Below are 54,596 nucleotides of genomic sequence, written 5' to 3'. Positions count from 1 at the left end.
TCTTCTCCATTCTCAAGAGAGGCTCAAATTCTCTCTATCTCCAGCTCAATCACTCAAGATAAACTACGTCTGACTTGATCGTTCATCAGAAAACTGGATACGTAGGCAGCTCAGAACACTGACCTGAGTTCAGTCAAATATCTTATACAAATTCTATTATCTGAGATTGTAAGGTCGTAACTAAAATGTACCTCTACAAATATGGCATGGATTCTCCAAACATTTTGAGCGCTATTTGGCAGTTTTAATTAAAGTCTTCAATGTTTGAATTGGATTTAGTATAACATTGATTCTCTCTGTTTCAACTTGGGCATCATATATATGTATTAATAGCTGGATATAACAGAGGTAAGACTTGTACTGGAAGAAGAGAAGTACAAGGTTCCATACTACAGGACTGCGACTGGCTTAGATGCAACTTTGAGTCATAAATGTTTCACTTTCTGAGAATCGTTCAGTAATGTGGTTAGCAGCATAGTTATCAGACCCGGGCCGGGCCTCGACCCGACCAGGGGACCAGGTCACTGGGTTGGCGGTCCAACCAGTGGGTTGGACTGGGTTACTAGGTTGAATTGCAGGAAGTATTATATACAAATATATAAATTATTCTATTGTTCAGTAAGGATATTCTTGCTTCAGCGGACACTATGTCTTGTGTATTCCCTAGAACCTTGGGTTTGAACCCCACTACCAATTTTTGTTTTATAGAATTGTTATTTTCTACGTTCAAATATAACTTTATATTAAAAGTGGAAGTCACAACAGGTGTGATTGGGTAGGCTAACTGGCACGCATTTCTATTAGCTCCACAGGGAGCAAGGATCGACCTCGCAAGTCAGCGTATTAATTTTTCAATTTGTGCGATTTGCTAATTAGAATTAGCAGCTTTTTTAGATTTCCACCCCCAGTAACTTTGCTAATTAGACTTCCACCCCCAGTTCTTCCATTATTAGACTTCCACCCCAATTTGACAGCATGACCAAGTCAGCCCTCTTTGACTAGATGTCATCCAACTGGGGCATGTGCAATGTCCATTCTACCCTTAACCATATAAAATTATGAAAATACCCTTTGACCTTTGCAAGACCAAAACCAATCCAAATGCCACGTGTCCTTATCACATCCATTTAATCCAATGAACAGAAAATTTTCTCCTAAATGATGTCTACTACCCCTACCCACCTAAAATTACCAAACTAACCTCACTCAAGTTTCACTCAATTGACACGTGTCAGCATCCTAACTAAAAGCATCAACAGTGGAGATTTACTCATGCAAAAATAGCCATTTGGGTTGGACATTGGGCTCTAACCTTTATAAGTTCGCAAGAATTTAGAGCTCTAAGCAAAAGAATTGAACAGAGATTATTGAAAAAAAAACCAGAAGCAAGAAGAACTGAAGAAGAAGAACAATGAAGAAGAATAACAGTGAAAATGGGAGGTGGTGGTAAAATTGTCTCGTCGAAAGTAACGTTGGAGAAGGTAGGTATTTCCAGTTTCAATTTGAGAGATGTGATTAGTTGTTTGTGATAGGTTAGTTTTAATTTTAGTTTTTTAAACTGTTTTAAAAGTAACTGTTAGCTTTGGTTAATTTTAGGATCTTGGTTGTTTCTCATGTGGAATGCTTGATCATTGGATTGATAGCTGTCTTTGGAATGACTCTCATTGCAAGAGATGCTCTACTGGTCGTGTTGTGAGAACTTCACAACAACCTCATTCATTTGGTAAAAAAAATTTGAGTTGCCCAAACTGCAGGAGCTTTCAATGGATGAAGGATGCTCTGAAGGAGTCAATCAAGCAGCAGCCTTGTAAGTTGTTATCTATAGATGGGGAGAGTTCATCTGTAGGGAGTTGTAAGGAGAAGTCGAAAGTTTCAATTCAAATAGAAGTGGATAATTTATGTGATGGGTTTGAGGTAAATGTGACTGTGAAAGGGAAAGGGAAAGGGAAAGGAAAGTCAAGGGTGTGCTTTAAGTTTACAGTTAAGTGTGTATTTGGTTTAGGATTTGGTTAGCAACTTTGTTTTATCAGTACTGATGTTGTTCTGGACTTTTGGATGTTGTAATTTGTAATCCCAGTTGTAATCTTGTTCTATCAGTAATGAAGTTTTAGTTTAATTTAATTTTTGAGTTTCATTAATTTGACAATGCTTGGTTCTACTCGAATTTGTTTGAATTAACAGACATTTGAATTGTTGAATCTGTTAACTTGGGCAACCACAAATGAACACTCTGACAAACTGATGAAACTAACATAGAACACTCTGACAAATGAAACTACAGTAACATAGCACTGCAACACTTGCACTTGGACTTGCAACACTGCAACACTTACACTTGCACTTGCACTTGCAACACTGAAAATAAACATAGCAACACAGGACACTTGAACTCTAAACATAGAACACACCATTCTAGTTTCAAACATAAACATCACTGCATAAACATAGAACACACCATGAGACTGCCATGAGACAAGACATAGATCTTCAAACATAGAACTTCTTCTTGTTGCTGGACTTCTTTTTGCTCATGCAAACTCCAACTCCAACTGCTTCTAGTGCCAAGACAATTTCTTTAGCTTGACGTGCAAGTGATTGTGATGGTCCTGGAAGTGGAATTGTAACTCTTCCTGATCTCCTGAGAGGAGAGGAGGTGCTGCTGTTGTTTGTGGTGGTGGTGGTGTTGTTTGTGGTAGTGGTGTTGGTTGAGGTGGTGGTGCTGGTTGTGCTAGTGTTGGTTTTGGAGCAAATGTCAAAGCAAAACCCTTGGCTGGTGGTGGAGGAGCAACTGGTTTTGGGGAAAGCCAGGTGGTGGATATGCTTCTAGTTCCTCTTCACATAGACCAAAATAATCATCCAACTCTAAAAGCACAAGTCGTTCATTGCGGTACTGGACCTTGAGACTCAAGTTGCCATCATTCTCCATCATCTCTAAAAACAACCTCCTATCTTTCTTATCTTTTAGGAAATATTTGATTTGCTCAAAAGATTGATCAATTTGTTTGCTATCTAACTGAAGTCTGCATAATAACCCTGCTTTCGCCATTGTTGGAGTTGTTTGTTTTCTTTGCATTTTGTATAAGTTTTTTTGTCAGTATTGTTTTTTTGTTTGAGAAGAGATAGTAAGAGATGAGAGGCAATACTGGATAAGAGATTTGATTGGTGATGTGAGGTGTGCTTGGGGGGAGTGGCTCTGCTTTTATAGAAAACAGATGGCTTATGACACATTGACTAGCCAGCCTAGTAAACACACAATATCAGTCTGATTCCATTCCATAAATGAAATTTACAAATTTGAAAAGGCAAGATACGCCATTAACAGAAGTGATAATCCATTACAGCAATTTGTTTCTAAAATAACCAAAATAACCAAAAAGCAAACATACTAACTTACAAAAGTACATTACAACAATTTGTTACAAGATCACTATTCCAAAAGTAATACAGATAATTCCAAATTATGGTCATGGATCAGCTACCCTGACCACCTTGAACCCTGGTCTAGGTTGTACGGGCTTGAGAGAAGGCTTCTCCACTGGCTTCACAGGTGGCTTATGACAGTTGCTTGTGCCTTGGAAATGCCTTGTGCCTTCACAACTTGTGTAGCAGCATGTAGCACACTTGCAATATTCCTTTTCCCCTCTCCTTGCTTTCTGATCAAGTCACCCATAGTATGTCTATGCTCTGGTGCTTTGAAAAAGGTAGGTCCACTGCTTTGGCTCTTCCTTGGGTGTTCATGTCTTGGTGGTGCCACTCTTACTAGTGAATTGCTTGGTGGTTCTGCTATGGGCACACTTGAAGTATCATTTGCAGGAGCATCATTTGCAGAACCATCACTTCCACTTCTTAATGTCTTGTATTTTGCCTTTTTAATACCACTCTTAGTCTTCCTAATAATTTTTCTAGCAAAGTTTACAACAAAACAAAACAAAATCCAATTTAAAACAAGTAAAATCACATGCAATCAAGTAACTAGCTAGTACAATGAAAACTTACGTTGCCCTGTCTATGACAGTGGACTCTTCTGTGACAGTTCTAGACCTTGTCCAAGGTTTAGGTTTCAATCTTGGTGCTACTTTTGGCTGACTGCTTCCATTGCTTGCCATTTCTGATGCAGCAAGACCCTTACAGACCTTGCATTATGCCCTTCTCCTTTACATTTGTTGCAAGTCATTTTCATATTTTTTTTGCACATGCCCATTTTAATTTTCATTTTCATCCTCAGCTCTCATTCTCTCCTTTCTAGGCCTTCCAATACCCCTCACCAAAGGACGTGGTTTCACATGTTTGGTTGGATCCTAACAAAATAGATCACTTTACAAATTTGTTTGAAGAACATAAATTTGTTTGAAGAACATTAAACAAGGCAAATATATAAATAATTACAGGTTTAGGCCAATCTTTCACATCTTTCATGAGTTTGACATTACTTGTGTAAGCTAGCTTGTACTCTGACCCCCAAAAGTAAGAGCTGCAGTACTCAACCCACTCAACTCTCCTTGGTAAGAGCACTCTCACAGTATGAACACACACAATCCCAATCATCTGCCATACCCTACATTCACAAGTGCGGTCCATAATATTGACAGCCCACCTATCACCATAGTAATTTTTCACCACGAAAAGATGTTCCAAACAACCTTCAAATGTGTAGTTTGGACATATTTCAATCATCTTGGCTATATGCTTATTCACTCTAGGGACCAATCCATTTTATCCCATTCTTTACAAGCTTGTTTCCTCTTGTACCTCAAACTCATCAACAAAATGTGATATTTGTCAAGTAAACTGGTAATTGGAAGGTCTCTCAGCTCCAAGATCCAATTATTGAAAGACTCTGAGAAATTGTTGCATACCTGTTCAGCTTTAAGTTCCTCAGCAAAGTGAGACCTAGCCCATGTTTCATATTCCTCTTTTTGCAGCCACTTCCATGCATCAATGTTTTCTTTCTTTATCACTTCCATCCACCTCGATCTCAAAGTCTTCTTTTTTATATGCCTTTGATGCAGCCCATGCAAGTTGTTCCATATAGTCACCCTTGAAAAGCTTTTTGAAGTTCTTATACATGTGTCTAAAACAGAACCTATGTTATGCTCTAAGGAATATGCATTTCACAGCTTGAATTGAATCAAACCCTTTTGCCTATCAGAATTAAAGGTAACAGGCCAAGGGTGTAATTCTAGTTTCTCAGCCATGATACTCAAAAAGTCATTCCATGATTGTTTACACTCAGATCTACAAATGTATATAGCCAACGGAAATAAACCATTATTTCCATCTAAAGCAACCATGCTAAGCACCTGCCCTCCATATTTCCCTTTCAGGAAACAACCATCCAACCCCACTAATGGCTTACACCCAACTAAAAAACCTTGAATACAAGCATTAAATGAAATACATACTCCTTCAAACTGAAGTGTGTCAACATCTTTTGAGTACTTTGCAATAGTAGATAAACCATTACTCTCATGAATCTACAAGCAAACAACAAATATGCAATCAAGTACAAAAATGGAACAGTTTAAATCAAAAAGTGTAAACATTGCATTTATAAAGTGTATACCATGTTACATAGCACTGGGACCATATTGTAGCTTTTCCCATAATCACCATAAATCTGTTGCAGAGACTTGAATCTTGCATTTCAAGCTGTCCAATAACTTATATTGACATGAAAAATCCTCATGACTTTTTCTTTTATGAAAACAGGAGTCATGGTTTTGAAATGAACCTTGGACAAAACAATAGAAGAGTTACTACATTAGTACAATGTAAAACAATCAAATAACAGATAATTTAGCTCCACACACTAATAATTAACTAACCTTCATTTGATCTTGAATTTTTATGACTACCCAATTTGCATTGGCCATTCTGTTCAACATATCACAATCAGTCTGACAAATATGTAATGTCTTCACTGTATTAAGACTCATTGTGAATCCATCATCATCTCTCCTGAAATAAGCTACCCATGGACATTTTACCTTTTTTCTGTCTTCCCCTAAACATACCACTCTAATTCTTAACTGGTCATTCTTGATTAAGTCACCAGCAAACCTATTTGCTATACAGAAATCTTTTATATCAACTCTCAAAATATCAATGTTAGGCCACTCCATTTCTACCTCCCAAACTGATGGTTTGTTAACAGATTGCTCACTTCCCTCACCTACATCAATAATATTGTCAGTTAGGCCAATGAAGTCAATGAAGTCCAATTTGTTTGCAATGACATGATCCTCCTCATCCTCAGAAGAATGTGTTCTCCTATACCCCTCATCATCCTCAATCTCATCTATGGGTCTTGGTGGTGGTGGTGGTGGAGGTGAAAAAGGTGTTTGTGCAGGTGAAATGGGTGTTGTGGTATCTTTAATATAGGATGGGCCTAACATGTGAGTAGATGCATTGCTTGTAGGTGGTGGTGGTGGAGGTGATATATTAACTTGTGGAGCTAAATTGGTAGATACTGCTGGAGGTGTTATTGGTGGTAAATCATCATTTCAGTCATCTTCTTCCTCATAATCATCTAAAATGGTATAAAAATCATCAGTATACTTATTGTTCGTAGTACTTCTTCTCCTTGTACTCTTTTTCTTTACATTCTTGCTAGGCTTCCTACACTTTAGAGTTGTAACTTGTGGAGTTAGCACAACCATAGTTTCCACCAACTTTGTAAGTTCACCTTCAAGTTCAACAAATACATGACTCCACCCCCTTATATCTTCCTCCATGTTAGACCACATTCGCATCAAATCATTGTCATTCTTAACATATACTTTCTCACCATTAAAAATGTACATTATTTCAAACTCTACACTAATATCAAACAAATAGTACGTTCTCCTTCAGATCATCTATTAAATCCATAAAATTTATCCTATCCCCGTCCACATTCCTCATCTTCTCCATAACACCACCTTGATAATTATCACGGGCATACAATGAACCATCAGGTGCTTCTTGAAATGCCACATGATAGTGAAGGATCAAGTTTTTTTTAGCCAAACAATCCCTTTCCATCTGTGTTTGATACATATGAATCAAAATTATAAATATTAGTTTTCTAACCCTCTGCAAATCTTAAATTTCGTATTTGTTTCGACCCCCACCTACGTGGCAAACGTCCATTAGTAGGGGTCTCTATTTTATTCATTTAATCAACAGGGCTAAAGCCCAATTCGCAATATCATGGATCAATGTACATGCCCATTAACTCATGTGTCTAAGGCTGAACCTTAGCCACATGGCTTGCCACTAATATACGTTGATTTATGTCCAGATTCATTTCTTATCAAAGAGATAGTTATCGGTTAGCTTATACTCTATCACAATTACTTAAGATACAAGATTACTTGAGCTACAAAGACTCTACTCTACCTCTATAAATATCAAACTATTTTTCATAAGGAACTACGTGGAAACTTGATCCCTAGATAATAGATCTTGGGTACGTAGGGTAGCCATTATTTGGTTCGGTTTCATCTCCCCAACATCAAAATCCCTCTGTTTTTTAGATGCGTTAGGTCACCATTGCTCTCGTTGTGTTGAAGCGGTTTATTGCCAAAACATAATTGGCCGCCGTGGGGAATTTAGAATTCATTATCACGTGAAACAATCAAGATGGTAAGCACAAGAAGCGTAGACCAAATAGTCGACATATTCCTCCCGCTAATAATACTCGCGAACCCCGAAATTCAAATCGCCAATGCAAGAACCATTGAACAATCAAGTTGCTCCTAGTAGTAGAATCAATTCTCAACATCCAACTATAGTAAGCCATCGCCTCCTCATAAAAGCGCAGTAAGCCGTAACGGCACCAACCCTAACAGCCTTGCAACAAGAAAACCGACAAGTCAGTAGTCCTCCATGCGGTCCGCCGTCTGTCCATATCGATCCTTCAGTTGACATGGATATGGACGTGGACATTACTCTCACGCCAACTAGTGGAAAAGGTGATAGTAACAGCCAATTCACCCCTAATACGGTTGAGCGGGAGTTACGACGAGTCAAAAATTTAAACAGGAACTTGAGAAGGAAGCTGGCAAAGAGGCAAAGGCCGGTGGACGATGTTGCAAATTCAACAACATCAAGGCGACCACGAAGGGATGCAGGCCATTCCAGTGTATGGGACCGTCTTGACGATCCACTTCGCCGTCGTCCGAAAGAACGCTATTTCTCAAGCATAATCAACCGATTTGCACGCTCTAGGAGTAATGACCCTATTACCCGTACTTATGGGGAGAATCGGATTGGCAGGGATAACTACTACCCTAGACATGTTTGATCTCAAAGGGAAGATTTACCTCTGAGAAGCAATTTCAGGGAAGACCGCCATCCGAAATATGTCCGACACGACCGGGAAGGCGGGCATCCCGAACATAAGAGCAACAAAACATGGAGAAGTGGTATAATTATTCCGACCACCCGGCAAGGGTGACTACCGCCTAGACAGCTGGGTTTCTGTGGGGATAGACAAAGACAATCACCGGTCGGAGCTGATCGTGCATACCGCCAAAGATCTCTAACTCCAATAAGAGATAATGGAAGGTATCCTTCTCCACATGGGCATGACCGGGGGCGTCCAGTTGTTCGAGCCAATACTTTAACTCTAACAGAACAACAGCTGAAAGAGTTGATTGCAAAAGAACTTAACGATAGAGAGTCAAGGGATGTAAGAATGAAAAACTTGACAGTCAATGATGGCGTACTTGATAAATTTTTGGTTGACATTCAAGAAGCTTACCACCATCCCGACTTCAAACAACCCGATTTTGAACTTTATGATGAGTCGGAAGGAGATCCTGGCTTGCATGTTCTATCGTTCAAAAATAAGTTGGTGTTATGGGGTGGAGATGATCTGCTCATATGTAAGCTCTTTCCATCGACTCTAAAGGGAGAAGCATTACGCTGGTTTAGTGAGTTGCCTTCAAGATCAATTCACCAATTCAATGAACTAGAAAATCAGTTTGTTAATCGTTTCCGCCACAATTTCAAGACGCCAAAGGATGTCGACTCGCTTCTAAACATCAAGCAACAACGTGACGAGAAGTTACGTACTTTTGTTACTAGGTTCCGAAAGGCAGCAGCAGATGTTCCAGAAGTTTCTGATGGGATGCTTCTTTTCACCTTTAAAGAAGCATTATATTATGAAAGAGACAGAAGTTCGAACTTCATTGTAAGGGATCTTTACCACTCTCTAATTAAAGATGTCCCTAAAACTTGATACGATCTGTATGTTAGGGCTGAACAACATATCCATATCGAGGAGAACCAATCGGCGAAAGCAGCAAGGGACAAAGATATTCGGAGTAAAGATTTTTCCGAAGCAAGAATTTTAAGCCCGGAAAGCAAGGACGATCGGATCAACAACATAACGATGGAAAGAATGACAATCGAGGAAGCAAGTCAATTTCAATCGTGATGGAAAAACTCTACCGAGCTAAAACCGACCCCCGCCAATGCCAAGTACTACATTATATATGAGAAGTTGAAAAGTGGGAATCTTCTTCCCCGCCTTATCCACTTCGTAAGATACCAAAGCGACAAGGGACAAAGCTTTGTGGTGTAAATTTCATAATGACTATGGCCATGAGGCAGAACTTTGTCGCTCTCTCCGGGGTCGGATTCAGAAATTAGTGGAGAAAGGACTTTTGAATGAATATCTTATTAAAAACTCTCAACAGGCAGTTGCTGCAACTTATGAGCATGTCATTAATGTTTCCCATTCTCATGTTGAGTCTCTTTCCAAAAGTCAGAGTAAGAATCAAAAGCGTTTGAAAGTTAGTTATGTTGGGGAATTTAACCGTGATCAACAAAGTCGATTTTGTCAAAGGAATCCGACGAGACTTCGAAGAAGAGCCCCTCCGATTCATCGATGATGATCTCCTTGGTGTATCTCACCCTCACTATGACGCAGTTATAATTTCGTGTCTATAGGTGCTTTCGTGTTCAACGGGTAATGATCGACACGGGGGCCACCTCCGGCGTCATTTCAGTGGATGCTATTCTCGGATGCAACTTCGCTGAGGGTATGATCATCGCCGAAGACAATCCTATCATCGGTTTTGATGGGACAACATCTTGGCCGGTTGGAAGAATTACCTTACCAATCAAATTAATGAACAAAGAAGTTGAGCTCGATTTCTTATTGATGGAATTTGTCGATCCCACTATAACGCAATTTTGGGCGTAGATGGATACATTCCATGGGGGTCTGTAGTCTCCACATTTCATCGGTGTGTCAAGTTCCCATTCTCTCGGGCATATTTGCAAGGTTCAGTAGTGACGGTATCTGCCCATTCTGTCATGACAAAGCAATGGATGACTATAAAAAATCTGAAGTTCGAGGTAATACGATCCTTGCAAGTGCCCTGCCCAAGTTACAGTTACCAAGCGGCGTGCCCTCCATCTATAATATTGAGGCTCATGTGCAAGGGCCGCCTACAGTGGATCGACTTTTGGAAGTACAAGTAGGAGATTTAGCAGAAGAAACCACTTTTATTTCCGTTGAACTTTCGAGCGTAGAACAACAAGAGTTGGTTTCCCTTTTACAGCGAAATAAGCGTATTTTCGCTTGGAAAATTGAGGAAATGCCGGGAATAGACCCTTCTGTTGCCTGTCATAAACTTGACATTGATCCAAGTTTCAGGCCAGTTCGCCAAAAACCAAGAAGAATGGCACCTGATTGGAAGCTCAAAGTTAAAGAGGAGATTGATAAGCTACTTGCGGTTAACTTTATCCGACGAGTTACTTACCCAAAATGGCTTGCTAATGTCGTCGCAGTGCCAAAAAAGAACGGACAAATCAGAATTTGTATTGACTTTACAAACCTTAACGCAGCTTGTCCGATTCATCCAGATCCATTGCCCACGAATTTCGAACTAGTGGATGCCACTTCGATTCCAACGCCTATCTTTCATGGATGCCTCTTCGTGGTACTACCGGATCTCTTTGAATGTTGATGACCAAGAGTTCACGCTTTCATTACCGACCAAGGCATTTTACGTTACAATTGTTATGCCTTTTTGGTCGAAAAATGCCGGTCAACCTACCAAAAGCTTGTCAATACAATTTTTCCGATCCTTTGGGGATAATAATGGAGGCTTATATTGATGATATAGTCGTTAAATCAAAGCTTACTAGTGATCATCTTTCCGATCTTCAACTTGTTTTTGATAGGCTTAACAAGTATAACATGAGATTCAATCCCGCCAAATGTTCTTTTGGCCTCTCTTCTGGAAAATTTCTGGGATACCTCATGACTCGTAGAGGTATCGAGGCTAATCCTGATCAGATACGTGCCGTTATTGATATGCCATCACCAAAAAATAAGAAGGAAATTCAACGGCTTACTGGTCGGCTTGCCGCTCTTCATAGATTTATTTCTAAATATTTCGATCGTTGTCATCCCTTCTTCCAGACTTTGAAGGGGGCGGCAATTTGGAACATTGATTGTGAGATGGCATTGCAACAGCTGAAGAAATACTTGGTCAGTCCTCCTATATTGACAAGTTCTTCAACGGGTCAACCGATTGGCATGTACCTAGCAGCTACAACTCAAGCCGTTAGTCTTTGTTCTTTTCGTCGATGATGGTAGACCCGTCTTTTTATCGAAGACGTTAACCGGAGTTGAAGTCGTTATTCAAAGATGGAAAAATGGCACTTGCATTGGTTCATGCCGCCGTCGGTTAAAACCATACTTCGGGGAGGTTGGTCGAGTTTATATCGAGTATCCCTTTACGCAAGATCTTTAAGTAATGAATGCAGGAATCAAGCAGATTAGCCGAATGGGAAAGTTATCTTAGTGCATATAGCATTGTCTTTGAAAGTCGATGCTGAAAAAAGGACATGCTCTAGATTCTTTGATAGCTGATTTTTCGATTGATGATTCTCCTATTGACGATTTCTTGCGCCAAGAAGAATCTATGGAAGACATGCGCCGCCACCAATAACTAGGGGCTTAATTTAAGACCAACTTGCAAACGCAATTCCTAATCCCATTGACCTATGGATTGTTTATTCAGATGGCTCCCATAATAAATCTGGGTCTGGAATTGGATGCGGTTTTGTTAAACCCGGCGGAGAGAAAATTGAGAAATCTGTGCGACTTGGCTTCGCCGCTTCAAATAACGAAGCCGAGTATGAGGCTGTCATTTGTGCCTTGAGAACGACTTTTTGGGGCTGAAAAGCTCCAGTTATACACGGATTCTCGCCTTGTGGCCAATCAGTTTGGCGGGTCTTTTGAAGCAAGAGATGACCGTATGGCGGCTTATCTTGGTTTGATACATAGCCTTGCTCGACAATTTGATAGCATCTCTATCACTCAAAGACCCCAAAATGACATACGTCATGCTGATTCATTGGCTTATCTCTCCGCCGCCGTTAGAAGCGAAGAGTCAAGATACATCACCGTGGAGTTCCAGGAAAGAGCCAAGCATTGACTTTAAAAAAAAGAATTGCATGACTTGTATGTACATGAAAGCAATTACTTGTTTTGTTTTACGCTAAACAAATAAATACGACTCCACGATAATCGCGCACCAATCATGACTCGGAAGCGGAAAAGGGAGATGGAAAATTCACAACATGACCATATTTTGGATCTTCCATTAGAATCTGTAGATCCATTTGTTCCTCCTGAATTAGCTCCCGAAACAGATAGTGGGTTGGTACATGAAGCAGATGATAGTCCTGAAGTTCCCGATATAATACTATCAGAGCCAGTGATGATCTCCGATGCACAAGATTGGCGCCTTCCTTATATCCACTACTTGCAAGTTTCTTCACTTCCGCCAGAACCAAAACTCGCTGAAAGAATCAAACGCGATGCATGGAAGTTTTTGGTGATATCTGTTACTGACGGAAGTTTGCACTTATATCACAAAGGCTCGGACTTAAACCCTATGTTGCGATGCCTCTCAAAACAGGAAGGACTTCAAGTTTTGGAAGAGATTCACTTCCGGCTTATCGCGGAAGCCACTCAAAGGGCTTAAGTTTAGCTCATAAGGCTATGACACAGGGCTATTGGTGGCCAGAGATGCAAAAGGATGCAAAACACCTATCTGAGAGGTGTGAGCCATGCCAAAAGCACGACAATATGAGTAAAATCCCTGTTACTAAGTTGCATCCCATGCTAAGCCCATGGCCATTTGCCAAGTGGGGTTTAGACATTATTGGCCCTTTACCTAAAGCTCCAGGTAGTATACGATTCCTTCTTATGGCAACCGATTACTTTACCAAATGGGTAGAAGCAAAGCCTTTGGTCCAAATCCATGCTTCCAATGTCAAAATGTTTTTGTGGAGAAATATTGTTTGTCGTTTTGGCATCCCTGCGGCACTTGTATCAGATAATGGTAAACAATTCGATCTTTGAAGAAATTGGCCGGGTTCGCGGCTAATTTGAAGATACGGCATAACTTCTCCGCGACCTTATCATCCATGAAGTTAATGGGCAGGCCGGCCACCAATAAGGTGATTTTGGCCAACCTAAAAGGCGTTTGATCGGGCGCCAAAGGAAATTGGGTCAAGGAGTTACCCGGTGTCTTGTGGGCTTATAGGACAACGCCAAAGTATTCAACTGCATTATCACCTTTTAACCTTGCATATGGTGTTGAAGCGGTTTACCTACGTAACTGATTTCGGTACATCTCGGTCGATTCGCGGTTGAAACAGTTCCAATGACACTACTTTGGCTCACCAAAAGCTCTTATTGATGAGGTTCGATTTCGAGGGACTACAACAGCTTATTAAGTATCAAGTCGACATGAAACGGAACTACGACAAGAAGATCCGTCCTAAGTCTTTTGCTCCTGAAGACTGGGTTCTTTGTAGAAACCCAAATCTTATAGAATCAGGAAAGTTTGGGGAAAATTGGCAAGGACCCTACATCATAGATTGTCCAGCATCTAAGGGGTCATATTTCCTCCGTACTATTTCTGGAAGAATAATAGAGAAGTCATGGAATGCTTACCACCTTCGCAAGTTTTACCGTTAGGAAATTTTTTGCAATTTTACATTACTCCATCAATAAAAAATCTATCCATCTATGTAGTTCGTTCTATTTTATCCATCAATAAAGGCATTCAACATCCATTTTCTTAGTTTGGTTGTCATTTTACATTTCTCTATTCGTCTGTACTTTTACTTTCAACAATGTCATTCATTAACGTTCATTCTAGGGAGGTCATTCATATTATGCCTTTTTCGGTCCAAGTAAGTCGCATTCAGCCTACTTGACGGAAATCCGAGTCAATAAGATGGTTATTCTTGCTCGGAACAATTATTGCAATACTCCCACAATACAATATCCGTGCTAATTCCACTACTAAGGCAATGTCGTTATGTTTTAGTTTGGTCCCAGGGCACGGGTGACGACTTTGAACCTGTGACAACGCCAACAGTTGTCAGGCCTTGCTTCACGTTCGGTACAAATATTTTAACACCTGAATAGCTAGGTTCATTGGGGACGATCATGTCCCCTTTGCCTTTCAATAACTTTCTCCAATGGTTCTATATTGGGAGGTTTTTTTCTCTACATGGGGGCGTCTCGTTCTTTTACATTCATAAATCAACAACACTAAGTTTTATACAGGTATGTTATCTGACATCACAATGATATTCAATAGCCAACACATACTTTATTTTTATTTTCATAAAAAGAATTTTTAGCTCTAACGATTTACATACTCGCAATCACATGATCATTGGTTTGGGAAAATCCAATGGTTTCTTCCCAACTTTTCGCGATATACAACTCGTACAAATCCTTGTAATTCATCTTCTCACGCGTTCTAGTTCATCGCCCGTTTCTATTAAAGTCTCGTCGGTTGTCTTACGGAGGATTCACAGTGTGCCATTTGCACGTGATCTTGGCCGAGCCGTTTTCGTTTAAATTTGTCATTCGCTTGTTATTTTTCTCTACCTTTTTTGCGACGTTTAAGTTCCTCGATCTTTGGTCGCCACGAGTGACTTCAATTCTATCACATCTGCTTTTTAAGTGTTTATGTTCCTTCCATTATCTCACGGGCTTTCCCAAATTCTTTCAGACGATCTCTCCTCGCTGCTTCTTCCGTCCATTTGGTTAAGTTTTTGTTTTCATTTTCTAACTCTCTGATGGTTCCGCTTAACGCTTTGTTTGCCTCTTCCAATTTTTGGTTGAGTATCTTCACTTTCTCTATCTCTTCTAAGGCATTGACTTCATTCGGAACGATATTTTTCTTCGCGACTTTATCATGAATTTCTTTGGCCCGTACTACCGCCGTTTTAACCTGCGGCAAAAAAGTATCTGATTTCATCATCTTTCAGACTTAAACACAAGTTTGCAATAACTGATAAAAATAATACTATCATACCTGGTTTATACTATCGAAAATCATTGACATTGCTCTGTCATATTCTCCGAGGTTCTCCGTATCTGGTCATATTTTTGATATTTTTCGAGCCCTTCCATTGGCGTAATCCCGGGCGATCCCTTCACTTCGTCTTCCAAACTTGAACATCTCTGCTTCATCTACCAATTTCATCGGATTAGTGTTGGACACAAATTTCTTTACCGTCCTAACGCAATACTAAAAATCAACGGTCAACTTACCATTAACAGATTCTGTGGTTTTCCTCTATGAGTAGTATTACCCCTGACGCCACTTGCCAGTGGTTGTTGGATTCTTTGCTCCTGCATTTTGCTTTGCCGTTTATTTTCTTTCACCGACTTTGTGTTCTCCGCTGCACTATCTTTTGTAAGTATCACTGTTTCATTCTTTTCCTGTATATACCAAACCAGAACGAGATATTACATTTCACCACACTTTTACATATCTATGTTTTCTACGGTACATACCTTTTCCTCTTGATGTTGCGTATGTATTATATTTCGTCTGGGATGTTTGGTGCATTGTAGTCTCGTCCCTCGAGGCATCATACATTGTAACGTTGGTTGTCTCTCTTGGTCTCCGTTCGCCCGTTTTCTTGTGGCACATCTTCTTTTGTACAATTCGCTTTTTTTGCTTGGCAAACTCAGCACTAGTTCTCGCTGTGTTAACTCCGTTCCATCTTCTTTTTCACTATCGCTATCGCTGCCAAATATTGCATTTTTGAGACTCTTACTCTTCTTCGCCATTTCACTATGTGTCTCCTTGGACTTATCGGGCCGTTGTTCGATACCCCCATAATGTCGGAAATCAACGATATCATCAAAGTAGCTCAGATCTACCAATCTTTCGTCAGAGCATTCATGAAAGAAGAAACGAAGGTTGTTCTCTACTTCTTTGTCCAATTCAATATCTAGTAGTGTACTCGCGTTTTCTGTTAGACACAAAAATAACTCGTGTTAGTCAACAGTTTACTCATAGTACTATTTTCAATAATTATGTTTTGGCTTACCTCGAAATTTGTTCGGCACTTTAAACTCTGTCGGATTCCACTTCCCTCACAAGCGGTACAGAAATTTATCCCATCCGGTGTATACTTTTGGGAACCCTTTAAAACTTCTGTTTGAATCCTTGAATTCAACTTCAAATTTTATGTACCCTTTCGTCAGTATGGCTTTCGGTCGTATCAACGCGAAGATTTCTTGAGCCCCGAACCTTCTGTTAAATTCATTTTGTAAACGGTGCGCTCTCGTAAAGATCAACCAGAACGATATTGGTAGTTGTCCCGGTGCTATTTGCCACCACTCCAATAATTGTGCAATTTCTTTGCTCAACGGAATTGCATTCCTGCAATTTAATTGTGTGTAAGCCATTACTATTTCATCTTCTTCGACTTTCGTTTCAAATTCATACACTTCATCAATCTCAAATTTCTCGAGTCCTAGTATTTTCTGTATTTCCTTAAAAGCGACCATCGACGCGATTCCGTGTAGTCGATGTACTGTCACCTTCTTTCCACCTCACCAAGTCGCAATCGTCATCGAAGTTTTCTTCTCGGTTATTTTTCGCTGTATAGTACGGTAGTTTCTATAAAAAAAAAAAAAAAAAAAAAAAAAAAACAAAAAAAAAAAAAAAAAAAAAAAAAACAAAAAAAAAAAAACAAAAAAAAACAAAACAAAAAAAAAAAAAAAAAAAAAAAAAAACAAAAACAAAAACAAAAACAAAAAAAAAACAAAAACAAAAAAACAAAAAACAAAAAACAAAAAAAAAAAACAAAAAACGGGTCAGAAAGCAGAAAAACCGGGTTCACTAAGCCATATTAAAGGAGGGCAGGTATGGTGCCCCTCCTTTCCTGGCGATGCACTAGATCGTGTTTAAAGTTTCACTTTTCAATTTTGAAACCGCCAGCACAGCGCTTCTTCTTCCACATTCGTTTGTTTTCACTTCCAGCGCTTCCACATAATTATAAATGGCACGATATCAACAACTCAAGGTTTACACTATTGCATCAAGCCATAAAAGCAACAGGTGGGAGAACCAACTTGGGCCAAGACTCTGGCGATCCACAATTGCTAGAACTTCGGGATGAAGTAACACGGTCAACGCGTTTTCCGACTCCAAATTTCACGGAAATTTTGTTTGTTTCTCCTTGTGGTTCCTCATAATCTCTAGCATCATAAAGAGAAGCCTCAAAGTCAGTTGACTAGATTGCAACGGGAAGAAGACTACCTAGATCATCTCTAGCTCCAAAGCCACCATTTCGCATAACATCGTCCGGATGTTATACACGCGGCTTCCATCGTCCGGACACACACATACCTCAGTGCAAGCAGTAATGCACACAAGAGCATATTGACCATAGATTTCCCCGTCAACAAGAAACAGAATCCCAGACACAATCTCCAGTGAATATGCGGATATAAAAAATAAAAAAAAAAAAAAAGAAGAAGATGAGGAGAGGGGTTACCTAGAAGTAGAGGAGACAGAAGAAGAGGTTGATTATCAGATATAAGACCGTATGTATAAGTAAACAACACAAAAGTACTAACCTTTTCTTCGTCTATCCGCAACTTTTCTTCATCCAAAACTAACGATCTTGTTATATAGTCTTTCTCTGTTTATATAGTCTTTCCTTTTTTAACGATCTTGAGCTGGTCCCGTATTTCAGTCCATGTGTAATTCTATTAGCCAAACCGACTTCATGTGCAAGACTTGATGATAAGCTTTATCCAATCCGGATTTAATTTTGGAGTCCTAGTTCTATGGTATTTTCACGTTCACATCCTCTCGTTATTTCGGACATATTTCGAATTCCAATTATTTCGTTCACAGTCATTCGCGAATTTTTCTCCACAGTTTTCAACGGTCTAATCCAAGTCTCGCTATTCCACTGGCACGCATTGTCGAATTCAAATTTAGATTATTATTACGAGGCAGCGTTGATACAGTTTTCGCCAATCGTTTTTTTTTTTTTTTTGCAATTTTATTTTATCCGTGCATTTTCGGCTATCTTTTTTATTTTAATCCACGCGTCATTCCCGTGATATCGTTACTTTGACATTTTTCGTTTCCGCTAATTCACAAATTTTTCCCGATTGTCAATTTTTCTTATCGTTTACGTTCACACGACACTTTGTTATACACTCTGCTTACTCTTTTATTATTTCATGTTTTCCGTGATTTATCTCTCTTCTTTGCCATGTGAACTTTGTTCGCCTCACAAAGAGGGGGCGGTGTTTCGACCCCCACCTACATGGCAAACGCCCATTAGTAGGGTCTCTATTTTATTCATTTAATCAACGGGGCTAAAGCCCAATTCGCAATATCATGGATCAATGTACGGGCCCATTAACTCATGTGTCTAAAGGTGAACCTTAGCCACATGGCTTGCCACTAATATACGTTGATTTATGTCCAGATTCATTTCTTATCAAAGAGATAGTTATCAGTTGACAGTTATACTCTATCACAATTACTTAAGATACAAGATTACTTAAGCTACAAGGACTCTCTACTCTACCTCTATAAATATCAAACTATTTTTCATAAGGAACTACGTGGAAACTTGATCCCTAGAGAATAGATCTTGGGTACGTAGGCAGCCATTATTTGGTTCAGTTTCATCTCCCCCAACATCAAAATCCTCTGTTTCTTAGTGCGTTCGTCACCATTGCTCTCGTTGTGTTGAAGCAGTTTATTGCCGAAACAGTATTATCCCACCAAGATGCAATATTTATACAGTTATAAAACATTTCACCATTATACACGTTATTTTCAACTATACAAACAATAACTTATGTTATAATGACAAAAACTTAAATGTAATGCACTCAAACATTGGGTTTTCAAAATAACATTATCATGAAAGTTAAACATTCTCATAAAAGTTTCACATTTCTCAGTTAACACACTCTAAACCACCGAAAAACATGTTACAACTGATTAAAGGTGTAAAATTTAAGCAACTTACCTTGAGCTAAAGTTTTGATCACGTGTGAGTAAACCAGCTACCACATCTTAAGTATCTTCTTTGAACTAAACTTAGGTAACTTATCTTCTTTGAGTTTTTTGAGTTCATGTTCTTTGAGCTAAACTTGCTTGTTAAGATGGAGTGAGGTTTGATTTACGGTGAAGAAGATAGCTAGATTCTACGCTTTGTTTACTTGTGAAAGCTAGCTAAAACAATGTGCTCTTGCAATGCTGATGAGACGTGTTCTGCATGAGTAAATCTCCACCGTTGATGCTTTTAGTTAGGATGCTGACACGTGTCAATTGAGTGAAACTTGAGTGAGGTTAGTTTGGTAATTTTAGGTGGGCAGGGGTAGTAGACGTCATTTAGGAAAAAAATTTATGTTCATTGGATTAAATGGATGCATGTGATGAGGACACGTGGCATTTGGATTGGTTTTGGTCTTGTAAAGGTCAAAGTGTATTTTTCGTGATTTTATATGGTCAAGGGTAGAATGGACATTGCACATGCCCCAGTTGGATGACATCCAGTCAAACAGGACTGACTTGGTCATGCTGTCAAATTGGGGGTGGAAGTCTAATAATGAAAGAACTGGGGGTGGAAGTCTAATTAGCAAAGTTGCTGTGGGTGGAAATCTAAAAAACTGGTAGAATTAGAATCTAAGTATGTGTAAACTGTAAAACACCTAGGGATGTCCAAACGGGTACCCGAACCCGACTTTTCGGGTTTTGAATGGGTATCAGGTTATCCAAACCCGGACCGGTTTTTAGCGGGTCGGGTTCAGAGTCGGGTATTTTGTTGAGAAGTGTGACAAAACCCTACCCTAATCCTATATTTTGGGTACCCATCGGGCTCGGGTTCGGGTTTCGAGTAGGATAAAACTCGGTATAAATGAAGAAAGAAGACAATAAGAAATCTTATTTGAAATATGTATCTACATTTTATTCCTTTTTCGGCTATCCACCAATCCTTCAAACAAAATAAAACTTCTAATGAATTTGGAATTAATTATCACATATACTCGGACATAATTCTTTTATATAATTTAAAAATAGATAGACTCGGAAGGAACTATAGACACATGATCACGTGCAATTACTGAAAAAATTAGAAATCTTGATATAAATTTTTCCATAATCTAATATATTAAATAACTCATCATTGTAAACATGAATGAGATCATAATCAAAATATTTATCTAACTCATTCTTTTATATGAGATTAGTAGTATGTAATTGAAATCGGATTTGGAGTTCGATTTCGATCTGAGTTTGGTTTCGGGTTTTTTTAGCCCTTTTAATGGGTTTAGGGCTAAATTATCAGGTCGGTTCGGGTTTAGAAAGTGTGACCAAACCCTACCCTATATATTTCGGTCTGCATTTGGGTTCGGTGCGGGTTTTTTGTTCGGGTTTTGAGTGGGTTTCAGATTTCGGGCAATAGGGACATCCCTAAAAACACCAATATGAGGACAGTAAGGATGTGCATCGAAACTGGTGATCACAACGATGCAGACAGTATGCGATTGATGATACAGTCATACAGTAATCTTCTGTGTTCTTGTTTCAGTGACTTCGGTACATAACTAGCGTTACACCGCAAATTATCTTCACGCCGCAATTGGGGACTTTTCACTTCCCTTAGAATACGTCAACTCTCGTGTTATGTCATAATCAAACTTAATTAGTCAGATGTAACGCGTAATGAACTAATAAACTATCCTCCGATGTATTGGAATTAACAATTATCTTTGGAGATTCAAGCCTGTCAATGCTTCTATTTATTGCTTGCTCATTTGCAAGGCCATAGACTCACAACTCGTTTGCAAGGAACTTTGTTGTGTTCAACTATATTGGAAGATCTGATCGAATCTCCAAAATTTAAACTTATTAATTTAAATGTGAAGAGTATCTTTAATCTTTACTGGTAGTCTGGTATCTCATTCCCTACAATCCAGGAAAAGAACAACGAAGATTCTTGGGAGACTAAATCGTGCTGATCGTCATCACAGATTCACATCTCATTTCATTAGAGTAAGACACAATACTTAATTTTCAATCAAAACTGTTTAATATGCTGTCTCAGTCCCCCTGACTGCATTATACTATTTTCCTTTTACAGTTGAAAACTACATTTATATGTCTTGGAATACAAATAACACTCTACAAAAGCAACAAAACTAGCCAGGTGCATTATTTTACATACATAGAAATCTCAAATTATTGATCAGATTATTCTCATTTTTGTAGATTCAGCTTTGGTAACTCCACCATGAAAAAATAATGTTGCCCCTCTCATTAGTGGCCCAATGGACTTTCCATTTTATAGCTTCAGGCCCATTCCATAAGCCCAATTTTGTGAACAGTACTTAATGGTAGTGATTGGCAAACAGGGAAATGAATCAAGAAGATTCTCCAATGGTAGAAGAAATCGTCATCACATATTCATATCTCATTATATTTGAGAAATTGTTTAATATGTGTAAACGTCTACTTTTATTCTAAGAGATTAACAGGACATTACACCAAATGTTTATGACTTAGTTCTAATCTAGTTATAGTGAAGAAAGGGGAGTGTTTTGGTGGGTGGTAATGGCTGCTCTTCATAAATAAAAAGATGTTTACGTATCCAGCACTTTAGGATGAGACTGGAATCAAACCAACGTAGTTCTGGAATTGTTTTTTATAGGCGTTGGAAATGTATAGGTGGTAGGACAGGTGTGCTGTTAGGATGAGCGACATGTCGTCACAAAATGCACGTGTATGGTGGTTACATGTATTATGTTGTTAGAACTGGTATAGAAAGAGTGTGGTTAATGATATAATGATGGTAATGATTTTAGTGTTGCAGTGGGTAAATGTTTGATGTTAATGATAGTAATGATGAGAGTGACAAGTGATGACGTCACGAGATAAAGTCGAGTAACAAGCCATTGATGCTGAACTGATCTAGTTTGATGAGTGGGCAAGTGTTGGTATGTTTAGAGTCGAGTTGAATTGGCGGAGTCGTTGTATATAGACAGTGTGCATGTCACGCGCTTGAGAGGGAGGATGTCCCTTACAATATGTTGTCTGAGTCCCAATGACGGCATTAGTTTACTTTTTTATCATTTAAAACTGAGTTTATTGATTAACAATTCTTCAAATACAACCTTTTTATTGTCAAACTAGATTATTTACAAAACTAAGGTGAATACTTTTTTGTTTAAAGATTCGGATTTGGTGATGAAAATTACAATGTTTCTATATGTTTAAATGGTCACACACGGCTATGTGTGACTTGAGTCACAAGTGTTTCCTTCCTTGTGATGCAAGTATTTCTTTTCTCAGCTGATTTGGTTGTTCCTTTTATTGTATCCCTTGGGTAGCAAGTACTTTCCCTTATTGTAATCCTTGTGAAGAAGAAGTCACTTTCATGAGGAAGGAGAAAGTTTCTATTTTGTATATTGTAAAGTTCATTATAAATACAGAGAAATTTAGTCTTCCAACATACTGGAGAGACACCAAAACTTCTTATTTATCATGGTATCAAGAGCTAAGTAATGATCCTTTCTCTTTTCTATTTTTTTAGTCCTCTCTAGCTAGCTATCATGACTAAGCCCGACAATCACAAAACTCCACCATCTGATTTGTCCTCTAACAACTCTCTCAATGATCAAGGATTAACCAATGATCCTTTCTTTGTTCATCACTCTGATAGCCCCTCCGCTATTCTCGTTTTCTCCATCTCTCGGGTGACAATTATGGAACTTGGGTTCGAAGCTGTAACGATGGCTCTTCGTGCTAAAACAAGTTGGGTTTTGTGGATGGTACAATCTCAAAACCTGAATCTCAAACCGACCGCATAAGTGGGAGCGTTGTAATGATTTGGTTAGTTCTTGGATCGAAACTTCGGTATCTAGTGACATTCGGCAGTAGATATCTTGTATGCTAACGGGGGTGCGAAGTTTGGGCTGATTTGAAGGAGCGGTTCTCACAATCTAATGCTCGAAGATCTATCAATTGAAGCGATCTATTGCATCACTAAAACAAGATGAATCGCTCAGGTCCGCTTATTTTACAAAACTCAAATCTCTTTGGGATGAACTCAATTCATTATGTGTTATTCATCCGTGTTCTTGCGGTAATAGGAAAGCTAACATGGAACTTAACTCAACAAGATCAAGCAATGGAATTTCTCCAAGGTCTCCACGATCGTTTTTCGGGCTATTCAAGTCAGATTTTGTTAATGGAGCCTTTTCCCAATGCCACAAAAATCTATTCTTTTGGTACGCCAAGAGGAGAAACAAAGAAGAGATTCACTCTATGTTGTCTCCTACACCTGAAGCTGCAGCACTCAACACCACAAAATCCGGATTTCATATGAACAGTCCTCAGCCCCGGCCTAATGTTTTTGGCAACAACCAAAGTGGAGGATATCGAAAACCGCGACAACGCCCGCACTGTGAATTTTGTGGTAAGGATGGGCACTGGAAATCTACTTGTTACAAGTTACATGGGTTTCCTCCAAAGTCAGGGGACTCCGTTGGATCTGCTTCAACATCAAAACTTGAAGATAAGCCTATTGTGAATCCTCCAGTTATCACTCAGGAACAATACAATAAGTTGCTTGCAATGCTTTCGTCAGGTAGCAATAATTCTAATGCTCACCTAGCGGTATAGCTCTTCTTGTTCCTCCTAGTTCTATTTGGATTATAGATCTTTGGTGCAACAAACCATATGTGTCATTCTTTGTCTCTGTTTTCTTCATATAAATCTTGTTCCATGCCCTCTTATGTCCAATTACGGATGGAACTAATTCTTTAGTTACACATATTGGTAATTGTTATTCTCGCACCTACTATTAAGCTTGAAAATGTTTTCTACATTCCATCTTTCAAGTTCAACCTCATGTCGGTTAGTCAAATTTGAAATCTCTTAATTGTCAACTGATTTTTTACATGATCGGTGTGTTTTCTAGGACCCATTAGCGAAGAAGAGGATTGGACGGGGTAGCTATCATGAAGGGTTATATTATTTTCAGTCTTAAATGCAAACTTTAGCGGTTATCAAGCCACCTAGTATCGATCTTTGGCATTGGCGTTTAGGGCATTTGTCTTATCGTTCTTTAGAAATTTTAAGCCAAGATGTTCCGTTTATTTTGTGTTCAAATAAAAGTGTTTGTCAAGTTTGTCCCAAGCTAAAAGCTAAGCGCAACACCCGTTTACCTTTTCCTTCTAGTAATATCACTACTAGTGAACCTTTTCAATTAATACATTGTGATATTTGGGGTCCTTTTTCTTATCCTTCATTAAATGGGTCTCGTTATTTATTGACTATCGTAGATGATTATAGTCGATGTACCTGGATCTACTTGATGCATGTTAAATCTGAAACAAAAAGATTATTACAATCCTTCTTTGCCATGGTTAGTACACAATATAAAACTGACATTCATACACTGTATTCAGGGAATGGTCCTCAACTATTCTCACAAATCCAAAAGATACGTTCTGATAATGGTACAGAGTTTCTTTCTAATGACATGCAGTCTTTCTTCTCAGATCATGGTGTTATCCACCAAAGAAGTTGTGTGGCCACACCACAACAAAATGGTGTAGTAGAGCGCAAGCATCGTCACCTCCTTGAGGTTGCTCGTGCTTTTACGTTTTGGGCTCATTTGCCTTTAAAATTTTGGGGTGAATGTGTGCTCACCGCAAGATATACCTCATAAATAAAATGCCCTCACCTCTTTTTGTCCGGTAAAAGTCCACATGAGGTCTTGTTTAATACTAAGCCTTGTTACTCACATTTACGAGTGTTTGGCAGTCTTTGTTACGCTCACAATAATAACATCAAACACAAATTTGATCAAAGAGCTCAAACGGAATTTTTGTTGGTTATCCCCATGGTCAAAAGGGATATCGTATTTTTTTGATATTACTAGTAGCTCTATTTATGTCTCACGAGATGTTATTTTCTATGAAGGAATTTTTCCTTTTCGTGATCTAAATAAATCCGATTCTTCACCACCTTGTGTTATTCCTCTTCCCTTGAATGATAATGATGTTCTTGACATTTGAATCACTCTCATAATCCGGTTGAAGTTGAGATCGATACTAGCAGGAAGAAACCGCTGACAACTTGTTGTTAATGTCGACAACTTGGAACTCCCTGATGTGGCACCTGCTATTGTTCTTGATGATCAAGGAAGGCATATGCCACCACGTGATCGTCGCCCCTCTGTAAAACTTTGCTGATTATGTATGTAACAATGCCACTCATGATAGCTCATCCATCGCTTCCAATTCTAAGTCAATGGTACTCCCTATCCTATGAATCATTTTTCTCCAATTCTAATTTTTCAATTCGCAAGATAGAGCATTTCTTTCCAATGTTTGTTCTAGAGAAGAGCCTAAGTCTTTCAATCAAAGCATTAAAGTGTCCACAATGGCGAAAGCAAAGCAATGCAAAAGAAATAGAGGCCCTTGAACAAAACAATACTTGAGTATCACATTTCTTCCTTCCAACAAGAAGCCAATCGGATGTAAATGGGTATTCAAAATCAAGTATCATTCGATGGGACGATTGGGGCGATATAAGGCCGGGTTAGTGGCCAAAGGTTATAATCAAGTGGAAGGGTTGGACTATCATGACACATTTGCACCTGTTGCAAAACTTGTTACTTTTCGTACTTTGTTGTCATTCTTTGCGGTTAAGAATTGACCATTATATCAATTGGATGTCAATAACGCCTTTCTCTGAGGGTGATCTTGATGAAGAGGTTTACATGACTTTGCCACGGGTTTTGCGACAAAGGGAGAATAAAGTTTGTAGGCTAAATAAGTCTTTATATGGCTTAAAGCAAGCTTCACGTCAATGGTTTGCAAAGTTCTCTTCAAAGACTTATTCAGTGGATTCATTCAATCAAGGTCGGACTACTCCTTATTCACTAACAACAAAGGTACCTCCTCAACCTTTGTGTAGTTTATGTTGACGATATTGTTATAAGCTGGGAATGATGATCCGGTAATCACACTGCTTTTAAGAAATTTCTTGAAGCCAAATTCTTCATTAAAGATCTTGGACGTCTTAAGTACTTTCTTGGTATCGAAATCGTGGCGGCTCTCGTAAAGGATTATTTTTATCTCAAAGAAAATATCTTCTGGATATTCTCAAAGATCTTTGGTTTGAGTGGTGGTCGTATTTCAATTTTTCCTATGGAACAAAATATACGGTTATCTCCTCGATGATGGCACCTTGCTTCCTCGATCCGACTTCTTATCGCCGACTTATTGGGCGACTTATCTATATCGATTGTCACTAGGCGGATATCACTTATTCTGTTAGCATTCTCGGTCAATTCATGACATCTCCAAGAAGTAGTCACATGGAGGCAAAGACTTCGAGTTCTTTGCTATCTTAAAGGTTCAATCAATAAAGGATTTTTTTTTGTCATCAACAAACTCTCTTCACTTGCATGGTTTTGTGATTGATTAGGCGGGATGCCCAATTACTCGGCGGTCTACCTCAAGATATTGTATTCTTCTTGGCTCCAGTTCTATCTCTTGGAAGACAAAGAAGCAAAGTACAATATCTCGTTCTTCAATTTGAAATTTGAATATCGCGGCTATGGCAACTTTAACTTGTGAGCTTCAATGGTTGTATTATCTACTTTCGGATCTTGGAATTCATCATTCATCACCCATCGGTATATACTGCGATAATCAAGTAGCTATACATATAGCTGAAAATCCAGTCTTCCATGAGCGACAAAGCACATTGAAATTGATCGCCACTTTGTTCGTGAAAAGATTCAAAAGGACTTGTCGCGACCTCATTATCGCCTTCTTCAAATCAAATTGCAGATTGTTTCACCAAACCGTTAGGAGCAGATTCATTTCATCGTCTGATCGGCAAGCTGGGTGTTATTGACATACACACTCAGCTTGAGGGGGAGTGTTGAAGTATTCACACACGGCTATGTGTGACTTGAGTCACAAGTGTTTCCTTCCTTGTGATGCAATTATTTCTTTTCTCAACTGATTTGGTTGTTCCTTTTGTTGTATCCATTGGGTAGCAAGTACTTTTCCTTATTGTAATCCTTGGTGAAGAAGTCACTCGCAGAAGGAGAAAGTTTCTATTTTGTATATTGTAAAGTTCATTATAAATACAGAGAAATTTAGTCTTCCAACATACTGGAGAGACACCAAAACTTCTTATTTATCAGATCAACCATGCAAGATACTTTAAAGATTCAACCACATTATAATATATTGATCCAAAAAATAACTAATCCTACATTATAACATAGCTAGGTTGGAATGTTGGATTGCAAATTAGTTGTTAAAAATCGACAATTACAGATCAAGTGTGGTCATCAACAATTATGGAGTATTGAAAACGTAAAACAACAGCAGTAGTGTGGAGTCTGGACGATGGAACTCAGAAAAGCACTCCTGAAGCAGAAAAACAAGCCGTCATTAGCATGGCATTTATTCAAACACCTTCTCACCTCTCAGACTCCATCCTCCCTCTCAAACTCCATCCCCACAATCACTCACATACTCATTTCTTCCAAAATGTTCCAACAACTCGACCACCTTCATAACCTCATCCTCCTTCAACCCCCCGACATTTCATACATTTACCTTACTACCCTCACTCAAGCCTCCGCTAAATCCGGCCTTTTAAACAAAGCCCTTTCCCAGTTTGATTCCCTTAGATCACATTTTCCAACCCGGCCTCCTTCAATACATCTTTACAATGTCCTTTTAGAATCATCTTTCAAGGAAAATAGACTAGATTGTGTTTCTCGCTTGTACAAGGATATGTTATTAGCTCGGGTTTTACCGGAGACGTATACGTTTAATTTGATGATTAGTTTTTTACTGAGTCGGGACGCTTGGAAGATGCTACAAATTTGTTTGATAAAATGCCCGTTAAGGGTTGTCGTCCGAATGTGTTTAGTTTTGGGATTTTGATCAAAGGGTATTGTAATGCCGGCCTTGGGTCGGAGGCGTTGGAGGTTTTTAATAAGATGGGGAGTTTCGGGTGTGAGCCTAATATGGTTATTTTTAATACTTTGATTTCTTGTTTTTGCAAGGAAGGGAATGTTGGTGTGGCTGAGATGTTGGTTGAGAAGATGAGAGAGAATGGGTTGAGTCCTAATGTTGTTACTTTTAATTGTAGGATTTCTGCTCTTTGTAGCGTTGGGAAAGTTCTAGAAGGTTATAGAATTTTTAGTGATATGCAGATGAAGGATGATGACTTGGGATTACCTAGGCCTAATCTTATTACGTTTAATATAATGCTAGAAGGGTTTTGTAAGGAGAGAATGTTGGAGGAAGCGGAGGTTTTGGTTGAATCGATGAAAGAAGATGGTATGTTTACTACGTTAGAGAGTTATAATACATGGTTATTGGGTTTGGTGAGGAATGAGAACCTGTTAAAGGCGAGATCAGTGTTACAAGAGATGATTGAGAAGGGGATAAGTCCAAATATTTACTCGTATAACATTCTGATCAATGGGCTCTGCAAGAAGGGGATGATCTATGATGCAAGGTTGATGATGGAATTGATGAGAAATAATGGAACTTTACCGGACACGGTAACTTATAGTACTTTGCTCCATGGTTATTGCAAAAAGGGGAAGGTCACTGAGGCCAATAATATTCTTCACGAGATGACTAGGAATGGATGTTTTCCTAACACTTACACTTGCAATATCTTGCTACAGAGTTTGTGGAAAGAAAGAAGGGTTTTGGAAGCAGAGAAATTGCTTCAAAAGATGAATGAGAGAGGATACAGTTTAGACACTGTTACCTGCAATATTGTTATTGGCGGTCTCTGTAAAAGTGGGAAATTAGATAAGGCTATTGAGATTTTAAATGGGATGTGGACCCATGGAAGTGCTGCCCTTGGTGACCTGGGTAATTCATTTATTGGATTAGTTGATAGCACCAATAACAGGAAGAAATGCATTCCTGACTTGGTTACGTATACTACCATTATTGATGGATTATGCAGAGCTGAGAGATTGGATGAAGCTAAAAAGAAGTTTAGTGAGATGATTGGGAAAAATGTGGGCCCTGATTCAGTTATCTATGATACTTTTATACACAGTTTCTGTAAACAAGGAAAGACCTCATCTGCCTTCCGAGTTCTAAGGGACATGGAAAAAAAGGGTTGCAACCCTAGTACTCGAGGTTACAATTCATTGATATGGGGCTTAGGGAGTAAAGGAAAGATTGATGAAATCTTTCAATTGATGAATGAGATGGCAGAAAAAGGGGTTCCTCCTGATGTATTCACGTACAATAATCTGATACGATCTCTGTGTGAAGGAGGTAGCACAAAAGAAGCAACCTCGTTCTTGGACAAAATGTTGCAGAGTCAAGTCACTCCTAATGTTACCACTTTCCATTTATTAATTAAGGCTTTCTGTAAGGATTGTGTTTTTGGAGCAGCTCAAGAGGTGTTTGAAATTGCTTTAAGCATGTTTGGACACAAAGAAGCACTTTATGTTATAATGCTCAATGAATTACTTGCTGGTGGAAAAACATTAGAGGCTAATCAAGTATTTATAGCTGCAATGGATAGAGGCTTTGATGTTAGAGGCTTCTCATACAAAGATCTGATTGAAGGGCTTTGCAATGAGGAGAAATTGAAGGAAGCCCGCAGCACACTCCACGAGATGATTGATAAAGAATATCAGTTTGATCCTGCATCATTCATGCCATTGATCGATGCACTAGGTAAAAATGGAAACAAGCATGAGGCGGACGAACTTGCAGAGATGATGATGGGGATGGCTTCAGATGGACGGGCAATGAAAAGAACTCATCACAAGGAACCAAATAAGAACACATTGAACCGTGGGAAACCACAAATAGATGGAAATGATTGGCAGACCATATTGAACAGGTACAATTGTTTTAAGGCTAATATGATTCATATTCTTGTTTATAATTTCATTCTTTTTTCGTAAAAGTACAAGGTTAGGTCGAATGAGATGCCCAGAAAAGTAGAAAACTAAGAACCTCAGTGGACCATAGTACAAGACTAACTTCCCCATCTATTATCTATAATGCTTTTCTTTGAGCCGTTTTTTCTTTTTCTTTTTCTTTTTTCCTCTTCCAGTTCTTCAAAAAGCACACCAAATGCACATAAAAGTTATCACAAGTGTGGCCAAGCCCCTCTTTTGTGTGACATGATTATCCTGTCATCAAAGTCTAAGTTTGTTTTAGAAGTTTTGCATTTGGTGTAACTTGCCTTACTTTTTAGTTTAGCTGCGTAATTTCTTCTTCTTTTCACAGAGATGATGGGAGTGGCATAGCGGTTAAAGCCCTTAAGCGGGTGCAAAAAGGGTGGGGTCAAGGAATTATATCAAGTCTGCAAAGCCAAAAACGTGAAATTCCTGATTACTGGGAGGATTCATAACCTATATTTTGGTGAAAGAGATTCTGCTGACTTTAAAAACTTGGCTACAATATTTGTTCTTTATTCATCCAAATATAAGTACATGATCCTTTTTAGATGTAAACAAAACTGGCTGGATAAGATGGCTGTATGCAAGAACGGAAAAGCTTATCCCAAGGATCTAATAATACCTGTTCTCTTAATACTGATTTGAGAAAATTGGGCCAAGTCGAAAGGATAGAGATGAACCTTGTTGCGTATGACACTGTGGTAAACATGCGATTACAGTCGTATAATTTACAATTTTATTTTGACTCTTTATTATGCAGTACCTAATTCTATATAGTTCATTCACTATACTTATTCCTCTGGCAGATTGGAACCTAGAACTGATTTGATTGCACAAAGATGGTCTTGGAGAGGCATATCTTGTAGGTCAGATATTGTTGCTTTATTTTCTTTATAATTTTTTTTTTCCTGTACTGGCTTGCTTTGGCGTTTCAGTTATTGATGATTCTCTGTTGCTCTATTCATATTGATGAAGGAAGGGGAAAATGATAATATTGACAGTGTGTTGAATATAAGCAAAGGGGATAGCTCAAAGGTAGTTTCTTCTTCTATGTTTAACAAGTCACAAAATTTGCAAACTCTTACATAGCTTTGTTCTGTTCTCAGCTTGCCCAGCAAATGTGGGACTAAAGAGATCAAGTCCTGTATGGGCTGTATGATATCTGCTGACATATTGTTTTTATATCAGACTGGTAGCTTTTCTTACAGTGGTTACCTTGGTTCTCATGTGCAGTTTGTCCGACCACTCTGAAAAGGATATGCAGGCAGCATGGCATAAAACGATGACCTTCTTGAAAGATCAAGAAAGTAGGACACTCCTTGCGGAAACTCCAGGTTGTTATGGATTCAGTTCATGGGGCTGAGGGAGCTTTCAAAATAGGGTCATTGTATGAGAACTTTTCTGAATTGACTTCTCCAAATCAATCTGGAAGCAATCTGTTTTCCACATCAAAGGAGACTGATCAGCTGAAGCCGTTAAAAGCACCATCTGGGGGTCTAATAAATCAAGCTGTGGATGGTGTATTCAGCCCTCCAGCTGCTGCATCAAAGTCACCAACCTCTTCATGTAGCCAGAGCTCCAAGTCGAGCCTCTGTTGCTCCAGTGCGAAACAGAAGCATCCACACATTGCCCAGTACCAATGTAGTGAAGATGCGTTGACAGTGGAAAACCTTGGTGGTGTACTGAAGAGAGCACGGAGTGAGGCAGAGTTGCACGTCTCAATTCAGGAGGAACCAACGCTTCTGGAAAGATCTCACAGCCACAAATCCTTCAGTGAAGATCATGGTCAAGTATCTTGTGACAAATATGCTTTTAGAGTCAAGGTCACTTACGGGGAAGAAAAGGTTCGTTTCAGTATGCCAACGAATTGGGGATATAAAGATCTACAACAAGAGGTTTCAAAACGGTTCCACATAGAATATATGAACAGAGTTGATCTCAAGTATTTGGATGATGACTCGGAATGGATCTTGTTAACATGTGATGCCGATGTGGAAGAATGCATAGACGTGTACAAATCTTCTCGGACCAATACAATTAAGCTTTCTGTCCACCAAGCTTCTCAGCCAAACTTGGGAAGTTCATTCGGTAGCATTTAGCCATCTTGATATACGTAGGAACTATTTTAATTCTTTTCCATGAACATGCAGCTTGGTGCTGTCAATTGTTCTTGTAGTTCTTGCCTGAAGAGAGCTGTATAGTACAGTATAGTATAAGGTTATAAAGATTGAGCTGCACATATGGCAGTGCATGGAGACAATGATCAGTTGTCAGCTGCTTTGATTTGGAACTGTACAAACATTTTGTCAGCAATGATATCAGGAATAGCACAGTTAAATCTGATTTTGACCTGTTACTTCAAACAAATAAGGACTGGCAAGCATACCCTGCTTTATGAATGTTTACCTTCTGTTAATGTTCTATATTAAAATCAGCATTGTGCAGAATCTTAATGGTGCTTCTATGTTCGATGTAATGGTGTGCCAGCCCTGTGTGTTATGGGAGTAGAGGGTCCATCTTCCTCTCCGCTCACCCCCACTGCTTAGCAGTATACTAGTGTATACTTTCGCTGGTTAAAAGTTCTATAAGAGAGAACATCAATAGAAAGTTTGGCGGTATGCCGATCAAAATACTTTCGACCATTGAATTTAAAGTGAACAGTTAGTATGGAACAAAACAACTCGATCTCATCATTGCTAAACAAAATCAAACGATTATGTCACCCCCGTTTCTGGGTCTGTCAGTAGTTGTTCTTGTTAAATTGATTCAATATGGTGTCTTATGTTATGTATCACACCTGTAAGAATTAATTTGAGTTTTATTAAGTTGCACATCCATCCAGATCAAACGATGTAGTGGTCGGTAGAAATCTTACAAGATGACATCCCTTCCAGATCAAGATCATCTACGACATGACATAAGAAGTTAAAAGGAGTAAGGCAACCAAACAATGAAAGTTCGCTATTAAGGTGGACACGTTCGTGTGCAACGGAGGTAACTAGCCTAGGCCATAGACCTTCTTGATTGCCGATTGACCCCGTCCAGGTAAGTATGTTGTAATGTTGCTTTGCCTTCTTTATATATAGGCACTTGCTTCAATAACGTTTGGCTATCTTGCCGATATGGGACTAAAAGCTAACGTTATGCCTTGCAGGCTACTTCGGCACTTCGGTCGAATAATAACTTGGTGTCCGTACACTTCACTTGCTCCTTAGCAATAGGAGTAAAATCGTGAAAACGAAATTCAAAGTTATGTAGTACTTCTACAGCCTTAGTGAATAATATGACCAGCAATTCAGCAAAACATTCCTGCTAAGATCCTTGTAGTATTTGGCTAAAACTGCAAATGTGGCCTAACAATGTTGCTTGCGTAGTGTCAGCTAGCAGTCCGTTAGGAATGAAGATTTAATATGACTGTTCTGCTTGCCAATGTAAATCTATCAAAATATGCATTGACATGCGCTTAGGCCTAGCACTTGGTGTTTTGATATGCTTGAGTTAGAGCTGAGGAACTAATGTCGCTCCCTCTTCAATTGACACAATAGGGTCAAACCATGGTGCACAACCTGTCACGACGGAATGCTTACTGTTTTACTTTTTTGAGAGGATTCTATCATTTTATCAAGGTTCTAACATTTTATATCTTATTGATAGATTACATAAAAAGTGCATTTTTTCTTAATGGTTTTCAATTTTTTTGACATCAATCATATCATATTCTATTTTTATAGGGGAGGGATACGCACACTCCCAATTTCGCCCACTCCAGCCCACTCCACATCGTACCTACTAAAAAACGTGAGATTATCTTGAAAATCTAAGGTCAAAATTAAAACAAAACAGAACTGAAGTAAACAGAAAAAATGAAAACCGTTCGTCCACTCAAACCCTTCGCCTCGCCCACCAGCAAAAACGAAAATGAAATTTATACAAAATATAAACAAATCTCCAGTCTCGCCCACTCAAAATTTTATCAAACCAAATTTTCATTTCTCTACAAATCGAAACTAAATTCTCAAACTAAATTCTCAGACCAAATTCTCTCCCCAAATTTTCAAACTAAATTCTCTCCCTGGACCTACGTGAGATATCTTCTGCATTGCTCAAATATAGTTCAAGCTGTTTCAGGCAAGTAAAAAAATTTCATTTTTTTTTTCTGCATTGCTATAGTTTTTGTTGTGTTTTTCTGTTCTTGTGTTTATCCCAATTATTCATGTGGCCTGTTTCATTATATATTGAAGTTTGTGGTTATTCAAAGTGATTGTCTAGTTATCATTTCTGACTCCTCAAGTAGGCAACGCACTTAGAAGGTTGAACTCTCGGTGATCTTCTAAGTTTGAATAAAGTGTGAACCTTGGTTTGGTGTTTCTTGTTTTTATTTGTTATGTGCTTCACAGAAGAATATCCCAATTTCAGTCTTTGTACACTTCTTGAATTAGAATGATAGGGTGTGTTTATCCAAATTGTTCTTGTGGCTTGTTTCATTATGTATTGAAGTTTGTGGTTATTCAAAGTGATTGTCTAGTTATCATTTATGACTCCTCAAGTACGTAACGTACTTAGAAGGTTGAACTCTCGTGATCTTCTAGGTTCGAATAAAGTGTGATCCTTGGTTTGGTGTTTCTTGTTTGGGGAGGGATACTCCTACTCCCAATCTCGCCCACTCTAGCCTACTCCCAATCTCGCCCACTCCATCTCGAGATCTAAGGGCCCAAATTAAAACAAAACTAAAACTAAATAACGAAATAACAAAAATAGAGAAAAAAACCCTTCGTCTCTAGCCCATTCTGATAAGCACCCAAAAGTGTATTATGAAACCCCATTGAGACATATAAATTTGGTTAATTATGTGTTTAATAATCATGAAATAAATATGTTTTCATAATTTTGCAGGTATTTGCAGTAAACATGGAAATATTGGTTAAACCTGCGATAAAACACGAGGAACGGCGTATATATGAATTCTTCCAAATCCGCACAGAAGCATCAAACTTTCAAAGCTCCTACCTCTTGAACCCGGGACTCGAATCGACAAAGAGAGCTGCTTCCGACAATCGTATGATGAACTCTACGATAGGCGGGAAGTTGTAAAACTGCCCAAATACCGGACCGCCACTGGACTGAACATGGACCCACTATGCAGGGCCACAAGATTGGATGAGTCATCAATCATGGAGCATGTCAAGACAAAAATAACAAATTATTGGTGCAAAGTTGACACCTTGCATGTAATAAATTAGATTAGGTGTTAATAGTGAAAAAAAGGCAAGGTGTCACTTTGTTTTAATGTGGTGGATAAAAATGAATTAATGTGGTTTGATGATTCACGTGGGAGGAAATGAGATTTCTCTCAAATTGAGAAGAAATTAGACAAGGGTGGGGGACACTCCATTTACTCCCTTGACTTATTTTCCTTACATGGTATTATTTTAGTTCCTTAGTGGAAAAAAAAGAGTTAGTTAGTTTTTAGTTTTTATAAGAAAAACTTGTAATAGTTTTAATGGAGAAAACACTTGTTTTCTTCTAGAAAATAAAAAGCAAGTGAGTTTGATTGTTTATCTTCTTCCTCTTTCTCTCTCTTTTTGTTTTTCTAGTTGTAATTTTCTTGTCCCAAGGATCATGAGCTAACTTCCCTTTTAGGGAGTTAATCCAACTCATGTGAGGGAAAAACAATTGTTGTTGGTTTGGTAGGTTGTTAGGAAGAACAACTAGCTCTACATCCTATCCCAAAATGATAGTTGGTGTAGTGTCTAGTTAGGAATCAAAGCAATGAGCTTAGAGATAAGTCATTGCTTGGTTCCACTTGCTAGCATGTATGAGCTCTTAAGTGAGCCATGCATGCTAGGGATCAAGTTTTCTTCCATTAGGGGCTTGTCTATGAGTCTAGGAAGAATCAATAAACCTTTTCAAATCAACAACTAAATGATAGTTTCACATGAGGAGGATTAGCTCTCCACCTTTTCTTAGTAATTTGTATTTTTGTATTAAGTGCATGATTTCAAACTTTAATGTTTTTCTTAATGTTTGTGTAGGAAAGAAAACCTAACATTAGTAGTATAACCTTACTCATTAGTTCCCTAAGAGTAATAACTAATTTGTAGTTGTCCTAGATTTTAGTTGGTTCGATTCCTTACTTTAGCTTTACGAAAACGAAAATCGTGAGTAAGGAACTTTGAGTTGCTTTTGTACCAAATTAGAGATTCTAATATCTAACGTAAGGAAAAGCTAATATCAAAATGGCGCCGCTGCCGTTCTAAAGCCAAAGAACGTGTTCTACAAATCGGAAGTTACATCAAGGGGGAACCCCCATTCTCTTCTTTTTTTTTCCTTCTCGTTCGTTATTACGTTTTTGTTATTTTTTCGGATTTTTCCCTCGCAATAGACCTGTTCGCTAAAAAAAAATTCGTTGCACTTCCAGGTACCAAAAGTTAGGACTGGGCGAGTACACTGCAGGAAATTATAAGAGTTCTGGAAAAATTTGAACTCATTCTGAATTACTTGACACGCGTGCGCGTGTGTGAAGTTGCGTGCGCAGTACTGACCCGCGTCCGCGGGTGAATTTCTTCCTTTGCCTCTCATGTTCAACCGTCAGCATCCACTGATACACCCTGATCCATAGCCAGGCCTAATTATCTGCACCAGTACCTAAAAATTCGAATATCTTTTGGGATTAATCACGTCGACGGATTGAAACGTCTGTTTCAATTTTTTGGCGGACTAGTGGGAAGCTACAGGTTTCAAATTTTCAGTGTTATTTTTAATTTTCATTTTTTCTGCATGAATGCCATGTACGTAGTTATTATAAATTAGTTTATGGATTATTATTTACGTCTTAGGCTAGAACTATACATGAATTATATTAATACGCCCGTAAATATTTATATGCGATTAAGTGGGTATAAATTGCATATTAATGTATATGTACATACTAATGGTACTGTTTTGCATGGTTATCTATATTTATATGTATAACTGTCTATTATTGCATGTTTAGTATTCTCATTATCGCATTACCACGGTATTGTCTAATAAGTCGATTTTGTCAAGAAAGAGGAGAACATTCCAACGAGGGTTAAAATATGAGTTGGGTAAGTTGTTTCTAAACCCTACGGGGTAAAACTGCTCTCTATATGACATTCGCAATCTCAATGAGTATTGTCGAAATCAAATTATTATGCAATACAAGAGTCGTATTTTAGTTTATGTATAATACCTTGCATGTTTAGTTTTGTCGTATTTATCTGCATATGTATACTATCTCCGCATGCTAATGTATTTAGATACGTATGAGTTATTCAAATTTGCCTGTTACTGTTGATATACGTTTACGTAATATCGATTTACAAATTAAGCGTACATATCATTATTCTTGATGTATGTTTGCCATGTACGTATGGAAGTATTTATCGATGACACAAGCTTGCCTATTCGTATAGCTATACGTATGAGTAGAGTATCTTCACATGCTACTGCACCTAGTATTGTATGAGTAGATCGTATTTGCATGTTTGAATTTTAACCCTTGCATAAATCTCTAAAAAAATAAATAAATAAATTAATAAATTAATTAATTAAATTAAATTAAAATTAATACCGCCTTTGCATAAATTTTAATTCCATAAATCTTAATCATATTCCAATGGTGTCTAGGAAACTTGAAAGATTGAGGTTACTTAATTAGAACCATGCTTGCACGGAAATCCTCCCTCATACCTCTCTTGTGACCTGGCTGTTGGTTTATGCACACGTATTTCTAGCTTCACTCCTACGTTAGCAGCAGCTTAGGCATATGTTGTTCAACTCTAATGCTTAAGATAATAATAAAATTCGAGTCCTACTAAATTCCTTTGTAAGTTAGATCTAATCTTATGCTTGCATGAGATAAAAAGGTCCGGTTCCACTAAAGAAATTGAACATACCTATCGTCGAAAAAATCGATAAGCAATTGCGTAAGTTCTCACCTAAAAATTGTTCTTCTTACATTAATTACCTTCATCACGATCCTTCATCGCCATCAACTTCTGTCATTATGGCCGACGATCCTCCACCCGCAGAGAGAGCCCCTCTTGGACTTTTATCTTGCATTCTGGGGAAGGACCTTTTTCCTACATCAAACTTGAGGACATTGTCGGTGATTTTCAGTATCCCACCAAACGTTTTCAGTTTGTTACCTATATATCATGGTTTGGAGCACGAAAAACCTTACAATCATCTTCGTGAGAGGCTTCAACAAGTGGCAACAACATTTCACCATCAAATGATCTCTAAGGAACAACTCTTGCCCATTTGTTTCCATTCACTTTAGCAGAAAAAGCGTCAATTTGGCTAGCGGGACAATGACCCACGATCCATAGACACATGGAATAAACTAGTTCAAGCTTTCATGCTTCAATTTTTTACATTTCGAAGAAAACAAACCGAAATGCTTGAGGAAAATTCAATTCTTTTCGTCAAAATCCTCATGAATCCTTTTTACGAAGCATGGAGTCGCGTTTTTCTTGATCTTACGTTAGAATGTCCTCATCACCAACCGGACAAAGCTATCCTTGTTCGTTCATTCTTTAATGGTCTTTTCGATCATCAAAAAGAAACTCTTGATATAATGAATGGCGGTTGCTTCATGGACAAAGGAGCTACCGAAGCTTATACTTTTCTTGAAAAACAAGCGAAAAAAAGGTACACACCGGGGAACACCGAGTCGTCTCGGTCATCAAAGGACAATGTTACAAAGGCCACATCTATTTTTGAGGTAAAACCCGATCCCAAAATAAAAATTTGATAGAATCCCAAACTAAAAAGTAGATGCCCTTTGCGGTTCAAGTAAGCGATCAACTACCAAAACCCGGTCATGAGCGTTGACACCACCCCTTGTGTCCTTTGTCTTAGTCCTGACCATCCTGATGCATATTGTCCCTTGTTATATGCTTCCCCTACTCAACAATCGGAGGAGGCATGTGCATTCAACATTCCCAATGCACCGTGGAGACAACATCCAGGTTTTGCTAATCCACCTATTTGACCTACCAACAATTTTATTCCATACCGCCAAGAAAATAATCAACAATACCAACAAGGTCAATTTCAAAATAATTCCAATGCTAACTATCAAACCAATCGCAGCCTTGTTCCAAATTAATCCGGATCCCAACTATAATCAACAACTTCTCAAAGAATAATCGTGAACTACTACATTTGCCAACTGCGAATGAACCCGTTTGAGATAGGACAAAGCGAGACTTTCTTAGCTTACATGAACTAACGGTCTCAAATTTTAACGTCTATCCAATAATCACTTCAACAATTGAAGCAAAAAAGAGTCGGAAAAGCGTTTCCTGCGCAAGCGGTTCAAACCCTAAACCGACCAAACCACGACCTTTTAACTCACCTGATGCCACTGGTACAAGCACCCCCAACCAAGGTGAGGTGCATGCAATCACTACTCTACGATCCGGAAAACTGTAGACAATCGGATCATTATGCGGATGATCAACCAAAGGAAAAGAGGGTTCCAAGGAATCTATTTCTAATATATAATGAACCTCACGGAAGATTCCCTAGATCCAACAAAGTCAACACCTCGGATGTAGGAAACAAGCAAGCAAGTAGACACCTTTGCCAAATTCCTCCTTAAAGGCACCGTTTCGCTGACGCTTTGGCAAAGAATAAACCCGATGAGAATTTTCTTTGAAATTCGAGAGACTTTTCAAAATTTAACAATCAACTTACCTTTTCTTGATGCCTTAAAACTATTACCAAAACATGCAAAATTTACGAAAGATATGTGCACCACAAAAAGGAGAACTAATGTTCCTCAACAAAGCGTTCCTCATTTGAGCGGTTTCCCTCAATCACCCGAACACAATGGTATAGTAAAATACAAGGACCCGGTAGACCAAGCGGTTCCATGCACCTTAGGTGACAAATACACTCTTGCCACTAATAGACCTAGGAGCTAGTGTGAACTTACTTCCATATTATTTATTTAAACAACTAGGTCTTCATGAGCTCAAACCTACCACCATGACTCTACGGTTAGCGGATCGTTCCATAAAGTATCCAAAAGGAATTGTGGAAAAGCGTCCTTGTAAAAGTCCAAGATTTCTTCTATCCCGTAGACTTTGTTATTTTGGATCTGAAGTTGCATGTGATTCCATTCCTATCATCTTAGGGCGTCCGTTCCTCGCCATCGCTAATGCTCTTATTAAGCGTAGAGATGGTTCCATGACCATGTCCTTCCCGAAATCTTTCGGTCGAGGTGAATGTGTTCAAGTTGATGAAACAACTTCGAGCGACATTGATGGTGAGGTCAGCGGGGTTGACACCATTCAAAGAGTATTTCACAAACTCTTTTTCCTAAAGATGAAGTGTACCAATTTCTTTCCTTTAGCGAATCGAGTTTGAGGGCGATGATTATACACAAGAACTAAATGAGTTATTAGAGTCGATTACCATTATTTGACCCTACAACGGTGATGTCAAGTAACTTGGATGATCATCAATCTGTTTTACTACATGGATGATGACCTTCCTCAAGAATCTTTAATACCCACTCCACCCCCCGATTTAAAACCTCTTCATTCGAATTAAAATCGCATGACTTTGATGCGATGGTCGTCACCCGATTATTATTTCTTCACAATTGGTCGATGATCAGGAAGCTCGTTTAATTAATGTCATTCAACAACATCGTTCTGCTATTGGATGGTCCCTTGATGACATTAAAGGCATTGAACCTAATGTGTGCACCCATCGCATACACTTGGAAGAAAATGCTAAGACGTCGCGTGAACCGCAGCGTCGCCTAAACCCTACCATGAAAGATGTGGTCCGAGAGGAAGTGTTAAAATTACTAGATGCGGGTCTTATTTATCCTATCTCTGATAGTGTTTGGGTGAGTCCTGTACACGTGGTTCCAAAGAAATCTGGTATTAAAGTTGTGCGAAATGATAAAGATGAATGCATTTCCGCTCGTATCCCAGTAAAATGGCGAATATGCATTGACTATCGCAAACTTAATGCCGTCACTCGTAAGGATCACTTTCCACTTCCATTCATCGATCAGATGCTCGAACGTTTAGCCCGGTCATGCCTATTACTGTTTTCTTGATGGTTATTTAGGTTATTTTTAGATAGTCATAGACCCTGCTGATCAAGAAAAGACAACGTTCACCTGTCCATTTGGTACATTTGCATATAGACGAATGTCATTCGGCCTTTGCAATGCACACAGTACTTTCAATATTTGCATGCTTCATATTTTCGATGATATGGTTGAACGGTTTATGGAAGTATTCATGGATGACTTCTCAATATATGGAGATTCTTTTCGATAGTCGTCTATCAAATCTTGAAAAGATCTTTACACGTTGTGAAGAGAAAACCTTGTTCTTAATTGGGAAAAATGTCATTTCATGGTTACTAAAGGAATAGTTTTAGGACACATCATTTCAAAGGACGGAATCGAAGTCGACAAAGCTAAGATAGAAAAAATTGCTTCACTTCCTATACCAAAACAGTTCGAGACATTAGTATTCTTAGGACACTTGAGGTTTCTATAGGAAATTTATTCAAGATTTCTCAAAGGTTGCTAGACCTTTAACAAATCTCCTCGCTTAAAGATGCCGTTTTTATTTCGGTTTCAGGTTGCAAACAAGCCTTTGAGATATTAAAACCGCGATTAACTACCACTCCCATAATTCAACCACCGATTGGTCTAAACCTTTTGAATTAAATGTGACGCTGGCGACTATGCTATAGGAGTCGTACTAAGGCAACGCCGAGAAGATAAGCCGGTTGTCATTTACTATCGCGAGTAAAACCCCTTAATGAAGCTCAACATAACTATACCACCATTGAGAAAGAGTTTCGCCGTTGTATATCGTTGGATAAGTTTCGATCCTTACCTAGTGGGTTCTCCAACTATTGTCTACATCGACCATGCGGCGCCGTTATCTATTAGCTTAAAAAAGATGCAAAACAAAGGTTGATCCGATGGATTCTCCTTTTGCAAGAGTTTACTCGAAATTAGAGATTAAAAAGGTAGCAAAAATGTGGTTGCAGACCATTTATCAAGACTTGTCGGTGATGTTGATACCGATACCGAACCTATCGTGATTCCTTTCCGGATGAACACTTGTACTCTATTTTTTAGTCCCCCTTGGTGCGCCCGACATAGTAAATTACTTAGTTACCGAGGAAGTCCCTTTATCTTGGTCTCTTAATGACCGGAAAAGTTTTTATCCAACTGTGAAATTCTATTTACGGGATGATCCCTACCTCTTCAAGTATTGTTCGGACCAACTAATCCGCGTTGCATTCGACTAGGAACACAACGATGTGTTATCCTACGCCATGAACAATCTTGTGGTGGTCATTTTAGTGGTAAGAAAACTGCGACCAAGGTTCTACAATGTGGTTTTATTGGCCAACACTTGTTTAGAGATGCACATGAGCATTGCAAAGCATGCAATTCTTTGCCCGCCAGATTAAGTCGCATTACTCAACGCAATATGATGCCCTTAAATCCCATTCTAATTGTGGAAATCTTTGATGTATGGGGCATCGACTTCATGGGTCCATTTCCAAATTCTCATGGCTTCCTATACATACTTGTAGCAAGTTGACTATGTGTCAAAATGGATTGAGGCATTGGCATGTCGTGCTAACGATCATAAAGCGGTCGTTTTGTTAAGTAAAAGAAAATTTTTCTCGATTTGGTGTTCCAAAAGCTATAATTAGTGATGGGGAAAATATTTCGCAATAAAATTTTGAATCATTAGTAAAGAAATATGGAGTCACGCACAAAGTGGTGGCAACTCCGTATCATCCTCAAACCGATTGGTCAAGTAGAAGTCTCTAATCGAGAAATCAAATCCATTTTGAAAAAACTGTCAATCCATCTAGGAAAGATCGGTCTCTACGATTATCGATGCCTTGTGGGCATCTGAGAATAGCTTTTAAGACACCTATAGGGATGTCTCCGTATCGCCTCGTTTTTGGAAAACCTTGTCATCTGTCGGTTGAACTTGAGCACCGTGCTCTATGGGCCATCAAAAGCCTTAATTATAACACTAACGTGGCAGGCGAAAAGAGAAAATTGCAATTAAATGAGCTTGAGGAAATTCGGAGTGATGCCTATGATCTCTCGAAATCCTATAAAACCAACATGAAAAGAGTGCATGACAAGCACATATTGAGAAAAGAATTCAAAGTTGGTCAAAAAGTTTTGATGTACAACTCAATATTACACATTTTTCTAGGAAAATTAAAAACTCGATGGTCTGGTCCTTTCACTGTCTCTGCTGTCACCCCTTATGGGGCTATCTCTGTGAAAAACGTAAATGATGGTAGCGAATTTCAAGTAAATGGCGGTAAACATTATCATGAGTTGCGCTCTCCGGATGTCGAAGAGACTCTTCTCAATGATCCAATCTACATAGACTAATAGATAGATTTGGTGTACTTCTTTCCATGTATTTAAAGCGGGGAAAAGTATGTCATTAGGGTAGTCGGGCCCTCTTCTATTTTCTTTTCTAAAAATCCCTAGAGTGTGTGGTTGGTTGCAAGCGGAACCTTAGTCCACAAAACTCTACTTGAACCGAAGTATAAATGTCTTACGATAATCGAGCAAAGCGTGCCTCCCGGAAAACAATGGGTGCCAAAAATTTCAATTCCTTCCTTCTCTTCCCTTTTCTATTCTCTTCCTCGCGAACTCCAACTCATCATTTGGTGTAAAATCTCACCCATCTCGAATTGGTAATGGTCGTAGTACTTTTTTTGAAAAGCGGCGTCTTGCGAAGGATGGGGTGGTGTATGAATTGTCAACAACGCTTTTGTCCAGTGTCTTGATCTATTATCGAGAGATGAGCGGTATAAGGTATATTATTGTCGACACGCAGCAGCGGAGGGATAAACTTCGTTGCCGCCCTCGTTATTCCCATAGGTTGGGAATCGTCTTGAGAATCTGACGTTAAAAGACTCACATTCATCTTGAGGATCTGACGTTAAAAGACTCACATTCGTCTTGAGGATCTGACGTAAAAAGACTCAACATGTATATACTCGTTTTTTTTATTATTAGCACCCAGCATGGTGCCCAAAGAGAGTCGTGATATGCACCATCGGACATTTCCTAGTTTGTGCGGGCAATGGATTCCACCGTGCCAACCCCCCCGATCAGTTTTTTCTATGTGATTTGTTTCGGGCGGTTTGAGGCTATACCATATGTACTAAGGGTAATATTATTATTAGACCATTGCGACATTGGTCGGGGATGGTACCGATCCCCGAACCCTAGGCCCCCAAAACATAAAGGTTAAGCCCACCAGTCTAGCTGGATTGGGTTAAGCCCGAGCCGACATGAAAGTTGCCTGAATTAAGCTGTTGTGATGTGTTGTTTTATTTGGACTTCCGGTGTTGTTGACACGTTCCTCTCGACTTGTACATTTGTATACAAATGTGTACATAAATAAACACCAAAAAAAAATGTTGAATGTGATTTTGTCATATTCTAGTGGATGGCATTTTTAATGCCGATCGTTTTGATATCTCATCCGTTCAATTTGGAGTTAAAATGAATCGAATTTCCACGTTTGAAATTTCGGAACATTTCGGGACATAGGGGGAATTTTTGGACCTCATTTGGGCTTGGGCCAAATATTTGACCCGACCCAAAATCACGGATCCGTATACAAAACCCACGCGCGAGGCACCCACGCGTCCACCCCTCTCATTTCTTCCCCCTTAAAATCCGGATCTTGGTCTCCCCCACACCCCTCACAAGACGCGACTTCGACAAAGATGAATTCGACACACGCCGACGCGCCAAAGTCCTCTAAACTGAAACCCCTTTCCTCCAAAGACCATCTCCTCCACCAATCCTAGCTATTTCCACCCTTAAAAGATCATCTACACCACGCTTATGGCAGCCACAAAGGAGAATCACGCGGTTGGCGAAATTTCGAAATCTCTACAATTCGGGATGTTTCACCCATTTTTCGATGAAGAAATTGCTAGTAGAGAGTGGGAATATCTATTGCACCAATTCATTTCGATTACTCGAAGATTTAGTGTTGAAATTTTACAACAATGGAGGTTTCCGGGGTGACGAATTTTGGATTACGCGGATGGGTTAGAACGTGAACTCACGCTGGAGTTGATTTTGAATACCGCACGGATTAGATAAACTCGATAGTCGACGACTGTTATTGTCAGAGTATCTGACCACGAGGGATTTGATGTTTGACACGCTTCTCGAGGGAGAGTACAACACTGGCTTGAACTGCGTGTACTAGCATTCGCTAAGACGTAACCAATTAGCCGTCACTTAATGGCTGGCGTACAACGTCATTGGAACTTCAAAGACGTCTGACGTGAACAAGACTTTCTTGCACCTGCTGTGGATCCTACAGAGAGGAAGAACACTTTTGTATGGTCCATTTCACGGGTCATATTCTTACGACCCGCGTCAAGCGAAGTCGGCTCCTCTTCGTTGTACTTGTTACTTTCGGCTTATGCTTAGCTTAGGGTTCCAGTCCGCTACTCGTTTCATTGAAACAAGGTCTTTCGAGAATTTTGGAATTTTTGAGACTTGTGTTTTAGACCACTGGGACCCAGTAGCTAGAGATGACATTGAGCGTGATAACGTACCTCCTCCTCCTCCTTCACCACCCGACTGTTTTAATGAAGATGCCATGCGCCGAATCAATACTCCTATGGAAGCCTTGAGGCACATGAATACTAGTATGCGCAGGATGTTTCTTCGCCGGGGAAAAGATGCTTACTTCCCGGAATGACTTCCAAAGAAAATGAAATCGCCAAGGCCGTTTCGAGGAGAATGATGATGGCAAATCAGCAGGCAATTCCAAGATCGGTTACTTCTGATCCTATAGGCCACATTCGGACCGGACCATTTTAGCTCGAAGTTCGTCGTGGGGAAGACATAGAAACCGGGTTCATCTTACGCTAACCGGGAGGATTCGATGAGTCGTTTATTTTCCTTGGCTCAAGAATGACTATGTCATTTATTTCCCTTATGCATTGCATTTTTTATTTTTCTAGTGATACAAAAAATTATATATCGGTTGATTTCTCATAATTTTGTATTTCCAGACGGTTTGAATGAGAAATTATTTATGTTATGCACGTAGTGTACTTCCTCATATATTCCTTGATGCATGGGCCTACTCTCAAAGCCCAACGGTCAGACACCAACGGCCTGATCCAAACGGTCAGATGCCAAACGGTCAGAAATCTACTTATAAATACAACTCTCCTTTTCCACTTTCATTCAACCCCTTTCTCTCATTCTTCACAAATTCTTCTTCACAAATCCTCAATTTCTTGAACATAATGAATCCAATAGAGCGATGGGAAAAAGAGCAACGCGAATGGGTTATCACAATATTCGTGATAACAGTGTTTATCATTGTTTTGCTGTCACTCATGCATAACATGATCCAGAACATCTAGATCTATGTAACCATCTCTTTGTCTTTTGTTTTGTATATTAGTATGGCGTGTTAAATAATTCTCACACATTTGTACGGGTTACTTATTAAATGGAGAAGTTCCGTATTAAATATTTGTGTATATTAGTTTTTTTTTCCTCTCTAAAAAAAATAATAATAATAATAAAAATAAAATAAAAATAAAAATAAAAAATAATAATAAAATAAAATAATAATAAATAAGTAAATAAATAACCAAACCATAACAAAGAAAGGCCATCCAAAACTCACCAAAATAATTAATGGATACACATGGTGTTCAGAGAAAATCGCAAGACGCTACAAGGATGCGCGATAACACTTGTCACACATGCATTTCGATTATTCTATCCATATTTTATTCTTCGAAGTTATGATCATCATTTCGAAATTACGTGTAAGTCTAACTACCCTGTGAAACTTTCCTCCGTATTTTCTAACATTCAACCATCTCATTAATTGTATTTGGATATCTGACATGACAAATACTTACTATGGATCCCCATTGATGTTGTTCATAATCACATGGGTCATTAACTACACTTGGATTCAGTTTGGTACGGACTCATAGATTGGCTATAAATCTCTTCTTTTTCAGCCATTCTTATTCAAACAATTTTCACTATCCTTCCCTCAGTAATGGATCAACCAAGAAAAATAACGGCAGAGAAAGACTACCTGAAAACTTTCGAAGATGGCCAGTTTTCTCCTTATTTTGACACTGAAATCATACATCGCGGATGGACGCCTCTTCTATATCATTCAGCAGCTGGTTATTCCCGAGAATTGGTTTTGATGTTCTACCAATTTAGCGGATCTGAAGATGGAAAATTCTACTTCAATGCCTATGGACAACAATTGGAATTAACTAAGGAAATGATCTCCGACATACTTCAAATCCCAATAAATACCCAGGAGTCCCTTTTTCAAGAGTCATCATTTGATTCTGCAAAAACTTTACTACAAGTTACCGTATCTCATGACGAAGTCGGAAATACACATCACATTGTTCTTCAACGCTCTTTGAAACAGAATCAACGTGTTGTGCTCCACTGGTTGGGACATAATGTGGTAGGTACATCACACCAATCAGAAGTCACAAAGCCTCAACTTCACCTACTTTGGATTTTGCAAACTCAAAGAGATGACTTTTGTCTAATCCAACACCTCTGGAACGTAATCACCAAGAAAACAAGAAGGTCAGCACCCCTACCCACTTTAGTAACGCAGATTATGATGCGTTGGGGTTATCTAATAATTTCTCCAGAGACACCCCTTCAAAGAGCACATATAAAAGTACTCCAAACAGACTACTCCGTTGGTTTTTGGACCCCTGATACTCTGATTGATGAGTAGAACGACCCAAGCTCAAATTCTAACCATTTATTTGATGAAAATGCCATACTAAACATTATTAATCCCATGGAAGGCATTAAACTTCTTCATCAGGGTTTGAGGGAACTACACGCTCGTCAGAATATCATCATCACAACTCTTGAGATTTCCAAGATCGTCAAGCAACGCATGATGTTGAAAGGAGGAGATCTTGGAAAATCATTCTCGATCCTTGCAAAATCCGCGCTCTCTCCTAATGGAAAATCAAATCAGTACTCTCTGCCAAGGGGACATTCGGATCATTTCGGCCAACAAATAGAAGACCTAAAAGCGATCGGTGCAAAATATGCATCTCCAAGATCAACATAAGAATCCATGATATTACTAGGTCAATAAGTATATAATCATATATGTTATTACGTTTTCCGTCATAACGATGTATTTTGTCTTATCTTTTTTTGTCTTCTTTTTTGTATGCAATGCTTAGTAGGATTGTCATCATTTCCGTTGTGACTAATATAATTTTAACATGTGCTACTGAGGGTCTATTTTCTTACATACTCATTTTTCCATCCGGTTGCCGATATCGTTACCCATTTCTTTACTTCATCCACCATAGCATCTTCATCAAACATTGCATCTTCATCATCCATGGTATCTCCCAAACTCATTCCCCGAAAGCAATCCTTCGATCTATGATGGATTCAATGCCTATGGCCATCTCTTCCATGATTACATCACAAATATTGGGTGGTCTTCTCTAATTCTTCAACTTGACCAAACTTATTCTCCGAGTTTGGCTGCATACTTTTATGCTAATATGGAAGACACACCAAAGATTCAACCATGCGCATGGTTTCTACTTAGACGGGTTCACAATCCAAGTTGGTGACACACCCTCATATCTTTACGAACAACAACAACTTGCCCTAACTTTGGACCTTCCATACCACCGAACCTGCTTTGATCTTGGCATTACATCTATCATAATTTTACAGTTCCTTTTCGGTGGCAAAGCGTTTTTGCGCGACTCTTATGGTGATGGTCTTGAGATCAAACGAGAAGGAGAGATAACCATGTGCCATGGGCGATATCACCATTCCATTAGCAAGCATGACCATGAACATGGGGATTTGCAATGTTATTTGTACTCACGAACATTATGGGAGATTGGCATTTTTCACCGCCAATGAGGACGCGCGCGATCGTATTATTGATTGCACTAGCTTCGGGGTCATGCATTATTTAACATTTTAGGTTGTGTTGTCTCCAACCCTGAAACGAGCTCGCACTTTTCAAGATCAAGATATACTTTTACCATCACCGCTTGATTTGCGGATCATGAAGACACATTTCCCCACGGTTTGCGGCTACTTTTCATGATCAGATCAATGTGGATTCCATGTGCCCAAAAAAGCGAGAATCATTAAGCTCATTGAGGTTTCATGTTTTTAAGCCATCTAAAATAAAAAAAATAAATAAATAAATATATATATATATATATATATATATATATATATATAATAATAATAATAATAATAAAAATAAAATCCATTAGAGGCTTAAGAACAAGGTTATAAAACTCGGTTAGAAGAAGGAAAGAAAACAAGGATTCCTCTAGTGTAAATATATGAAGACCCTATTCTCTCATACTAAAGAAATTTTGATTATCCATTTCCATTTTTCAGTACACTATCCACCTAAGCCCCACAATACCTAATAAAGACCTCTAGCTCAATTAGGAGTAGGGTGGTGTGATAATAAGTAGTAGGCGTGATTGATTGACATCGCTCCTCCTCGACATCATTGAGATGTGAGGAAACGTGTGCCCACCGCACATTTGGAGTTAACAAAACCCGAGTGGTAAAATTTTGAGTGGAATTGTGTTTTCGACACATCCCCGTGGAGAACCCATTTAGGCACGCTCTCCAAGGGATCCAAAACAACCCCCGCTAGTACATTTCAATGAAAAGTTCACTACATGAATAATCATATGTAGATGTTTTAATTATTGAATACATATTAATTTGAGTTTCAAAGAAATCAATCCTCGTTCCTCGCTAAGGAGATGTATGGATATCCGAGATTAATTTAGGAAACGAGTTTCTATCATCGAAGTCGTTGTAGTATAAATGAAGTTTGTGAGTATTTTTTCGAAAACTCTCACGAGGTTATAACTTCGCCCACTAGGGAATTCCTAGTGGTTTAAGGCCTTGTTGTATATGGTCAATGCAACCGCACTCTCGCTAAACGAGAATTAGTTAGGACTACACATTTTGGCCACTTATCTATTTTAGTGTCTCTTTTTGCTTGAGGACAAGCAAAGTCTTTGTTGGGGTAGTGTGATAAGCACCCAAAAGTGTATTATGAGACATATAAATTTGGTTAATTATGTGTTTAATAATCATGAAATAAATATGTTTTCATACTTTTGCGGTATTTGCAATAAACATGGAAATATTGGTTAAACTCGCGATAAAGCACGAGGAAGCAGATATATATGAATTCTTCCAAATCCGCACGAAGCATCAAACTTCCAAAGCTCCTACCTCTCGAACCGAGGGACTCGAATCGCGACAAGAGAGCTGCTTTCGGACAATCAAGGCGATGAACTCTACGATAGGGGGGAAGTTGTAAAACCGCCCAAATACCGGACCGCCATCGATCGCATGGACCCATTATCGCGGGGCCACAAGATTGGATGAGTCATCAATCATGGAGCATGTCAAGACAAAAATAATAAATTATTGGTGCAAAGTTGACACCTTGCATGTAATAAATTAGATTAGGTGTTAATAGTGAAAAAAAGGCAAGGTGTCACTTTGTTTTAATGTTGTGGATAAAAATGAATTAATGTGGTTTGATGATTCACGTGGGAGGAAATGAGATTTCTCTCAAATGGAGAAGAAATTAGACAAGGGTGGGGGACACCCCATTTACTCCCTTGACTTATTTTCCTTACATGGTATTATTTTAGTTCCTTAGTGAAAAAAAAAGAGTTAGTTAGTTTTTAATTTTTATAAGAAAAGCTTGTAATAATTTTAATGGAGAAAACACTTGTTTTCTTCTAGAAAATAAAAAGCAAGTGAGTTTGATTGTTTATCTTCTTCCTCTTCCTCTTTCTCTCTCTTTTTGTTTTTCTAGTTGTAATTTCCTTGTCCCAAGGATCATGAGCTAACTTCCCTTTTAGGGAGTTAATCCAACTCATGTGAGGGAAAAACAATTGTTGTTGGTTTGGTAGGTTGTTAGGAAGAACAACTAGCTCTACATCCTATCCCAAAATGATAGTTGGTGTAGTGTCTAGTTAGGAATCAAAGCAATGAGCTTAGAGATAAGTCATTGCTTGGTTCCACTTGCTAGCATGTATGAGCTCTTAAGTGAGCCATGCATGCTAGGGATCAAGTTTTCTTCCATTAGGGGCTTGTCTATGAGTCTAGGAAGAATCAATAAACCTTTTCAAATCAACAACTAAATGATAGTTTCACATAAGGAGGATTAGCTCTCCACCTTTTCTTAGTAATTTGTATTTTTGTATTAAGTGCATGATTTCAAACTTTAATGTTTTTCTTAATGTTTGTGTAGGAAAGAAAACCTAGCATTAGTAGTATAACCTTACTCATTAGTTCCCTAAGAGTAATAACTAATTTGTAGTTGTCCTAGATTTTAGTTGGTTCGATTCCTTACTTTAGCTTTACGAAAACGAAAATCGTGAGTAAGGAACTTTGAGTTGCTTTTGTACCAAATTAGAGATTCTAATCTCTAACGTAAGGAAAAGCTAATATCACACTCCCCAGCAAACCCTTCGTCTCTCCAGCAAAAATGAGATGAGTATAAAGTATGCGATTGGTTACCAATCTGTATCTAGGTTATGCCAATCTGTATCAAAGTTCAAACCCTTTCTTCATCATCTCTGTTTCCATTTTCCACAAAGGTCTTCTTTTTGCCCCTGAAGAAAAATGCACATACCTAAATGCTTAGTAGAGTATAACATAACCATGCACAGAGGTTAGTTTTTTGTTTAGTTTGTATTTACTTGAATCCATTTTGTCCATTAGTTATTGTTCTAGAGTTTGATCTAGTTCTTTATAATAATATCAGCACTACCATTCCTAATTTGTTATGATATTAAAGATAAAAGATAAACAAGTCAACAACTCTTTGGTTGTGCTTGTATATTGTATATATTTGTGTAGCAACTATTAAGTAGATATGTGATAAATCCTACTAAACAATGAATATATATGGCTCATGACTAAGTAACGATATTTGACATTGGATTACTAAGATGTCACTTCTTGTTGATTTTCACTTGGGTATTTTTAGGATGCACCTAGTGTTATATATGTGTGAAATCAAGTTTAAATCGTCTGGACATGGTGAATGCAAATTGTTTGTGTTGTATATGGTGCAAAAGATAAATATTCTCTTCAGATGGAAAAAGACATAATTCAAAATATGAGTGATAAGTTCTCAAGTCCATTAGAAGGGTTGGACGGTCATCGTGCACCAAATATCAATCAGGAGAAAATGGGAACTGTTTTGGACTCTGACTCGTCTAACACTCAAGTCCAGTGCTCGCAAACGACTTTGGTAGTATATTCCCCACCACATAGCATTGAAACTTTCATCCAAAATAGTATGTTTTTTATCCAAACTTTCTCTGTTTGTTTAGAAGCAAATGATCTAATGTTTGACAAGTTTTTTATAGCATTGTTTCCTTCTTATGACTTAAATCTTGAATTTTGCAAGTCAGCCGCTGGAGCGGGACTTACTGGTAGTAAAATGGCTCGAAGAACTGGAGGCGTCAATGAATTTGAATTCAAACCTATCGGAGAAAATCAAAATCAAGGTGTAAGTTTTCTTTGATTCCCTATTATAAGGTAGAAAGATACTTGTATAACATAGTTGAAAAATACTAGTTTAAAGTACGAGTTAAGACATCTATTTGTTTAATTATTTACTCTCAATAAATCTTCCTTTCAACGGCTGGCAGTTGGTGTCTTGGTTTCTGGACTGGCTTTTGAAGAACAAGATTTCATAAGACCTTGGGAAGGACAAAAGGATAACTTGCATGTATAACTTGATTCGAACTCGGTTGGTGTCACGGAAGGGGTATAAGTTCACCACTAACAACTCTATTTAAAGGTTTCACGATATAACCCTAAACTAGTTAAGTTAGAAAACACATAATGGATATTTAGCTCAAATGGGAGAGCCCTTGGGAGTTGGAGTGCACCTTCACATATCCCAGGTGATGGTGGTTCAAATCCACCAGGATCCTTAATTTTTTTTATGGGTGTGATGGTTTAATGTGTTGTGGTTTAATGTGTCATGGTTTTCAGTCTTTGCATTTCATCAAACTTCAGATATGCTTTTTTCTGGTAGCCTTGGGGAGTTACTTTGTTACGATTTGAGCACAAAGAGACTGGAGAGAATTTGTAGACTAAGGGGAGACACTGTCATATGCAGCGGCCAGTCTCTTGTTTTTCCTTTCTCAGTCAACCTGATTCCTCCATGTGCACCCCTGAAAGAAATAGTTGGTGAGCGTTATTGGTGGGCGTTATCGTCGTGATCGTGTCTAAAGTTGGAGCTTTGAAGTTGGATTAGGGTTTTGTACATAGATTAGGGTTTGGTTGTTACGGATTAGGATTTGGTTATGGATTAGGGTTTGAACTTGGAATTTGAAGTTTGAAGTTGAAATTTATAGAAAAAATGACTGTTTAGTACCATGAACTTTGGTGGTTTTATCAATTTGGGCCAAGAACTTTTTTTTTGGGCAAATTGGGCCATGACCTTTCTTTTTTGTATCAGTTTGGACCACCGGCGTGTTTCCGTTAGAAAATTTGCCTGTGTACAAATGGCTGCCTATGTGTACTAACGGAAGATGTGGTGTCGGTATTGAAATGGACAACTAATGTATATTGATGTGGCACTTACGTGACAAGCACTTGAAATTTCAAGGGTTTCAAGGGTGAAATTTCAAGGAAGACTGCTCGTGAAATTTTTTTTTTTCTTTCTAAATCGCCATCTCTCCATTTTTTTTGTTTCTGGACTTGTGAACATGAAGAAATAACCCCGTCTCCTTCATTTGTCTCTTAAACAAACCCCATCTCTTTCATTATCTCATAAGTCTTCTAGTTGGTATTTTAATTTAGGGTTTTGATTTTGTGCAATTTCGAAAATGTCAACTATTGGAAATCTCTGTAATAGGTGTGGTGAGTCAAATCATTCGTCTAACAATTGTTGTTGGTTATCGACATCGTGTTGTTTTCGAAAATGTGGCGGAAGTAGAATCCTGAAACAGTCTCGCCAAAGCCATTCTCTTGGGCAATTTTTTTTGACATGCCGCGTTTGCCGAGACTTCCAGTGGTTGGAAGACGCTAGAGCATCGTCAATGGTATCTTTGGAGAGTCTAAGATGCAGAAAGGCGAATTGCCTAAGGGTTAGAAAGGTTAACACATCAAAAAAGAA

The 54,596-nt window shown here is 38.6% G+C and overlaps 3 protein-coding genes, 1 long non-coding RNA gene and 1 pseudogene across 5 annotated transcripts; 2 read left to right on the top strand and 3 right to left on the bottom strand.

The window, feature by feature from the left end:
• Nucleotides 1–4,202: 4,202 nt before the first annotated feature.
• On the bottom strand, nt 4,203–4,964 carry LOC147503193 (uncharacterized). The gene is made up of 3 exons (XM_086604734.1): nt 4,705–4,964; nt 4,387–4,594; nt 4,203–4,298 (listed from the first exon to the last, which is right to left on the bottom strand). Exons 1-3 carry the CDS (start codon nt 4,962–4,964, stop codon nt 4,203–4,205), a joined length of 564 nt encoding a protein of 187 aa, XP_086460860.1.
• Nucleotides 4,965–5,111: 147 nt separating this feature from the next.
• Nucleotides 5,112–6,395, bottom strand: LOC147503192 (uncharacterized). The gene is made up of 3 exons (XM_086604733.1): nt 5,826–6,395; nt 5,564–5,617; nt 5,112–5,474 (listed from the first exon to the last, which is right to left on the bottom strand). The coding sequence occupies exons 1-3, from the start codon at nt 6,393–6,395 to the stop codon at nt 5,112–5,114; spliced, it is 987 nt and encodes a 328-aa protein (XP_086460859.1).
• Nucleotides 6,396–15,126: 8,731 nt separating this feature from the next.
• On the bottom strand, nt 15,127–16,814 carry LOC147503191 (uncharacterized). 2 transcript variants are annotated; one of them, XR_015220140.1, is made up of 5 exons: nt 16,381–16,814; nt 15,839–16,302; nt 15,593–15,763; nt 15,354–15,511; nt 15,127–15,269 (listed from the first exon to the last, which is right to left on the bottom strand). It is a non-coding gene; the product is annotated as an uncharacterized LOC147503191 (long non-coding RNA). The 2 variants fall into 2 exon arrangements; XR_015220139.1 differs by having other exon boundaries at nt 15,593–16,302.
• A 10,450-nt stretch (nt 16,815–27,264) lies between these two features.
• Nucleotides 27,265–32,646, top strand: LOC147503189 (Pentatricopeptide repeat (PPR) superfamily protein). The gene is given in 6 exon segments (XM_086607968.1): nt 27,265–28,196; nt 28,199–30,239; nt 30,632–31,004; nt 31,110–31,169; nt 31,279–31,338; nt 31,537–32,646. Coding segments are annotated over 3 exon segments (2,610 nt in total). The 5' UTR covers nt 27,265–27,751; the 3' UTR covers nt 30,756–31,004; nt 31,110–31,169; nt 31,279–31,338; nt 31,537–32,646.
• On the top strand, nt 31,644–32,402 carry LOC147503190 (protein NLP2 pseudogene; annotated as a pseudogene).
• Nucleotides 32,647–54,596: the final 21,950 nt, after the last annotated feature.

The sequence above is a fragment of the Coptis chinensis genome, chromosome 4 (assembly GCF_015680905.1).
Source record: "Coptis chinensis isolate HL-2020 chromosome 4, ASM1568090v1, whole genome shotgun sequence".
NCBI lineage: Eukaryota > Viridiplantae > Streptophyta > Magnoliopsida > Ranunculales > Ranunculaceae > Coptis > Coptis chinensis.
Note: the sequence above shows the minus strand (reverse complement) of the source record. Positions and strands in the feature narration are given on the sequence as shown.

What these genes read in the sequence shown, in the direction of transcription:
- LOC147503193 (XM_086604734.1), bottom strand. Translation starts at nt 4,964, where the DNA reads ATGGAAGTGATAAAGAAAGAAAACATTGATGCATGGAAGTGGCTGCAA. An exon ending in GAATGGGATAAAATGGATTG is followed by an intron (nt 4,595 to 4,704) that starts GTCCCTAGAGTG and finishes CTATGGTGATAG; the next exon opens with GTGGGCTGTCAATATTATGG. An exon ending in TGAAAGATTGGCCTAAACCT is followed by an intron (nt 4,299 to 4,386) that starts GTAATTATTTAT and finishes CTATTTTGTTAG; the next exon opens with GATCCAACCAAACATGTGAA.
- LOC147503192 (XM_086604733.1), bottom strand. Translation starts at nt 6,395, where the DNA reads ATGTTAGGCCCATCCTATATTAAAGATACCACAACACCCATTTCACCT. An exon ending in AAATTCAAGATCAAATGAAG is followed by an intron (nt 5,618 to 5,825) that starts GTTAGTTAATTA and finishes TCTCTGCAACAG; the next exon opens with ATTTATGGTGATTATGGGAA. An exon ending in TCCCAGTGCTATGTAACATG is followed by an intron (nt 5,475 to 5,563) that starts GTATACACTTTA and finishes GTTTGCTTGTAG; the next exon opens with ATTCATGAGAGTAATGGTTT.